Source organism: Lactuca virosa, chromosome 3, assembly GCF_052849685.1.
Source record: "Lactuca virosa cultivar CGN04683 chromosome 3, Lactuca_virosa_CGN04683_v6, whole genome shotgun sequence".
In the NCBI taxonomy this organism is placed as follows: Eukaryota; Viridiplantae; Streptophyta; class Magnoliopsida; order Asterales; family Asteraceae; genus Lactuca; species Lactuca virosa.
Window position 1 is genome coordinate 121,981,075 of NC_136428.1, and position 72,089 is coordinate 122,053,163.

Here is a 72,089-nt window from a genome sequence, read left to right on the forward strand (position 1 = left end):
GTGTTTATGTGCCACTATGTCAAGCCGGGGTGCGGGTTCTGTACAAGTCATCTACCGAAATAAAATGATGACCACTGACTATTCTAGAAAATCTGGTGGAACACTAGTAGGCTCATTATCTATAGGTGTTAATGAATCATACTAGCCGAGAGAAAGGATTGTATGTTCATTTAGGTACTCCATCATCCTCAGGGTTGCCTTTTATGACTTACACCGGCCAATGAATCCCTAGATGTGTATTCAAACAGTTTCTTTAAAAAAGTCGCCAGGTAAGGTGATTCTGCCATATGATCGTTGATTAGGATTCATGAGAATCGACTAGACGGGGTACGTATGGGTACATTGTCTTAGAGATATCTTCGTTGGAGTATATATCTATAGTGCCTGGTACCAATTAATTTTGTGGGTTTATTGACTATGGATTATTATCATAATAACATTGTGGGATTGAAAACTTTATGTATCTCACCAGGTTGTGAACATGACCCACTCAGTTTATATGCATCACAAGTAGCAGTGTTGAGGTTGTTGGAACTTGAATATGATGTTAAGTGATAAAAGAGAAGAACTGCAATAGTATTCAGGACCGTTAGGTCTTTATTTTTTAAATTATGTATTGTATTGATTATGACATCCTTTGGGTTTTTTGTTTTGAAATAATCATTTATACTCAAAATGCTTTAATAAACTAGGATTTTCCGCAAACAAATATAACATGGTTTTTGAAAGCGTAAAGATTTTTTTTTTAGTTCTGGAAAATAGGAGATGTCACACATACCCCATACCAACCTTATTGAGTTTCTTTTTAGCTTGATAGTGTGAATGAGAAACCTTGTTGTCATGTGGAAATGTTGATTGCAATAACTCAAGGATTTGTTCAAATGAACTATCAGTAAATTTTTTGTTGACATTGATAGGCATCAACTTTGCTAAGAATCAATGGAAGAAAACGAAGTACAACCGGTATATAATTCAGTTTCAACCTCCTCAAACAACTGCATTGTGTTTATCATCGACACCGCTACCCTATGTATTCGATTTTCCTTCGTCGAGGTTGGTATTATTTTCCTTTGACTCCCACATAACATCGTACATAGCATCATGCAACTCGCTACTTGGCGCTACGACATCTACAACCGGAGGAATTAAAGTTTTACTGTGATATGTCCATGTTCATACGAACGACTGAAACCATTTATGTGCACATGACGTCTCATAGTTTTTCAATCCATAAAGGAACTGTTATCATATTTCTCGCACGAACATTTTATTTCACCATTACTATTATGGTGTGGCTTGGATCTCTCGATAAAAGAGTCGAGTCCTAGCCGGAACACGAGAGATTGATGATGTGGGTTAGTAGTCTAGCTTTTATCAATACACATGATGCAAATGAAACATAGTTTAGTGTTTAGGATTTAATCTATGGAAAACAAAAATTAGATAGAGTATTCATAAAGTAGATGATTCAAAAAATATCCCCGAAACGGGAATGAATAATTGTAAATGGATAGAGTATTCACAAGGGTATGCTTGTAAACCCACTTTTTGAATACCTTATCACATATGTGAAAGTGTATTACATGATTATCTATTTAAGAAAAATTTGGCAGTATTTCCCCATAGCTCCCAAGTGTGTGTGTGTATGTGTGTGTATATATATATATATATATATATATATATATATATATATATATATATATATATATACCCGAGGAAGAAAAAGAAATTGACAACCGAATCTTTCTTAAACAAACAATCAGGTAATACATCTTCACATCCTAAATGAGATAAAATATTCAAAAAGCAGTCATAAAACGGGGAGTCAAGGACAAGCCGAAATTAATTACTAAATCAATTCCGGGCAGGTATTTCTCAGATCGTAATGATTAATACGAAGAAACGTAAATGAATAAAATTTTAGCATATTTTTGTTATTTATAGCATCTTACTTTTCCATATTTTTTTTATTTACGACATTTGATTTTGTTTTATTTTTTTATTATAACATTTTACTTTAAATATTATATTGTTTTTTGCATTATAGGATTGTATTTTTTCATATTTTACTTTAAATATCATATTGTACTTTACATATTATATAGTTTTTTGTGAATCGTAGCATCCTACTTTTTATTTTTATTTTTTTCCATTATAGCATTGCACTTAAAAATTAAGGTCATAATGATCAAGCTCTTAATCTTAGTTCATGTTCCAATCAAATTAACAAGTTTGCATATACACATATACTTGCCATCATTTTTACATACATTATATACACATATACATTATACATTATAATTAGTAAGTTCTAGGATATACCTACATTATACGCACATATACATACATTATACACACATATATTCCAAATTGCATACAAATACACATATACATACATAATTTACTATTCTCATATATATATATATATATATATATATATATATATATATATAATATGTAAACAAAACACATACACATACATGATAAAAATACATATATATATATATATATATATATATATATATATATATATATATATATATATATATATGATACACACAAATACACATATACATACACAAAATATACTTTCTACATAAAAATAAAAATAAACATATAATATGGAACCTGGTGGTGTAATATGGCGGAGAAGAGTGGTGGTGGCTTCTTTTCAGCAGCAGACTACAAATTTCGGGCAAATTCCGGCACCAGCTACAAATTCTGGAAGAGGACTGAGAAAATCTGACAATGAGGTTTCATGAGTATGTATTCCGACGAGAATGTCATTAGGGAGAAGAGAAAGACAAAGAAAAACATAAAACATAAAACACTGAAGTTTCATGATAAAAGCTCATTCGTGTCACTGTCGTTGTTGATAACGCCGTAGATGTCACCGGTGATGAGGCGCATCGTCGCCGAAGTAGATAGTTTGAGAAATTATGGCATAATGTCTCGGTGAAAATCTGACAGGAAGGAAGTTGTCGTCGGAATCGATAGAGAGAAAAAGGGTAACCGAAGAGGGAAGAATGAGCGTTCTCTCGGTATTATATTTGTCGACCTTTAGCGACGACACAACACGTATTAGTGGCGATGACCTTTGGAGGGAAGTTTTGGCGGTATTTTGCGAGTATTATCGGCAACACCGTCGCCGGTATTGCTAGTGTACGAATTGTTTTTTCAGCCATTGGATTAGGCACAAAATCGACGGATATGGATCAACCTCAAAGTTTCACACGGATTCGGGTCAACAGGAATAAGTGGCGACACTTTTAGCGGCGATAACCACCATTAACGACGACACCTTAAATGAATGTTAGGTGTCGCCGATAATGGTGACTGTCGCCAGTAAAGGCGTCGCCAATGATTCACGGTATTCTTGTATCCCCGCTGGAAGCCATATTTAATGACATTTGAAGTTTTGGACGAAAACCTGGTTTACGCGATTAAAATATAGACATTAATGTTATAACGAAAAATCATTAAAAATATTGACATATTGAGTTTAATCTCAAGATCTGTCACATAAAAAGCTACTAGGCTATTTGGTGACAGCTTTGTTCTAATATAAATCCAGTTTGTCATGAGACATTCTCCACGTAAATGTATAATTTTGTACATTTTAAATGAGGTAATTAAGGTAAACTGAAACTATTAACCTGTAAGCCATTCCAGCATCCATGACTACCTTAACATTTTAATATAAACAAGAACTTGCCTTCTTAAAATAAGTTTTTATATTTATTTGCTATTGTTAATGCACTGAATATCATAAAGAACATCCGTAGATTATTAAATGAGAGAGACAATGAAAAAATAAAAATAAAAAAAGAGAAAATTGGAATTATTGTGTAAAAAACAAGTGTTGTACAATTGAAAGTGATGAACTTATGATGGATACATTTGATCGAGCTTTCCAACTTTTTCCTGTTCTCATGCCAAAGTTAACGCGGTCCAGGGTTTGACCACTGGTATGAGGTGAATTCTAGGTCCCACTAGATGCAGACACAGCTCATTGGCACACTAGATTCTGAAAGACGGTCACCTTTCAGATAATCCTTCTCTCTCTCTCTCTCTCTCTCTCTCTCTCTCTCTCTCTCTCTCTCTCTCTCTCTCTCTCTCTCTCTCTCTCTCTCTCTCTATATATATATATATATATATATATATATATATATATATATATATATATATATATATATATATAAAAGATCCATGAGAACCAAATTGAAGGAGTAATTGAATGAACTTTTTATCTGTATGTAATTTTGGCATTAAATTTCAAAATATATATATATATATATATATATATATATATATATATATATATATATATATATATATATAGGTAAAGGTTTATTTGAGACCACCTATATTTTGTGAGACATGGGGATCAAATCTTAGCCTTTCATCAAATTTGATCTTGTGCCTTATAAAAAAACATATTAACAATAATTAATCTAACTGATTAGTTAATTAGGGACGGATTAGTCATTAAGTTAAATATAATATCACTACCAGATCTGATACACAATTAGCGTCATATTCACGTCGTCCTCAAGAACATCTTCATCTACTTCGTTTATTCTACCAAAACTATCACTCCTATGTTATCAACATTCCTTAATCTTCTCTTGTAATCGATCTTGAATCTCCTTAAATATTCACTTATTTCAACCATATCATTATCTGATATTGAGATTGATTGATCGAAGAATGATCGTATCCTATCTAAATCATAGCTTCTAAATTCATGATTTTTGTGTTTTTCGAGTTCATCTTCTTCATTCTTCTACATCTGCAATTGATAATTGGATTGATTGGGGTTGAAATTCATCTATTGACATATGGGGGTTGATTTTCATCTATCGACATCTGGGGGTGATCACCAGATAGAGGTTATTTTCAACAACATACTTCATCAAATCACATATATCACCGTCAAAATCTAATCGATTTTTAGCACCATAATCATCCACTTTCAACAAAGAGGGTTAGTTTTTCTTCGTTGATCTTTAATTTCAACAATTCTTCATCAAATCACAATCGTTTAGCTGTTTTACATCTATTTTGAGCACGTTCTAGATTCAATTTCTATTTATCAGATTTATGATTCTTACAATTTGTCAAGGTTTGACTTTGAGCACTTTTAAGGTTTGATTTTCAATACTTTTCAAGCAATGTGTTTTGTAAAATAGACAAGGTATGTGCAAAGTAATTATTGTTATTCAACAAATTCACTTAAACTATACATGCATTCTACCTGTTTAATGAAAGTCCTGAATGAAAAAAGAGTCAAATGTATCATCCCTTCTCATGACTAAATTCTTCTTTAAGAATATGAGTATATTTCCAAAATATGAGTCATAATTAGTGAAAAATAATGCATTGTTAACTTTGTTCTTATAATAATTGACATCATTATTATATTTAATGTTTTTCATTTTTCTTTTATCTGATCTTTTATAGAAACCAATCTTTAATACAATGACATGGTTTTGTTTAAATCTTATTTTGTAATGAAATTCTTCTGATTATATTAATCGTATATCATTACCCATATGTCATTACATTGTGTGAGTATCTATCAGAGATTCATCATAATTAAGGAAATCACTAGTTCAATATGGTCATGAAACATTGTGTATTAATGTTATAGAATATTGTACATACATACAGTAACATCACTTATGATTGTATATATGTATAATTCAAGGATTAATCACAATAAATATAAACATTCAGGAATTAAAGGTAATGTTATCTATACATGCATATTATCCTGATTATAATTATTATATACTATCACTCATATTTCATTACATGGTGTTATTATCTAGTAGTTATTCATCACAATGAAGAAAATCTGCATGCAATGAGGAATAAAGGTTGTGGAACCGAAAGATGGTTAAAGATTATCCTGGAGAAGACTACCGTTCAAGGTCAACAGAAATCAAGATCATGCAAAATATGTGGCGTGTAAGGTCATGATACAAGGAAATCTTTAACAATGAACAAAATTTTCAAGGAATAGTTTGCACAATGTTGTCTATATATATTTTTATTTTTTCATACTAGAATAATTGAACAATGTTGTGTACATCTAATTACATTATGTTTTTATCCTTTCGACATCTAATTAGAATTTGACAAAAAAAATTATGCTCCAAAGTGAGTTTCCCATTTAATTTCACAAATGTATCCATAAATGTTGATTTTAAGAACTTTGATCATTCTCCTCCATTTCACCATCTTCGATTTCAACCCTTTCTGCTGTCCATTGTTTTTAAGTTTCTTCAACTCCAACTTGCGCTTTTTCTATTTTCTGGCTCATTGGTACTTCAAAAAATAGTACCCGAAAACAAGTTATTGAACTTCTTTGCCAATTCCATGTTTTATTTTCATTTGGAAACATTGATATACAATTAGAAACAATTTCTTCCATATTCTCTTTTTTCTACAAAAACTTTCTTGAAGACCTTTTCAAACATTTATTAATGTTCCTGAAAAACAATAAGGCACTATAATTATAAGTATAACTTATTAAATGAAATCATAATATTCAGTTGAATAATAAGTTATGAAGTAACATACGATATATCATATCAGAATAGTAGAATATCAATTATGAACCATAAGCATGTCATATAAGAATATCTAGAATTATAGAAAATGGCAACATACTTTAATCGTTCTACTACTATAAACAATGAACTTTACTTCTTACTCATTATAACAACATACTTTCATTTCCAAACCAATATAAGCAATATGTAACTTGAACCTTGTAAAGTGATAATAAGTGTTAGATTAAATCTTGATATTATCAGTTAAAAATGAGTTCTCCATATGAGGTTTAGCAAGTTTAATTAGATACTCACATTCAGCCTACGACTGCTAAATGACAACAGAACAAAGGATTTGACAGTTTCTTAGAATATTTGGAATAAATAATTTAAAACAAATTTATATCCTTAGAATATTGAGAATAATTAACCTAATTATAGAGATAACTGGTTTCAAGGTATGATATTTACATCTTCGGTCGATTAGCCATGTAGACATCAATTTTCAGAAAATTCATCATCAATTTCTCCATTACAGACATCTATTTTCTATATTTCATATCACAACATCGGTTTCCAACAATTCATCATCGCATAATTTTGCTATTACTAAAGGATTATCAAGAATGGTTGATTTTCAGCAACACATTATTAAAATGGGAATGAACAGGATACTAACTCTAATATACTAAATCAGAAAGGCTATAATATTCTACTAAAAGCTAATATATAAAAAATAATTCCTAGAATATTTTACTACATAAATCAAAATGACTAGAATAATATGATATATAAAATCAGAATGACTAAAATATTGTACTAAACATCAATGTTCTAAAATTCATCATCAGTTTCTCTATTACAGACATCGATAAGGAATTTCGATATTTCAACATTTATTTTCAACAATTCATCTTCAATTTCTCTACCACTGAAGGATTATCATTAAGGATTGATTACCTATAGATTCTATATAATTTCATATCAGAACATCGATTTTTAGCAATTCATAATCAAATAATTTTGCTATTACTGAAGGATTATAAGCAAGGTTCAATTTTCAACAATTTAATAATTTATCATAAACTTTGTTGTTACATAAGATTATCAACTCATCGGCAATCGGTTTTCAGCAATTCATGATAAAAATGGGAATAAGCATGATACTAAACGGAATGGCTAGAATATTACATAAGGAATTTCTAGATTTCAACATTTATTTTCTGCAATTCATCATCAATTCCGAATTAGAATATTACACCATATACTAGAATATCACACCTTATAATATAATTTCATAATATTACGCATTAATATCATAATATTATACATAATTTCGTAATATTATACATTAAAATTAGAAAACAAATATGTTAATTATTTGGATTTCCTATAAATCATTCTAGATATTCGCGTTACATTATAAGTTTTAAATTTAGAATATTACATATATTATTAATATCTTATATAATATAAGTTTATTTTACACAGTAGAACCTAATTTTAGAATATTACACTTTAATATCAGATCACACACAATTTCATAATATTAAATATTAACAATACAATATTAAATGTTGAACATCTAGAATAACTAGAATTATAACACATCAATGAGTGTTAAAAAAAAGCCTAAATTTAGTAAGGCAGTATTCTATTAGAATATTTTACATACAACTTAGATTATCGTAGAACATTATGAATATTATTCTAAATGAACATACAAAGTACAAAATTATTCAATTAGAATATTATACATATACACATTAATTATGTCTTATTAACAGTACATATAAATTTGAATGAAATCATAATATTCAGAATAATCAACTTAAAACAATTCACCTTTCGCAAATAAGAGTAATCTAATTATAATATTATACTTCTATTCATGTTAGTACTCAACATATAACATTATTCTACAAGAATATTTTATATGTACATTCAACATGCATATCGCTCTTTTAGAATATTCTACTTCTATACATGTTAGTATCCAAGCTATAACATTATTCTTTATGAATATAACTTATTAAAAGATATCATAATAATTAGAATAATTAAATTAAAAAATAAATCATAATAAGTATAATATCAAGTAATTAAATGAAACCAGAATATTTATAATAATCAACTTAAAAAAATCATCTTTCACAAATTTGAATATTCTAATTGTAATATTATAGTTCTATACATGTTACCAGTCAAACTATAATATTATTTTGTAAAAATATTCTATATCTACATATTTTATTCTTTTAGAATATTCTAATTTTATACATGTTAACAATTAGCCTATAATATTATTATGTAAGAACAATCTATATGTATCGAAAAACATGTATATTATTTGTTTTAGAATAATATACATGTAGATTAGAACTAATCATATTTCCAACCATTCTATTAAGTAGTCATCATATTACCAAACATATAATTAAGCAGTCATCATATAATCAACCATACGAACTGATTTACAAAACATTAAGCAATCATTAATATCTAATTTATTCCAAAAAACATTAAAAAATGTTTTCATGTTAGATAACCATATTTCCAAACATTCAAACTTGCAACAATTCTATTTTTCACTCCTTTCCAGTGTATCCCTTACTTCAATTCTTTATTTCATCAACCTACATCAACAAAATCAAAATTACTCATTTGGTCGCCATCTTCAGCTTTCAACCCTTTCCGATGTTCCTTGTTTCTGAGTTTCTTTAAATCCAACCCACTCTTTTTCATTTTCTAGATTACTGGTACTTGAAAACATAGTACCTAAAAATAATTTCAATAATTTTAAACATCATACACTCTACTTATAAAATTTATCTTGAACTATGAATTAAATTCTAAACAACACATAAACATCATTTTTTATAACAAACAACACATAACATTACCAAGTACACTTCATTACAAAAATGCCCAGATTCAAGCCAATGATAACATAAGCCAAAAACATGGATAAATGGTGAGTAGACATACCATTCCTTTCAATATAAAAGCAAATTCATTTGCATCATACTTGTTGCTTTTCATTTCTGTGACAAGATGTGTGAAGTTATCAGGGAGCTTTACATCATCTTGGACTTCTACAGAGTTCACTTGATTAAGAAGATTGTAAAGTTCACTAACAAGCCTCTGTTTTGATTAAGAAGATTATGTTACAAACTATCTTAAACAAGTTTAGAAAAACAAACATCAATCACTCGTAACATTATCAACTAATTTATTCTATTATAGAGTAATATATATATATATATATATATATATATATATATATATATATATATATATATATATAACTACTGTACTTATTGTAAAGTATCCTACGTTAACAGTAAATTTCAAACAATTACAGCAAGATAAAACATTAATAAGTAAATATTCTTTTATAAAATATCTTAAGTTAACAACAAACATTATCACTTAGAACAACATCATAACAATCAAAATAAATCTAGTTGCAGTAAATAAATTTTATAAAAAAACTATAAACCCACCTACAATAAACAAGTTTATTGCTCACTTTGACCACAATAAAGTTATATAAGACATTTGGTGTCAAAGATTCTGAAATTCTGAAACTGATTGCTAACCCTAACTACAGTAAGTTGGATCAAATACTAACCATAGGTGTAGTAAACAAGTAAATTACTATAGTACATAATTTAACAATAGTGTTTTATAAATCATTATCATATAATATCTAGAATCAGAATCGAAATCAGAATCATAAAAAGAAACTAAACGAGATATTAGTGTCATCTAACCTGATTGTTGAGCTATATGATCAAAATCGGAATCAAGATATTCAAAATCTGATGCATCTGAGCTTTGATTTGTGGTAGAATGAAATTGTGGTTTTCAGAATGAGAATCAGAATCAGTTTCTTCGGGTTATTCTTGAGAGATTTGAAACAAAATTTTTCTGCGAACGAACTTTGAATTGATGAAAGAAAAATGTAATCATGATTTAGAATCTGAATCAGAACATTGAAAATCAAAATGAGAATGAATCATAATCGATTCTTTGGGTTTTTGAAGAAAAATTTCATAATCAAAATCGAATCGATTCAGTGATTTTAGGAAGAGCAATGTGAAGCAGAATCAAAATGAAAGGAGATCGAATCCAGGTAAGTTCTTCGATCAAGATTGCAGATCAGGAAAAAAGATGGTTTTTAGGGTTTGTCGGAGGGTGAGAGTTTTCTGGTGCGTGAAGAATGAATGAATCTGTTTGACTCACGATTGCAGATCAATTAAAAACAAAGTTACGATACTACCCCTCCATGTCTTTCATTAATCCCAATGTTTAATAGAATTTCAAAAATGCCATTGCCTCTACATTGTTCTAATTTGATTTAATCCCATCCATAGATCATGGTAGATGAATGGTTCAGATTTTGTCCCCATGTCTCACAAAATATCATTGTCTCACATGAACTCAACCCTATATATATATATATATATATATATATATATATATATATATATATATATATATATGAAAAAACTGTTGATATAGTCACTGTGGTTTGTAAATTTCTTTGGATAAGGTCCAAAAAAATAGTTTACTTGCAAAAATTATCCTTTTTTGGTGGTTTAATTTTGGTTTTGTCCCTATGTTGTTAACATTAAAACTATCTAATTCTAGGGTAATGCAACTTAACGGATTCACTCAATAGTTAGCCAATATCAAAAAAAAATTGTGTAGTAGTCAAGCAATCAAACTAACAGGCCATTCTAGCATACATTATATCGTATATCCTAGAAAAACAATAAATAAAACTTAAGCACTTCCTTTTTCCTCTGACATCGGTTGAGTGTACACATTGTGACTTCGATCATCTTTTCCAAACCCTTTCTTTTGTTTTTTAACAAAAATTTCTTTTACAAATAATTCTCGATCCACAAACTTAAGTTCAGATTTCACTAAAGTGAGACTAGTTCTCTCAAGCTGTGCTCTGATACCAATTTATAACCTCCCAAAATTTGCAATAAATTTAAAATTTTTAAAATAATATTTATTAAAACCAAGACACTAACTTTTTTATTAAAAAGTTCCAAAACAAAACCCAAAACTAATTCAAATCATTAATACTCAATTGCAAGTTATAAATCCCTTAATCTAAAGCAAAAATATATAAAATTATTATTAAAACGCCAACAAAACTAAGTAAACCTAGTTTGTACGGCCACGTCTTGCCGTCCTTTGTACTTGATGATCTTGAAATAGTATATCATTACACATTCTCTACCCAATCATAAGGTGTAACACCCGTAGATACGGGCAAGTCAAATAAGCGATAAAACGATATTTTGACAGAATATGATTTAGGATAAATAATCTTATCCAAAGTTACATTATATGTGACAAGGATTCAGTACATATAAAGAACACCCAAATCTGACTTCGTGAGAGAAAGTTATGATTTTTCTATAGCAGTATACGACTAAGAAACCGAATTTGAAATCAGTCAATTGTTAGGAAATGCAATCTATATGAAGATCTCGACAATACCTATCATTCGATATAAAGACAGTCGACAATGGGTATCATATGAGAGAGTTATGAATTTTTAACGGACTTTAACAGTCTAAGCTTGTTAAAAATATAACTTTAAAAATAAATTCAAAATTAGCCGACGGAGTCCAAATGAAAGTTGTAGATCTCGTTGATAGCTACGTGTGGAGATAAAACCCATAAAAACGGAGCTTGTATGAATTAGTTTTGATTTTTCTAAGAATTCAGATATTTTCATGTACACGGACAGCATGTGCGGTGCAAACTGACAATCCACCAAATGCTTGACACGTGGCACCACGTAGAGAACAACATGTCACCCTGGCCGACCAGATACGCGGCACGCAGGGGACATGGTGTGCGGCACGCACACTTTTCAAGCCTATATAAGCTCTCGGAAATCAGCTCATTTCTCATCCCAACTCTAACCGAATCCTCTAGAGCTCTTTCCACCCCTTAGTCCCGATATTCCCTAGTTCCCGACCCTTTTAGGAGCTCTCGAGTTAGAGTTCTGCCCGCTTAATTCCCATTTTTCATTTAGTGTACTCTGTAAGTTAAGCTACACTTATTTTATTCAAGTGTAACTTTTAATTATAGTCATAGTCGTTATTATGAACCTATAATTAAGATTTATCAGTGATTCCAACTCATTATACTGATTGATCTACTTACATGAGCGATGTCTACGATGGATTTAGAGAGGTGTTTAAAGTAGGATTTCCAAACAGTATACTACGTATACCAAACGGACCCTACCTCCGATATGATCTTGCCTGGTTGTTCCTTACTTGAAAGATCTTGATGTAGACATTGAAATTATTGATGCATCTAGACTATCATTAGTCACAAAAAATACTAGACTAAGACTTAGTGAGATTCGTATCTAGGTCACATCAGAAGAAAAGTCAAGGAGTTTGGCGGAGCGCTGCCGAATTCTCCAGTCACCCACCTAAGTCAAGTATACTAAATGCTTAATTACCATGTGTGTTGTCCTTGTTGTGTTTAACATTGTTGTACAATATGATTGTTACTTGATTTAATCGTATATTTATTATACTTAATAATATTATTAGGTAGTGAAGGGTTGTGCGAAATAACAAATGAGAGATTATTATAGGGTTGTGTGAGATAGTGGTTGTGATAAGTTAGTGAAAGTCGTGTGAAATAATAAGTCGTGTTTGTCGTGTCTATCCAAAGTACTTTTGTACTGTCTTGCTAAACCAAAGTATCATTGTACTATCCTGACTATCCAAAGTACTTTTGTATTGTCGTGCTTATCCCAAGTACTTTTGTACTATCATGCTTATCTCAGGTACTTTTGTACTGCCATGCTTAACCAAAATACTATTGTACTACCGTGCATGCCATACCTAGCCAGGTACTATTATATTGTCGTACGTATCCAAGTACATTTGTACTGTCGTGCTTACCTAAAATGTTATCATACTGCCGACAAAGATCCTTTAGGAAAAGTCACTCAAGATCGCCATACTAGGATTAGAAAGTTAGGATAACGAGAATGGGGTAATTAGGTTATTTGAATATTGCAGAATATATAATTAAAGAATAGTATATTGTATGTTGAAAACCCTATGTGCTCACCAGCTTTCCCAACCTGACCCACTTAGCTTCTTTGTATCACAGGTAGCGATACGAAGATACTATTAGAGAATGTAATTGTCTGTTGAGAGATTCAAAGAAATATAGATAGTTAGTGTAATGAAATGTAGTAGGTCTTCGTTTATGCTTATGTTTCTTGTATCATTTATGACATCCTGAGTTTTGAAAATATAAATGAAAAAAACATTTCTTCTGAAATGCCTTGATTTGATATTTTATTTGATCAAGTATATTTTGGGACTAATTCCGCAATAACAAATGTTTTGAATAAGAATAAACAAAAAGTTTTAAAAAGGCTGTGAAAATGGGGATGTCAATGTTGGTATCTGATATTGCTATATTTATACATATTTTTATGCAATATTTGAATACATTTTATGTATTATTATGGTTATTCGCATAGATAAATGGTACTTATGAGATTAAATTACATTTTGCAGCCAAAAGAAGTCATCTTGAAGAATAAGCACTAAACGCGACAATATCAGAACTTTGGAGGGTTAAAGCTTAAAAGATAAATAATTCCGCAAAAAGATGTTCTCACGACGTGAGGAGTGAAGGCTCACGACGTGAGCATGGTGATTCTAGAAAATAAACATCTGGAAGCAAGAATTCATGTTGGATACGGATTCCTATCGAGCTCACGATCTGAGATACCTTTCTCACGACGTGAGCAGGGTTAAATTTGAAAATTATAAATATCCTTGATCCTCACAATTTTGGGAGGTTGGCTGGAGATTAGAAGTTTAGGAAGACGAATTTCAGAGGAAACTTAAGAGAGAAATCAAGTATTGGTATTGGAAGAAGGATAGGAAGATCATTACTTTACTTTTGATTTGGTACAATTCATTATGTCTTTATTAGTTGAAATTGTATGTTTTATTATAGCTATGAGTAGCTGAATCTAGCTGCTTCTGTTAGTTAGATGAACCTGGAACTCATGGTTTGGTTATGATAATATTGATTTTCATAGTTGGTTAATGGCTTGCGTTTGATTGTTTATACCTAGCATGCTTAATTTGATACTAGATTGCTTTAATTCATATTCTGTGTAGCTTAGTGACCATTAATATGCATGAATTTGATTACCTAGTAATTTAGTGAACATTAGATTATTAGAGCTAAGATCGAACCAATCTTAGATAAGTAATTAAAGTATTGAATTTGGCTGTGCTGGAGAACACATATTGTGAACATAATTGTGTTTGTTAACTCAATCTTACATAGCTCCAATCCTATCTAATAATTGATTATGTGTGAAATTATGTGTGATCATGCATAACTCTACATCAATTAATTCAAAATTTGTATATTTGGACTTGAATTACTAATAACATAATATTTGGTAACCAACGAGAATTATCCATAATTAATAACTAGTCATTGAGGGAAAGTGGATTCAAACTAACAAAAGTGTTTTAATATTAGATTGAATTAGTTGATTGAGAATTTAAGTTTGTCTAAACTTGAAAAATTAGCTAAAAAAACCATTTTACTTTTGCTAGAATTTTAGGTTAATTTAATAGTAAGTATGTTAATTAATTAAATCTGTTCCCTGAGTTTGATACCCAACTTTTGTGCTATACTATTTGTGAAAGGGTACACTGCCCTGGGTCGAATAGCTAGTAGAATGGGAGGTAAAATTAGGTGTAGTTATTTGCACGCATCAAGTTTTTGGCACCGCTGCCGGGGAACAGCTTATTTGATTGTTGATTTATTTGCTTTAGGTTAATCGATCCTTTTTGTGGGCTAAAACCTGCAAAAAGTTAATTTTCAGCTTAGTTTTTTTTTGGTTTAGTACTGAACTCACGACGTGAGCCCAGTTGGTTTTCGTTTTTCTTTTCTGTTTAGATTTTCTACGACAAAACGAGGTGGCACTCTTTACCGTGCTATACTATTTGCGAAGGGGTACACTGCCCTGGGTCGAATAGCTAGTAGAATTGGAGGTAAAATTAGGTGTAGCTATTTGCACGCATCAAGTTTTTGGCGCCGTTGCTTGGGAACAGCTTATTTGATTGTTGATTTATTTGCTTTAGGTTAATCGATCCTTTTTGTGGGCTAAAACCTGCAAAAAGTTAATTTTCAGCTTAGTTTTTTTTGTTTTAGTACTGAACTCACGACGTGAGCCCAGTCGGTTTTCGTTTTTCTTCGTTTTTCTTTTCTGTTTAGATTTTCTACGACAAAACGAGGTGGAACTCTTTACCACGTCGTGGTGGCCAGTCAGTAGGTGATTTTTATTTAGTTTTTGTTCAGTTTTACGTTTTTATTTTTTGTTTTGTTGCAGTAGTTCATGACCAGAGGTTCCAACACACCTTTGGTACCACCACTTGAAGATCCAGAGTCGGTCCTTCACAAGAAGACGGATAAGAAAGTAGGAGAAAACCAACCACCAAAAAAGTCACCTTTCAAGGGAATCTAGCAATTCTTCGAAAGACGGAAATAAGATTGAAAGCTTAGAGAAAAATCCTAAAGATACAGAATACGAGACTGAGCCTGAGTTTGAAGAAAGCGATTTTGAGGACGAGCTTAACAACGAGATAGAAAACATTGCGGATATTTCCATGGGAGCATACAAGAAGCGAATTAGAGACGATGTTGGTCCTGGTTTAGTACAACCCGCAATTCCCGCCGCTGCAACATTCAAGTTGAAAGGACACATTCTTACTGCACTTAAGGACGTACCATTTTCTGGGAAGGATCATGAGGATGCTTATAAGCACCTAGATGAGTTCAATGACATTGCAGACTATTTCAATGTCCCGAATGTTCCTAGAGAGACAGTTTTGTTAAGGATTCTTCCCGTTACTTTTAAGGGAGCTGCAAAAGACTGGTTGAAGGCACTTCAACCTGGTGCAATTACTACTTGGGCACAGATGTGTGAACAATTCCTAGAACAATTTTGCCCAACATCAAAGATAGTTAAACTCAAGAAGGCGATAGCCAATTTTGAGCAACAATTAGGGGAGTCACTTTATGAGGCATGGGAACGCTATAAAGGATTACTAAGAAATTGCCCTGGGTCGAATATCTAGTAGAATAGGAGGTAAAATTAGGTGTAGCTATTTCAGACGCATCAAGTTTTTGGCGCCATTACCGGGGAAAAAGTAAATTTCTAGTGTTTAAAAATTTTTAAAAAAATTTCTAATAAATTTGAAATAATAATCATAAAATTGAATCTAGTAATAATAGTTTGAACTTAAGTTGCTAGTGTTGCGTGTGATGATCCAATGCGAGCTTAAATGTTTAATTGGGCCAACACATGTTATAGTATATTCGTGGCTTCCCATTCCTAGTGAAAAGTCATGAGGTATGAAAAGTAATTTGATAGTTTATATGGTATAATAAGTTTTGCAGCTTGCACTTGAAATCTATCCAGGAGAGCTTATGTAGTCATTGCACTTAGACTAATTTTTATAATCAATAAAGGTTGAAGTTAATCTCCATTGATTAATCATGTAGGATTTTAGTGAAAAAAAAGTGAGTTATATTAAGAAAAAAAAAGAGAAATTACCAAAAAGTTGTAAGAATTTTGGAGCTATCAAAGTATGAAGATCAAAAGATCAAAAATTCTAAAGAATCAAAAAAACTGAAGATACCAAAAATCAAACAAAAAGGTGGTGAATTCAAAGAATCAAAGATCAAATATCAAAGAAGTGAAGAATTCCAAAGAGCTCCATATTTTTATCAAAAGCTGTAATTTCTAGATTATGTATGCTTGGGTAGCTTAACCAAAAATACCTTGAGGTTAAGAAAGATTTCTGAGGATTGATTCGGAGGGTTACAGAAATGAGTGTCATATAAGCTAAGGGGTGAAGGTTCATAAGGATTGTGAGTATTTAGGATTGGGAAGTTATTAGGAGATTTAGACACAAATATACACATTGCGGTCTTGGTATAATGGTTAAGTTCAAAATGGATTGTTCTATGTGATGCTAGTGATGGAAGTTTGACTTTAAATAAATTAGTTTGGCTTGAGGGCAAGCAAAAGATAAGTGTGGAGTATTTGATATTGCCATATGTATACATATTATTAGGCAATATTTGAATACATTTTGTGTATTATTTTGGTTATTCGCATAGATAAATGGTACTTATGAGATTAAATTACCTTTTTCACCCAAAAGAAGTCATCTTGAAGAATAAGGACTAAAAGCGACAAGATCGGAACTTTGGAGGGTTAAAGCTTGAAAGATAAAGAATTCAACTAAAAGGCGTTCTCACGACATGAGGAGTGAAGGCTCACGACGTGGGCATGGTGATTCTAGAAGATAAACATCCGGAAGCAAGAATTTGTGTTGGATACGGATTGCTATCGAGCTCACGACGTGAGATACCTTTCTCACGATGTGAGCAGGGTTAAATTCGAAAATTATAAATATCCTTGATCCTCACGATTTTGGGAGGTTGGCTGGAGATTAGAAGTTCCAGAAGACGAATTTTAGAGGAAAATTAAGAGAGAAATCAAGTATTGGTATTGGAAGAAGGATAGGAAGATCATTACTTTACTTTTGATTTGGTACAATTAATTATGTCTTTATTAGTTGAAATTGTATATTTTATTTTAGCTATGAGTAGCTGAATCTAACTGCTTCTGTTAGTTAGATGAACCTGGAACTCATGGTTTGGTTATGATAATATAGATTTTCATAGTTGGTTAATAGCTTGTGTTTGATTGTTTATATCTAGCATGCTTAATTTGATACTAGATTGCTTTAATTCATATTCTGTGTAGCTTAGTGACCATTAATATGCATGAACTTGAGACCTAGTAATTTAGTGAACATTAGATTATTAGATAAGTAATTAAAGTATTGAATTTGGCTGTGCTGGAGAACACATATTCTGAACATAATTGTTTTTGTTAAGTAAATCTTACATAGCTCCAATTCTATCTAATAATTGATTATGTGTTAAATTATGTGTGATCATGCATAGCTCTACATGAATTAATTCATCATTAGTATATTTGGACTTGAATTGCTAATTACATAATATTTGGTAACCAACGACAATTATCCATAATTAATAACTAGTCACTGAGGGAAAGTGGATTCAAACTAACAGAAGTGTTTTAATATTTGATTGAATTAGTTTGTTGAGAATTTAAGTTTGTCTAAACTTGCAAAATTAGATAAAAAATCACTTTACTTTTGCTAGAATTTTAGGTTAATTTAATAGTAAGTAGGTTAATTAATTAAAACCGTTCCCTGAGTTCGATACCCGACTTTTGTGCTATACTATTTGCGAAAGGGTACACTGCCCTGGGTCGAATAGCTAGTAGAATAGGAGGTAAAATTAGGTGTAGCTATTTGCACGCATCAAGTTTTTGGCGCCGTTGCCGGAGAACGGCTTATTTGATTGTTGATTTATTTGCCTTAGGTCAATCGATCATTTTTATGGGCTAAAACCTGCAAAAAGTTAATTTTCAGCTTAATTTTTTTTTGTTTTAGTACTAAACTCACGACGTGAGCCCAGTCGGTTTTCATTTTTCTTTTCTGTTTAGATTTTCTGCGACAACACGAGGTGGTACTCTTTACCACGTCGTGGTGGCCAGTCAGTAGGTGATTTTTATTTAGTTTTTGTTCAGTTTTACGTTTTTATTTTTTGTTTTGTTGTAGTAGTTCATGAACAGAGGTTCCAATACACCTTTGGTACCACCACTTGAAGATCTAGAGTCGGCCCTTCACAAGAAGACGGATAAGAACGTAGGAGAAAACCAACCACCAAAAAAGTCACATTTCAAGGACCTTAAATCAGTTTTTTGAAAGAAGAAAGGGAAGAACATGGGAGAATCTAGCAATTCTTCGAATGACGGAAATAAAATTGAAATCTTAGAGAAAAATCCTAAAGATACAGAATACGAGACTGATCCCGAGTTTGAAGAAAGTGATTTTCAGGACGAGCTTAACAACGAGATGGCAAACATTGTGGATATTTCCATGGGAGCATACAAGAAGAGAATTAGAGACGATGTTGGTCCTGGTTTAGAACAACCCGCAATTCCCGTCGTTGCAACATTAGAGTTAAAAGGACACATTCTTACTGCACATAAGGACGTACCATTTTCTGGGAAGGATCATGAGGATGCTTATAAGCACCTAGATGAGGTCAATGACACTGTAGACTATTTCAATGTCCCGAATGTTCCTAGAGAGACAGTTTTGTTAAGGATGCTTCCCGTTACTTTTAAGGGAGCTGCAAAAGACTAGTTGAAGGCACTTCCACCTGGTGCAATTACTACTTGGGCACATATGCGTGAGCAATTCCTAGAACAATTTTTCCCACCATCAAAGATAGTTGAACACAAGAAGGCGATAGCCAATTTTGAGCAACAATTAGGGGAGTCACTTTATGAGGCATGGGAACGCTATAAAGGATTACTAAGAAACTTCCCTGGGTCGAATAACTAGTAGAATAGGAGGTAAAATTAGGTGTAGCTATTTCAGACGCATCAGTATCAGAGCATTTGTTTAAGAGACATAGGAATAAGGATTTATTTCTAGACTTTAACTTTGAATGCTAAGCAATGATTGTTAGGTGAGTGTCTATTTTAGGTAGTATACCTAAATTGACACAAGCACTAGAATACATTAGGGAATGTGCCTTAATTTCGATTTATGTGCTTAATGATTTATATTTTAGCATGCATTAGTTTGCCTATCTAAATTGCTATTAGGTTTAAGGTCTGGTGTCGACCTAAAATTTGGAATTTTTATGTGTTCATGCTTCTAAACGTTTAATTACGGTATTAGAACCGAAATATAACTTTTCGAAGTGATAAGGAGGATCATGCGTCAAAATCTTGCATATCTATATTCTCGTCTCGGTACACCGAACGTCTGCTTTGGTGTATTTAACATTATGGTAAAGACTCGTAGCGGACTGAGAAAATGGAGGAAATGAGTGGGCTTACGATATTGAATGATACCTATCAGAAGATATCATAGGTAATACCTATAGAGTGGTATATTGCTTTACATTACATAACATTACGGTACTCCTGAAGTACGCCTTCGATTGGTGGGATGGTAGAACTTTTGGTGTGATTCCCGAAGTCGTCCCATCTTTTGGCATTTCCACCACCAACCGAGTCGAAGGAGAATGGATATTAAAGATACGCCTGGAAGAAGTCCTTGTGGATTCTAGGAAAAAATTTATGATTGCTTGGACACATTCGTGTGTGTTAAATTCTTTTGTGATTTTAGGAATAAGAACTTGGGGACTGCGAGATAAATTTTGAGACATGTATGAGTAGGTGTGGAATGTAGTAAGGGTCCGTACTACCAGAATCATAGGATTCATACTTAAACCAGGATGAGTCACTATGTTACTAAAGCACTAGTAATTGAATTTGTTTTTTTCATGTTTGTTGTTACCATCGTTTCGGTAATGACCAAGAGGATGAATGTATTCCAACCCTTGTGATCATATTGAATCAAGTCCGCCTTGAGAAAAAGTTTGTGAAGTAAGTTAATTGGTTCAGAGAACCATGATCAGTGCAGCATGCTACTTAATTCAAGAGATTGAAGGAAAAGATAATCGAATCGATCGATAAAGGTAACGAAGTCGCCGTTAAGATCAAGCAGCCTGGAGCTAGAAGTGTTACACGCTAGAATGTGATTATATCACACTAGAACATGAAAGAATGTACATTCCATGCTAGAATCTAACTCAAAGAGACATGAGTATAGCTAATGCATTATAAAGGTATGACCATTCGGTCTATTACGGAACTGGGAGTGAAGACCTCATCTTGTACGGTAACTACTTAGGATGGAAAAGTTACTCACATGATCATCATCCAGTCCGGCTTTGCTGATGATTTCAGGACGTAATCATCGTAAGGGGGAGATAATTTTAACACCCGTAGATACGGTCTAGTCAAATAAGCAATAAAATGACATGTTGACAGAAGATTATTTAGGATAAATAATCTTAATTGAAGTTGTAGTATATGTGACAAGGATTTCGTACATATAAAGAACACCCAAATCTGACTTCGTGAGAGGATGTTATGATTTTTCTAATATTTCAGTGTAGCAGTATACGACTCAAAAACCGAAATTAAAATCGGTCGATTGTTAGGAAATGCAATCTAAACGAGAGTTGAAGATCTCGTCAATACCTATCTGTCGATAAAAAACAGTCGACAATGGGTATCATATGAGAGAGTTATGAATTTTTTACGGACTTTAAGAATCTAAGCTTGTTAAAAAATATAAATTTAAAAATAAAATCATAATTAGCCGACAAGTTCTAAATGAAATTTTTAGATCTTGTCGATAGCTATGCATGGATATAAAACCTATCAAAACTGGAGCTCGTATGAACTAGTTATGAATTTTCCAAGAATTCAAATATTTTCACGTGCACCCGCCCGCAAAGACAGCATGCGCGGCACGCACTGACACTCCACCAGATCCTCGGCACATGGAACTACACAGATAATGGTACCTGACCCTGGCCAACCAGATATACGGAACGCAGGGGACATGGTGCACGACGAGCACATTTTTCAGGCCTATATAAACTCTCAGAAATCAGTTCATTTCTCATCCCAACTCCACCCGAATCCTCTGGAGCTCTTTCCAACCCTTAGTCCCGATACTCTCGAGTTCCCAGCCCCTTTAGAGAAGCCCCGTGGTGTCAGATAGCTGATAATTAGGAGCTCTAAAGTCAGAGTTCCACCTGCTTAGTTCCCAATTTTCATCAATGTACTCTGTAAGTTAAGCTACACTTATTTTATTCATGTGTAACTTTACATTATAGTCATAGTCGTTATTATGAACCTATAATTAACATTTATCAGTGATTCCAACTCATTATACTGGTTGATCTACTTACGATAGTGATGTCTACAATGGATTTAGTGAGGTGTTTAAAGTGATATTTCCAAACAGTATACTACATAAACCAAACGGACCCTACCTCTGGTATGATCCTGCATGGTTGTTCCTTACTTGACAGATCTTGATGTAGACATTAGGATTGTTGAGGAATCTATACTACCATTAATCACCAGGAATACTAGACTAAGACTTAGTGATATTTGTATCTAGGTCACATCAGAAGAAAAGTCATGGAGTTTGGCGGAGCGCTGCCGAATTCTCCAGCTAAGTCAAGTGAGTGTGATGCGTGCAAATAGCTACACCTAATTTTAATGTATTAACCTAACTAACTTAACTAACTAAATTGCACCTAGGCAGTGTACCTAGTCAAATTATAGGATAGTGTGGGTAAGTCGGGTGTCGATCACAGGGAACGATTTTAACTAATTAATTTACCTACTACTAAGTTAACCTAAATTTCTAGCAAAGTATTGGTTTTTATCTAATTTTGCAAGTTTAGATGAACTTAATTCTTAACACAAATTCAATCAATAAACAAACACTTCTGTTAGTTCGAATCCACTTTCCCTCGATGGTTTATAAATTAATTATGACTACTCTTGTTGGTTACCAATTAAAACATTATTAGCAATTCAGTTCTAAATTTACTAATATCAATTAGTTCATGTAGATCTATGTATGTTCACACATAATTTAACACAGAATCAATTGTTCAATAATATTGGAGCTATGTAAGATTGGGTTGACAAACACAAATTATGGTCATAACATGAGTTCTCTAGCACAACCTAATTTAATAATTTAATTACTTTTCTAAGATTGGTTCGATCTTAGCTCTGATAACATAATGTTCACTAGATTACTAGGTATTCAAATTCATGCAGATTAATGATCATTAACTACACAGAATAAGACATTAAAGCAATCTAACATCAAATCAAACATGCTAGGTATACCAATCAAACACAAGACATAACCAACAAGCAAAGTCTAAACTAATATATTAAAACCATGAGTTCCAGCTTCATCTAGCTAACAGAAAAAACTAGATTTAGATGGACATTCTAACAAATAAGCTAACACAAGTCATATTTAAAAGCATATTTAAAAGTCCCAAACTAAATATCGAATTATGACTTCTTCTTTCTTGGTGTTAAGAACAATTCCCAGGCCTTTGAACTCTGTAATTTTCGACTTCTGAAACCTTTCCAAGTCAGCTAATCCTCCTCAAGTCGTAAGGATCAAGATATTATATAGTTATCATCAAATTTACATTTCACGTCGTGAATTGGCAGGAGTCCTTATCGGGCAAGGATTTCGACTTTGCGCGTAATCATCTTCCAGAATCCCCCATGCCACGTCGTGAACGTGTGGTCCACATCGTGAATTGAGATGATTTTGTGGGTTTCTTTTTCCTTTATTCTCCAAGCCTCCAAAGTTCCAAGCTTTGTCGTTTTTAGTCCCTATTCTTCAAGAATGCTCCTTTTTGGCTGTAAAGTGTAATTTAAACTTATAAGTATCATTATTCCATGTAAATAACCAAAATATGTATAAACATGTACTTAAATATTGCCTAAAAATATGTATAAATATGGCAATACCAGAGTGCATAGGTACTTTCAAACTTACACATAGATACACGTATCCTAAATGCTTAATTGCTATGTGTGTTGTCCTTGTTGTGTTTAATGTGGTTGTACAATATGATTGTTACTTCATTTAATCGTATTTTTATTATACTTAATAATATGATTTATTAGTGAAGGTTTGTGTGAAATAACAAATGAGAGGTTGTGACAGGGTTGTGTGATATAGTGGTTGTGATAGGTTAGTGCAAGCCGTGCGAAATAATAAGTCGTCTCTGTCATGTCTACCCAAAGTAATTTTGTACCGCCGTTCTAAACCAAAGTACTATTGTACTGACGTGCCTACCATGACTATTCAAAGTACTTTTGTACTGCCGTGCTTATCCAAAGTACTTTTGTATTTTCGTGCTTATCCCAAGTACTTTTGTACCGCCATGCTTAACCAAAATACTATTGTACTGTTGTGCCTGTTGTACCTAGCCAAGTACTATTGTACTAGCGTGCCTATCCAAGTACCTTTGTACTGCCGTGCTTACCCAAAATATTATCATACTGCCGACAAAGGTCCTTTAGGAAAAGTCTCTCGAGATCGCAATACTTGGTTAAGAAAGTGAGGATAACGGGAATGGGGTATTTGGTTATTTGAATGTTGAAGAATATATAATTAAAAATTTTAATATTGTGGGTTGAAAACCATATGTGCTCACCAGGTTTCCCAACATGACCCACTCAGCTTATTTGTATCCCAGGTAGCGATACAAAGATACCGATATAGAATGTAATTATCTACTGAGAGTTTCAAGGAAATGTTGATCGTTAGTGTAATGAAATGTTGTAAGTCTTCATTTATGCTTATGTTTCTTGTATCGGTTATGATATCCCGAGTTTTGAAAATATAAATAAAAAAGAAAGCATTTCTTCTGAAATGCCTTGATTTGATATTATATTGTATCAAATATATTTTGGGACCAATTCCACAATAATAAATGTTTTTAATAAGCATAAACAAAAAGTTTTAAAAAGTACGTGAAAATGGGGATGTCACATAAGGATACAGTTAGCATATAACTACATAACCACACATGCAAGTCTAAGTACAAATCAGAAACAAGCATACACTATATCGGGACACGTCGGTTAATGTCCACCCCCGTTCTCAATATGTCGAGCCCTCCTATACTGCCCAGTTCATCGAGCCAATATGATGTTATAATACCATTATATTCTCTTTGGATTATTTTCCTAAAAATAACCCAATATAGCAGTTTGTTCAAGACTACTTTAGCCCCACTAAAACAAGTCAAAAGTAAAGTCTAAATTCATAATCCAATAGTTATGTCTTTTAGTTTTCGAATGAATACTTACACAAGTCAATAAGTATTTTCTATAATTTATTATGAATTTTACAAAACAATATATTCTAGTAGCTAAAATCGGAGCAGTCGGTGAAAATGACACTTTTCACCCTAGTTAGATTTATTTCCAGCTTTTGGCCAAAACTAATTAAATGAAGTAGACTCACATAATGAACTTTACGTACTAGTTTCAACACAAAAATATCATCCATGAATGAGTTGTGATTTTTCAAAAACCTGGACATTTTAGGGCAGTTCAAAATAATTCACTACTTTGTGTTTTGGGTTAAACTAGCTTCTTAACCCATTAATCCCTAAATGGAATCAACCCCAATATTAGAAAATGATTATTTTATAGCCATTAAGATGGTGTGATGACATGATGTTTTTTTGGTGGTTCAAACCACCAACACAAGTATGTGGTGACGCGGTGGTAATGAACCACCAATGCATGGCGGCGACAATGGTAGTGGTAGAATTCTCGGCAAGAGAAAGGAAAGAAAAAAACAAAGGGAATGAAGCTTACCCACTTGATAATTGCCACCAGTCACACTCTAGCATCACTTCTCTTTGGATAGGCCCTCACACCGACATCTCCTCCTTTCCCTTTCCCGGTCGCAAAATCATTCACTCCCACTCTTGGTTCTTCTGTGTGTCGTACAACACCAACACGCACAAACACATGTACACTAGGTTTAGATTTAGTTTGATTTAAGGGTATAAAATACATACATGAGTTTAAAAGGGCTTGGGCAGCAAGAAAATTCAACCCCTCCATAATCTCGTTGATTTGATGGTTCTAAATTAGAAATTTGTAGTTTCAACCCCTCTTTTCCATTGTCACACCCCCACACCAGACGGCGGAAACGTCCGGGGGTGGAGGACTTCATTTGTAGTATCACAAATCATGCATTATAGTAATCAGGGTACAAACAACCACTGTATTTAAAAAGTATAAGTATTTACATGTATTTCATCATAGTATACTGAAACCAAATAGTTATACAAAAGAAGAAGACAATACATAAATAGCTCCATCTTCTCAAAAGCTCGGGGAGTACCTGTCTACTAATTCCCTGAGAATACAAGTAATTTTAAAAGAGAGTATCAACATAAAGTTGAGTGAGTGCATAAGTATTTATGTTTGAAAGAATTTTTTCTATTTCTTGAATATGTAAACTGTTCCAGAAAATCATATATTTTCTGCTGTATATGAAAAGTAGTTTTAGTTACATAAAACTGTTCTATTTTGTCACACCCCCAGCCATCGGCGGAAACACCGGGTTGTGTAACGTCATTCTTCGTATCACAGTTATATAACATACATTGAATAGTACTAAGAAAATACATACCTTTATTGATAATTGAAAGTTACATAACTGTTTTTCAAAAACCTATTACATAATATCCGACTATGGCATACTTCTTAATGAACAGAAAAGTAATAGTAAAACTTCTTCAGTTCGAATACATACCAGCTTTTCAAGTTCCTGAAAACACATGCATTTTAAAATACGTCAACATAAAGTTGGTGAGTCCACAGGTTTTGACTCCATAAAATAATACATTTTTCCACGTTCAAAAGTATAGTTTTGAAAGTATCATTTTGACTCTCCAACATTTAGTAGGTATATAAGGTATAATAGTTTACTTATCAATTAAGTGTTATACCTAAACATTCCTTAAACCTAAGGTATAAGTAGGGGAAACTTATACTTAACATTAATACTTGTATACGACAAACTATAATGCTTCTAACAATTTGCTACCATGAGCCTGTAACCGCGGTTGTGACATAATACCTCTGATAAAACAAACTCATGATTTACCATGAGAAACAAACACACTCATGATTTACCATGAGAACAACACCGTACGCTTCATCGACACCGGAACAATAACAAGTAAAAGGATTGTTCATCACTTGCTTTTGGTTGATTGTAGCTAACAGTCACAAGTGGGGTGGTCAACCCGTATACTAATTATACACGACTTCCTCGCTCACACGGGATTAACGGTTATAGTTCAGAGGATTTCCGCTAAGATCCTCAATCTTAGTTGATGAATACAATTACTCATGTAGACTTCGACTGCTTCCTATAGCTCTAACAACAAAAGCATTTTCATGTCTAAAACCCTAAGTTACTAGACTATGCTTTTAAACATTACTCCTAACTTCATAACATTTAGGCAGTATAACAGCTATATCTTGAAGTAATACCAGGTTTTATCTTGACAATAAACCATTAATAACAACATATAACGTTCCTAGTTTTATCTTGACATAAAACTAACAATAACAACATATAACATACCAAGTTTTATCTTGACATAAAACCAATAATAGCAACATACTTTATAACTTAACATATAGAACTTCTGAATATAACTTCGGAACTATATCGCACACAACATATATATAGAATCCTAAGTATAACTCAAGATCTACATTAGTAAATTAACATGCTGACAAGTTCATAATAGTTGTTTATATTCAAAATATTATATTTAGAACAACTATACTCCGGCTATTATAACTATATACTATCATATAGACATAATAATAACGTATATATAATATTTAGCATGCGTTTTCCCCCTAAATATTAGAAAGTGGGGCCGTGAAACTCACCCTAGTAGCGTGATTTTATGTAATCTAAGCAGAAACGGTCAGCGTACAAGGTCGTCGGGGCTCGGGATGCAAGATGGTCTCAGCAAAGGAGAGAGGAGAAGGAAGTTTAGGTGTAAGAATGGCTGAAGTCGGACCTGCTATTTATAGTAAGGATTTTGGACCCTCACGTCGTGAGTTTTATAAGGCTCACGTCGTGAGTTTGGATCTTATCCCCGTAGACTTGCCATTTGCGTCCCTAGCTTCGGAAGGTGGCCATGTGACTCATCACGTCGTGAGATATCCTTGCTCACGTCGTGAGTTTGGACCTTATCCCCTCGCAGCCTCGTCACACACCTTCTAGATTCCGAGATATGGAGAAATGACTCCTCACGTCGTGAGTTCTGTGCTCACGTCGTGAGCTCAGTCAGATTAGGGTTTCTGACAGCTGAATCTTCGGAAGGTCGTAACGTTCACATACGAACTCTGTTTTTGACGTTCTTTAAATGCACGCGTAGGTATTTACAAGTACTACAACTCTCTTTTAGACTCCAATAGCTAATTCTAAGTCTATTTTAAATTCCTGTTATTATAGATATTTATAGTGTTCGGTTTATCATAACTTCTTCACGCGAAGTCAGATTCAGACATTCTCTATATTTTTGGAATCAGATGGACGTATACTTTGAGTTGTATTATAAAGAAAGTTCATATTTGTATTAGAATTTATCATGAAATACATAACACTATTATCATATTACTAGTTTAACAAAATCACATTACATGATTGGCATAATCACATGTGATTGTCTATTGACCTATTTTGACTAGTGTTACATATTTGTAAACCAATATTCTGTAATTGTAATCCATTTGTAAACTTGTATCTGAGAGTGTGCCTGATTTCATCAACTGTTATTGTAAACTGTAATGTAATACTGTAAAATGTATATTGTAAACTAGTACTTTGAAAATGTACTTAAGTTTAGTTAATTATACACTAACGTATTGTTAATATCTTTTATATGAGTTATTATAACCATACTGACTAGATGGCCTGACCCAACGCTATGAGTGCGTTAAAAGCTGTTGATAACAATTTTCACTCATAGGCGTGTATGCCTGACTGTAGCTAGCAGTCTGAGTACGGGGTTGTCAATCCCAATATAGATCTATACACACATTGTTTCGATCCCCGACTGGAGATTCTGGTTATAATGTCAGGATTTTACTATATTGTTTAAATGAATTAAACAACCTGTATTACTTGACTCATAAAAAGCATATAAACGTTACATGTATAATAGTTATGAAAACCCAATCATTCTGAAATAAACAATTGATAATATGGTCTTGAATTAGTATTCTTAACATGTATCTGAAAGATGTATACTCTTGAATAAATTTGAATCAAACCTTTGTTCATGTAAAATAATGTACTTTAGTATACTTGAATCGTGAATTAATGTTCTGTGAATCATAAATTATACCTATTATAATTTATATGTACTTTCTAAATTGATACTGAGTATTCATGAATGCAACCCCTTGCTCAACATGTTACAAAGGGTAATTGAACTTAATGAACTAACTTTATTACTTGTATACATATACAAATATATATATATATATATATATATATATATATATATATAAGTAAAATTTAAATGACACTCGGACAAACAACTGATACTTGTAATCGCAAATCCAAACAAGGAAAAGGAACCAAAGTGGGTTATCAGTCTGAAGCCTTTTAAATCTTATATATATATATATATATATATATATATATATATATATATATATATATATATATATATATATATATATATATATATACTAGTATGATTTTTGGGAGAAATATAAGTTTATAAAACATTTAAAAGAAGTTTGATATTTTGAAACTCATTTTGGTGACTTGATGTCATTTTCATACAATCATTGAAAACCATTTGATTTGATGATAATTGAAATCCATTTTGATAAGATATTTGAAACCATTTGTTTATAACACAAAATATTTGTGTTAGACATGTATTCCCCCCCCCCCCTTAAAACAGTAAAAACTATGAAAATACGTGGGTATGAACTCACCTGTAGTGAGTGATTCGAGTGAAAGGTCGAGGTAGGATGCTAAGTGTGAAGTGAAGTCTGGAACACAAACGGATCCTATTAAGCATATAATGATACATATATGGATATAATTAGTGTATATAACAACTAATTATGATAGGAAACCACTTTAAGGACTAGGAAACACTTGAATTTAAGTGTTACAATCACATGTGATTGCTCAAAAGGGGTTTACGGCCACACAAAGGTGTGTACGGCCAATGTGTGTACGGCCCATGTAGTGTATGGCCATGGAGTTTACGGCCAATGGTGTTCTTCATAGGAGTTTACGGCCAAGGAGATGCTCATGGCCGTAAACTCTTATTGTTCTTGGAAATGGTTGTTTTCAAGGGTGTAAGTTAAGAGCTTTTATAGGATAACTAGCATATGGAAGAATACTTACGTTTTGAAGCTTGAATTGGGTATTCATGGTCTAAAGAACTAGTGTGTGTTCTTGATGTTCTTGGTGTTCTTGAAGATATAACCAAAAGAGATGATTTCATGGATGAAATCATGGGGTTTCACTAGGTTAAGCAAGGTATCAACTAATAAATGGAAGAAACACTTACTTATTTGTAGATCAAGGTGTAAATCTGGATGATAGTTGAGAGAGAATTGGATTTCTTGAGGTGAAAGTGTGAGAAATGGTGAATAATGAAGGAAATCTTATATATATGTGTGAGGGTTCACGGTCCGAGGGTTTACGGCCGTGAACCTCGTTTACGGTCCGAAGTCGGTTAGAGTCTACGGTCGAAGTAGTTTACGGCTGCGAGGAGTATACGGCTGCGAGGAGTGTACGGTCCGAGGAGTGTACGGCCGTAAACTCTTTGCGGTCCGAAGTGTTTGCGGTCCGAAGCAAAGGAATAAGATGCGAAGTTTCTCGGTTTTCAAGCCTTTTCCTTCCAAATTCAATTGTAGATATTTTAAGGATTTTAACAAATAAAGGTTATTATTATAACCCAAATAAACCCAAACAATAAAAAGGACTTTAGTTGACCTTTGTTTGACTAGAGTTGACTTTACAAAAAGAAAATAACGGGATGTTACATCCATAATGTCGAAACATCCCCTTTAGAACAACAGTTAATTATTTTAAGTTTCAAAATTTTCCCTTTTAGTTCCTCTAATTAATATGAATCAATTTAATGTTTAATAAATACTTATTATTATTTTGATTTATTAGTTTCTCTCTTTAAATTTTAAAATGTTTCTTTTCTACATTTATAAAATATGACTATAATAAATTAACAAGAAACGCGAGTTATATATATATATATATGTGTGTGTGTGTGTGTGCGTGTAACGTCTTGTTTCTCAAAATACTACATATATTTTGAAAAAGTATGTATTATCTTGTCTTGTTGACTGTGAAAATCAGAGACCGCACTATGAAAATCAGAATATTTACTATAAAAATCCATACAATGTAGAGCTTGTTATCTTATAATAAATTGTTTTGAAAAAAAAAACATATCCATACCCATTTGTCTGATTGTTGGAGCTAGATTTTCACTAGGTATCTGGTGGATAGAGATGCAGGTGAAAAGGCACAATTTATTTAATTCAATGTCTTAAATCGATCTGTTGTTAATGGGAACCGATCTAGGAGTGTAATAGATTCATGTAATAGAATAAGGAAAATCTTTGTTGAGAACAGATCCACTTGAAGAGTTAGCAACAATCAAGAAGGTATGTATTTATCTCCAAATTATCCTTATAATGTTGGTCGGTATATTGCATATGGAACACCAATACAACAACAATTCAATCCACACGTCGTTTATGAAAACCATTGTACGTATCGACAAATTCAATATGCCAATATTGGATATTATATAACATATTAAACGCATGTAGCACCATATCAAAAGAAGGTAGCGCCATTTCAAACACCGATTGTACCATTTCAAACATCGGTACCTCCACATTAAATATCGGTAGTTCCATGTTAAATATCAAGAGACCAAAAAAATTCAATATGTTGAACCAGTAAACTATCAGAACTATGGTGATACTGATAATGTTACATGTAAAGATGATGCTAACTATGGTATATATCATAATGAAGGTGGCGATGATAATTTTATACAAGTGTATAAGCTATAAAATGAAGTGGTTTTTAGAAATTTAGACACAAAAGTAGACGATGTTGAAATTGAATGGCCTATTGTAGTCAACAATCAAACATAAATGCCATTTTTTCGTATATCAGATATATCAGACTTTCCTGACCAAGAATATGTAACTTCTCCATCCCACAACAAAAACCTGAATGATATAGTATAGGAGCTACAAATTTACAACCACAGAGAAGCTCTTCAACTAGAAATAGGAATAAAAAGTATAGAGAAGGCATTTCAGTACAAAACTTTAAGATCTAGCGAAAATAGATTGTAGGAAAATTGTATAGATAAAAATTGCAAATGTTATATTTTGGATGTAAAACTAAATGATTGTAGCACGTTAAAGACCCGTAAACTCGTGGAACAACACACATGTTCTTCAACATCGTTGAATTTAAGCCATCTCCAGTTAAGAAAAATAGTGGTAGGACATTTTTTATAGATGTTTCAGGTAATGATCATGGAAGATTCTACTATGGAAACTACATCGAACAAGCTTTAAATTGAAGGCTCAACATCCATGATACCTATAAACAAGCATGGCGTGCCAAATAGTCTACGAGTAATATTCTGATGGGCACTTAAGCAAAATCGCTTTCCAAGCTGCCAATATCCAATTACAAACTGGAAAAGTGTAATTCCAATTAAGTCACATACATCCAAACAGATGATGAAGATCGCTTTGGGTTCTTGTTTCTCTGTATTGGTTGCATGGTAGTAGGTATCATTTGTATGTTAACTTATTTTGATTAACTTCAACGTTTATATACTTATTATTCATTTTTAACTTTTCTATATTATGTTGTAGATATGGAAATTTCATAACATTTGCCAGCATGCCCTTGTAATAGACACGACCTACCTTAAGGGTGCGTTCAAGGGCACCGTGTTAGTGGTGGTTGAAAGGGATGGAAACAACAAATATTGCATGTTGCATATGAAATATACAAGAGTGAGGGTACTAATGTGTGACAACCCGAAAATCCTTGTCTTGTAAAGTTCGGCTATTCAACTCAGCCGAGTGTCGGCCTTCGTTTTGCTATCTTTTAACGAAATTGTGGGTCTATATGAGTGTTCTAGGCTTAGTATAACCTAGATATGAGTCTTGGGAAGGGTTAGAAAGTGTGTAGCATCACAAAATCGGGCCAAACACACCAAATAAGGAGTGTGCGGCCGCACACCCGCGTGTGCGGCCAACCAGCCGCACACCCACCCTCCAACCGTACACCCACCTCCATATATAGGAGGAGACCCCTTCATTCACTCTTTTCCCATTTTGGCTGCACTCTACTTTCTCTCTCTAGAAACTTCATCCAAGAACACTCTAAGGGCCTCAAAAATGTGAAGTACTCCATCTTTCAGCTTGTTATACTGGTAAAACACCTTGATCTAAGCTTAAAACTCTTCATGTTCTTCATGTTCTTCATCACTTGAAGGTGTACGGCCGCACACCTTCATAAGGTGGCCGTACACACCTTAAAGACTCTCCAAAGTGAGAGTTTGGCCTCCATTTTGCTAGTTGGACTTGGTATTGGCTTTGAAACACCTTAAAATCGACATTTTGAGCATGAAGGAAGAGTGTACGGCCGCACACCCCTATGTACGGCCGCACACTCCCATGTACGACCGCACACAGGCCTGGCCGCACACTCCTATGTACGACCGCACACAGGCCTGGCCGCACACCCTGGCCGTACACCTGGCCGCACACACATAAAAGTCGAGTTTGGTGGCCTTACACTCAAATCTAAGGCCCTACACTCATTTAGGGACTTCAATAGGTATTTGTAACACTTAATTCTAAGTGTTTTCATGTCCCTAAGGTGTGTCCATGTGTCTATTAGTGGTTATATACCCTAAGTGTATTCATATATGTGTTATTACATGTTAAACTAGGATCCGGTTGTGCTCAAGACTTCATTCGACACCCGGCGATCCTATATCAATCTTTCTTTCGAGTTACTCACTTCAGGTGACTTCATACCCCTTAATCAACCTTTGAAATGATTTTAAATGCTTTTATGGGGGGGGGGGAGGGGAATACAATTTGAACTATTAAGTTATTATATCAATCGCATGTGATTAATAACTGTCAATCAAATAGTTTTTTTTACATGTTAAACTGTTTTATCAAGCTAAAGGTTTTCAAATCTATTTTTAAATTACTAAACTTTTATCAAAGTCTTTTAAATTTATATTCTTGTTAGATTCATGTCAATATAGATATAGTTATATAAGTAGGGTTTGAAGGACTTAGGACTGATAGACCGCTTTATTTCCTGTTCCTTGTTTGGTTGTGGACTTAGAGTATCCGGTTATTTGTCCGAGTGTCGTTGAAGTCCTAGTTATATATATTATGTATATCTGTTTAGATATTAAAACTCTTACTCTAGTTCAGCGCCTTTGAGTAGCAAAGGTACCTAGATAACCTCTCAAGTAAACTATAGTAGGTATAGTTTAGAAACCAACAATAACTTTTATGAAGAGAAACTAGCTATATCAATATTCTAAAACATGTACTTTTAGTAAAAAGAAATGTATATAGAAAATCGAGCACGAGATACATCCTCATGACGCGGATTTCACCGTTGTCGAGTTGGTAACCAGAGTCTCCTGGAGGGAGAGCGGGCATTGTGTGTATAGATCTATACGGGACAGACCATCCCACATCCTGACTGCTAGCTACAGTCCCGGCCGACCAAGCCAAGGGGTGACAAATGTCACATTTATTTCGACGCCAGCAGAACGTCGTGTTTACATCCGTCAATCAGTATGGTTACGAGTATCTTCACATTTACCTTATAATTCATGGCCTTAAGGTAATTACTACCACGGTAGTTTCTACATATAAAACTACGGTACTATAATATTTTTCCTTAATACATTAAACTTGGAACGTTTTTGACATAAAACGATAATGTAAAACTACATTTTGATAATGATAGTAACATTTGGGAAAAATGCTCTTTAAACATGAAACAGTCGGGTCTTGGTAGAAGACTGCTTTTAGTAGAGAAACTCATTCTTTTAAACATGAAACAGTCGAGTCTTGGTAGAAGACTACTTTTAGTAGAGAAACTCATTCTTTTAAACATGAAACAGTCGAGTCTTGGTAGAAGACTACTTTTAGTAGAGAAACTCATTCTTTTAAACATGAAACAGTCGAGTCTTGGTAGAAGACTGCTTTTAGTAGAGAAACTCATTCTTTTAAACATGAAACAGTCGAGTCTTGGTAGAAGACTACTTTTAATAGAAAATATAGGATTTTCTGGAAGGAATTCAAATACTCTATAAACTTTTGTGAGATTATTTTGAGGAAAAACATGTATTTATATCAATGTCATTAAAATAATTATGAACTCACCAGCATTAAAATGATGATCAACTCTTTCAGAATAACTTGTATTCTCAGGTCGTCAGTAGACAGCTACACTCCGGGAGCTTTTGCGAAGTCAGCCTAGTACCGAGCTGCATCCTATGTTATTCTCTATATCTACTCTTGATGTTATTGCTAAATGTAACCTATGTAAAAACTTATACTATTAATGCAATGGTTGTTGTACTTTGATTACCATACTGCATGTGTTGTGATACTTGACATGACGTCCTCCACCCCAGAATGTTTCCGCCGTTCCGGTTTTGGGGTGTGACATAATGTGTGGCCATGATGCCTACAAAAACCACATGATTGTATCAGGGACTTGGAACCATTAACATTCATTTTCGATAGTGTGTGTGGTAATCATCGTTTGTCGAACATAATAGCCAAGTTCACAAAAAAAATGTTTACCATGAAAACACTATTTGGAAAGTTGTAAAAGCTTATAGAGTGATCCTTGAGTTCTTTCTAATGACCATGAAACATTGGTGTTATAAGCGTTGAAATAAAACTAAAATAATTAACAAGAACATACAATATATTAGTATTTCTTCCCTTTAGCATAAAATGAAACTAATAATAAAATTTTGTTACTTTATGCGGTGGAGGTAACAACCAAACTAAGAACATGAGTAGATAAAAAGCTTGGGAAGTAAGCAAGAAAGAATACGAAGTGGAGGTTATGTTTGGTTGCAAATGAAAATTTCAACATAATACATGGTTAAAATGTTTTTTTTTTGTTGATATAGGGGCTATAACTTGCACATGTCTATCATGGAAGATGTATGGCATCCTGTACAGTCATCTCATTACGATGTTAAAATATTTAAAATATGATGATTGTTTCAAAATGTCTATCAGAGCCTACAACATTGACTCATATCAAAAAGCATACGATGATGAAGTGAACCATCTACATATCCTTTATTATTGGGAGAATCCACAGGGTTTGGTGAATGTCAGACCGCCAATAATTGGCAAACAGCAGCCTGGCAGACCCAAACGGACTGACCATATTCCTCCACAAGGGAGGGGCCAATAATTAAATGTTGTTCTTGATGTAACGAAATAGGCCATTCTAGCAGAGACTGCACCAAATTTTCCTCATCCAAAAAATAAACAATACGCAGTGGAAAATCAAGTAAGAAATATGCATCAAGTCTGAATCGTCATTCTGGTAGCAAGTCACAAAGCCATATTGTTTTACCAACATGTGATTTGTATACCTTATTATAGGAACATGTCTTGTGTTTATTTATTGGCGTGACTAATATTTTTGGCTTTTCGTTATGTTCTTCTTTATGTTATTAAATACTAGTGAAACAAAATTTTTCATTACAATATATAGAACTAATTAAGACAATTTATATAACATAAATAAATTAAAAACAAACATATATAGAACTAATTAAACGACCCCAATACTGATTAGTCCTCATCGTCTGCAATATGTCATTCAGGGAACATATAGGTGAAGTTTTTTTCTTTGAAAGCTAGTGCTTCTGCAACCCGTACATAATATTTAGTTTCTGCTATGGACTCATTTGCATCTTTTATCCATGTTAGTTTTTCCTTAATTTGATCTTCTATATAACCTAGTCCTTCCCTTGTAACAAACATATTTAAATAGTGGTTTTCAATTTCTTTTTCTTTGGCTAATATAGCATCCTTGACGTCATTATAACCCTTCGTGGTATAAGTTATTAATTGTTAGGATATCTGAAATATAGGTGATTTAAGAGAGCTTTTTTGCTGGAGAAAAAGACGAATACATGTTTTGGTATGAAATCGTTATCACTTACAGTCTTTATATAGAAATTTGATATAGTGGTAGGTGGTAGGTGTTATGCACTACTACAAAAAATACTCTTTAGTGACACGCATTGTGTGTCGTAAAGGCTAAAGATGACAAACAAATGTGTTTCAAGGAAGGTCATGTCATAAAGGAAGACAACACGCTTTTGTGTGTCGTAAACTTACGATGCGCATTTACGACGTGCATTTACGAAACACATTGGATGTCATTAAAGCCCCTTTCATAAAGGAAGACGACACAAATTTGCGTTTCGTAACCTTACGACGCAAATTTACGACTCACATTGTGTATTATTAAAGCCACTGTCATAAAGAAGACAACACACATTTTTGTGTGTCATAATTTTAAATGTTTTAAAAATTATACATTTTAATATATTTACTAATTTTCAAATTAAATAACACATTAAAAGTCTCATAATACAAAATAAAATACCATAAACAAGAAAAATAACTCATTGGACTAATATGTCAAATACGAATAATCATTCCAATTATAAGTAAATATAATACATTGCTAATATTACATAATATTTATTATTGAAAAACAAAACATGTACAACATTAAAAGGAACCCGTGAGTAATTTCTACTTTGAGAATCTCCATGACAGCTTTAAACCTTGCAACTTCATGAAATACAAAACAAACACGTGTTCTTACTATTTCTGTTGTTGGGATAGAAGAAGAAGTACTAGTATGATTAGAAGCTGATGCAGTTGTTAGAAGGGATTGCCACACGACTATTATGAAACTTTGATGTATTCTTGTCAGGTGGGAGTTTGTGGGTCACTTGAAATGAAGTTTGAATCGAATCAAGAGTTGTCCTAGCCCTAATTCCTACCATTGTCCCTAAATCCAATTAGTAAAGAAGATTATAAACAATATTGTAACTTTATAAGATCTCTTTGTTTTTATATAAAGTACAAATCAAATACTAATTCCCTTCCAATGTTGGGAGCCCACTCCACAATATATACTTGATCACCTTTATCATCAGTGTCTACTAGTTCACCAACTAGAATACACTATCTGACCTCAATTGTTATACTCCCTAAAAGTACATCAAAGTGAATAAAATCATCAGCATCAATTAATGTATGATCTCCCTCAGTTTCTAAAACAACATAGCTTCCATGATCAATAACCGCAACTTATTGATCATGTGAAAAAATATCACATAGGTCAAAATAGATGCAGACAAAAAAGATGCTTTTCCAAATTTTGTTAATGAGTAAATCCATAAAACCATAAATGACATTTTTACCCATGTTATTGCAATCCATCAAGTAAATTCATAAGAGGAAGCTTCCCTTTGTACAAGAATTTCAGCCATGCGGCCATAATCTAAAGACTTCAAGAGTAGGACTGCTAGATTCATAACATTACAAATAAACCATGAAAAAAATAAACTATATTTTGGTCCTTGATTTTAGCTGCTAATGTCGGTTTTTGTCCTAAAGAAATTTGTTTGCAACTTTGGTCCTTATATTAATGTTTTATAAGAACTGGGTCACCTCAATGTATCTACTGGTTAAAGAAATATGCCAAGTAAGTAGCTCATAAGTGGATAGATATATGGAAGCATATTGTCATCTAAAAAATCCTTTTCGTGGCCATTTCCTTGATGATCATCCAGATCAATTATCATAACCCTGCATGTAGCTTCAAGCGAGTCAATGCTTTTGATACCATTTGAATGTGATTGAATAGAAAATAGAAGAAAATAGACTGAATGATTGACTAAAAATGTATTGGATGGCTACAAACCCAATCCTTTAGCATTCAAGAGGCGAAGGTCTCTCCACAGTGATTTCTCACCAATTACAAAACAAGATAATCGTCCTAATAACCTTCACCTACTATTTATACTAGCATCTAGATGACTCTGCTGTCAAAAGACCAAACTACCCTTGACAGATCTATTGACTTTTTACTAAAGAGAATACTACAACAGTCGATAATTTTGCTAAGTCCTTTTGTTCTTTCTAGTATGAGTAAACCTTAAACGACGTTTACTAGTTTTATGATATCATTGGTAAAAAAAAAGTTACTCAATGGAGTCTATTTGTGGGCTTCTGGCTTGGGGACATTATCCCATATATGGGCTAAAGAACAGAGCATTATAAGTGTCGCAATTGTGTTAGCTTTGGGGTGATACAATAAATAATGAATAAATATTAACTGTAACTATCGTCTGGATATCTTCCCTCAAGACAGGTTCTAGGTTTACAAGGGGGCTCTATACAGAAACAAAAGGATAATTACATTAAATTCCTTTCAACTTTTTATTCTTTTAAAACATGTGTTGGATAACATAACTTACACTTGTTTTATCACGAATAACAAACATCAAAGTTGTTTTAAGTGGACTAAATAGTCGCAACATAACCTGAACTACAAAAGTTTAAAATTCAATATTTTGACATTAGTGAAAACAAATAAAAAGGCTAAAACAAATGTAAAGACAATGCACTTGGAATATAGTTTTTAGAAGAGGCTTGTTAGCAGCTTGTTCACGCCCAATATCATTACAGCACCAGTATAACAAAATGTACCCCATGGAAAGCAATTAAAATTTACAGAAAAAAACACAGTTTCATACTTTTATCAGGAAATGACAAGGCTTACATGTTGATAAGCTCTATATCCGAAACAAAAAGGGAAAAAAGTGAACTTTGCTTTTCAAATGCAGTATCATCCAGGAGAAGCAGAAAAATCTCAAAAATTATTTAAAAAGAGAAACAAAAGAATAAAATAAAATAATAAATACTAACCTCTCATCGCTCTCTTCTATCAGTACCTTCAAGATCCATTACTATGGTACAAGGTTCATTAGGAGAAAACGAGAATGGTGACACCTTATTGGTATTTTTAGTTGTAACACCAAACATTATTTGAACATTTTGAGTATATATATATATGATCTGAATGTAGGAATATGGGATCTTCCTCCTTTATGTTCTTTGTTTTGTTAAAGTTTGTAGTGTTTTTATTTTAGGGTTTAATTGTGATTTTTGAAATAACAAGGGAGATTTGAAAATTGAGGGGGTGAATATGTGAAATGATGTAGATGTTCGTGCTTGTTGCTAATATATAAGAAGAAAAAATATCAAGTTGGCCATTTTGACTTTTGTGGATGATTCTCATTGTCACTTTCAACATAGTTTCAATCATTTAAAATATCAAAATATTGATTTCTTGATTTAAATTATATTTTTAAGCAAGAGACATAAGAATTAAGACATAACTCATATTCTTCTTCTTCTCCATCTCCCTGGTCCTCCTTAGCATCTTGACCAACTTCCACTTAATCTTTCACAGGAGCAGCAAGATCCTCACGTGCTTCTGAAAACTTGCCTTCTTCCATTCCTTCACCAACATACCAATGCATAAATGCACGCTTTGAAAACATCAGGTCAAACTTATGGTCAATCCTATTGAACACCTCAGAAACAACTGTGTTGTTACTTATCATGCACACTGTACGACCTAGTTTTAGCAAGATTCCCTCCAGGCACCACCGTAGGTGGCTGGTAGCTTATCCAGTGGCGGATCCAGCCCGGAAGTTGAGTGGGTGCATAGTTGACCATTGACCAATTGAAATTAATAATAATGTTTTTTTACAAAAAAGTAGAATAACATTAAAACCTTCAACTAAATGTCATTTTACAGTTGAAATCTACGAGGACACATAGCTAAGAAACGTTTGATAATATTTTCATTTGTAATCTTTGAAAATCCCTCTCTTTCAACCGCACAAATGACACAATCATTTAGAAAATCATCCGAAATCCGATTCCGCAAATCCGACTTTACAAGCTTCATCACATAAAAACATCTCTCCACCGTTGCGGTTGCAACCGGAAAAACCAATGACAATTTCACTAAACGATAAATCAAAGGAAAGAATTGATGCATCTTGGTTTCCACCATCACTTTAGCAAGGTCGGGTATGTTCTTCAAAGTTGCAAATCTTCCATCTTGTTGTATATGATTGGGGTAAACCGAAAGTTCATTTAGAATATCCAACCTATCTTTATAGCTAAAATCATGTGGATAGAAATCGATCAACTTCCGTAACTTTGATGGGTAAAAGTCACAAAATGAATCATGTGGATTCAAACCCGTCATACAAATAAGCAATTCGGAGCTTACTTCATTAAAACGATCACCGAACTCTGGAATTTGCATATCCAAAACCATGTTAAAACAAAAAAACTCGTAATAACGATGATTGGAGATATCGGTATATAGTCTTCGGGCTCTTGGGTTAACATAAAATTCTTCCATGTTCAACATTTGAATGCCATTTTTCTCACAAAAAGAGGTGATATCCAATATTAGTGCATCAAACCCATCATTTCTCATCTTTTTTAACGTTGCAGTGGTTGATTTCACCAAACTTATAGCATTCATGATATCTTGATCCTTTCTTTGTAGAGCTTGCGACAATATGTTTGTGATCCCCAAAATTTTCAACATCAACTGCAAGTGGAATACGAAATCAAATGATCAAAGATATATTCGAAGACCACTTGCTTGACGTTGACTAAAACTATTAAGGCCTTCATCTTCAACATATTCAAGAACATCAGTAACAGTAACAGATGAAAATAAACCAACCAAACGTGATAGAGTTTTGTAATGAGAATTCCAACGTGTATCTCCGGCTCTAGTAAGAGAAAGTTATTGGTTTAATCCACTTCCAGTTTCAATTTCACCACGACCGATGGATTCTTCTAGTTTATCTTTTTGACTTTCGCGCATCATATTTGTACGTTTACAAGAAGCACACACAACATTCATTAGAACAGATACCATATCAAAAAAGACTCCAACATCGTGATGCTTTTTTGCAACTGCCACAATACCCTTCCATTCATTCCACCAAACAATTTCCTTTAAGGTATAAAGAGACATACCAATCAACAAACTGAATCGTTCCTTTATTCTTCATGGATCCAACAGAAGTATTGATATCTTTTGGAAGAACATATACACGATACATAAAACAACAAGCCATATACGTGTCATGCCTTGGATCATTTAGCCATCATACTTGCAGGCTCAAAGACAGCATTAGTGATCTTAGAAACGGAGCTTTGTTCATGGAAGTCTCTTGAAGTTGAGATGACAGGGGTTATTCATAGCATTGAAATCATAAAATTTGACGGTTTCTTCTTGTGGCTTACCCAAGCATCTCTCAAATACGTAGGAATTCTCGTTTTTTCCTCTTTGAATGTGCTCAGATGCAAAAAACACAAAAGATATGCAACGACTATCACTTATCAGAAGAGCATAAGTCTAACCCTTGAGCCCTTAAGTATTATGCAAGTTTTCATTTAAAATCAACGTACCTTGTGAACCAAAATTCATAATTGACCAACAACACCATCTTTTTAGCGATAAGTGTGTGTTTATAAGAGAGAGAGAGAGAGAGAGAGAGACAGAGAGAGAGGGAGACGAAGAAATAATGAAAGAGCATTGTCACAAACCTTTAAATGTGTCTCTTAAACTTTGATCCTTGTCTGAGTACATCCATGAGATGATTGCCATGACTTGCTGCTCAATCGTTAAATGAGGACAAGGGAGCATCAATCCTAAGACACAACATAACACAATAACCCTATTGATGTTCCCGATACCATAACTCTTGAGTTTCAAAACCTTCTATATGCTTTATATTGGCTCGTATGATTAGAACAATGGTGGTGGATGAAGCGTTCGTCGATAGGGCAGGTGCACCGCCACCGTGTGAGGCCAAAAGAGGTAGTGAGTGTTGGAGATGATGGTGGTGTGTTAGGGGTGGAGACGAAGAAGGTGAGATATGAGAGAATGATGGAAACAAATGTAGGAGAAGAAACATTGCAGATCAGTCCTCGTGACGATGTTGAAAAAAAAAGCCCTAGTTTTGTTCCCCATTTTGTAATAGGAACGCACGTTTAAAAATTATAAAACAACATGGTGTACACGACACGCGTTTATGATGGGTGCCTTTCGTGTTTTTGTTTTTATTTTTATTTTTTGTGAAACTAATTTTAGGGTATGCAAAAATGCGCGTCCTAAATCCTTCAAATTTTAGGAGAGATGACATTATTAAACCAGTACGTGTCATAGTCCGCGTGTCACTAAAGGCTTGTTTTCTAGTAGTGATGGTAGGTGGAAATTGAATAGATAAATGATAGTACAAAATATAATTTACTAAGTGTTTTGGTCAACAATTACTTACGTAACTTTGCAACCAAATTAGTAAGTGTTGTGTGATATTTTTAGATAAAGATTTTGAGAAAGTAAATTTTAAATTGTTGAAACTTGAAATGTATTGAAGATCTTGAATGTACCCAAGAGCTTAGGAATAAGACAATAATGTTAAGATTTGTTACAAAGAAAAAAAAAGCTAAAGATTGTTTAAAATATTCATTTGACCCAAGATATGGGTACGTATATACTTGGAAATTAGAGCAAAATAGTGTTTACGTTGTGAATTCGTAGAATATAGCAATAAGTCTTAAGATATTAAAAAAAAAGTCATGCTACCAAAGAATACCTTGATACTATAATTAAAAAAACAAACGATTATGGTCGAATAAAATTTTAGAAAAAGTTTGGTAAGTATAGAAATGGATCAGACTACAAACAATAAATAAAAATGGGTGCGAGAACACAATTATATACAAGAAAAAACCTAAATCTTTTAGCATCTCCAACATAAAACCTTGCTGGTGACAACACCACACTGTCTTAGAGCTTAAATTAATAAAAAAAAAATATAAGATTGCAGGTGCTAGTTGACTAAGTGTGAAGTGATTTTGTGCTTATGACCTTCCAGAGAGTAAGAAAGAGTGAGAGAGAGAGCGAACATGTGTGTATAATGATCAGCTAGTCGATTTATACACTGATAAGATAAAAAAAATTATCCTGTAATATAGGGATCTTCCTTTATTCTAGCTTAACCAGGTTTTTCTCACAGACTCAATGTCTTTTCTTATTGACTTCGTGCATACTGACTTGGTTCATGGCTTTCTTGAATAAGTCCTCGATACTGCATAGAATAATACAAGAAACATGATGGCAGTCCCAAGACATTGCCTCGTTAAATATCTTATGTCTGCACTTCGTCATAATCCAATGGGGATTTCTTTTCATCTATGTTAACCCATGTTTGTTTCATACTCATATATACCACTGTTTACATTTGAGATACTTTAGACTCCTTTATTATTTGATCATTTTTCTTTATTTCTAATTTCATTTGTTTTATCTGTTTCATTTTCTTATTTCTTATTATTTTATCTCCATCGCATCCTTTCGTGAACCAATATTGCGAGTATGTTTCTTTAGTTCTTCTTCTTTGGTCTCTACTTCCTTCTTCATTTTTTCAGACATCTTCCAAGGTCTGAATGTATTTTTCGAGCCGAAAGGGTTATTGATGGGATGATCAATTTTAGACCAGTCTTTTGAAGGAGAAGAGAACTATATTTTTCCAAGCAAAAATCAACTTATATTAATGCTAAGTAGTGAGAAAATTTGGTACGGAATCATTATAGTTTTATCATCTTTATATAGAATTATCTACATGTTTTAGGTGGCAAGTTAATGGTCATGTCAATTTGACTATGAAAAATTACACTTTAACTATGAATTTCATACATTTAAAAATAATGGTTATTTCACCAGTGATGTGTCATTACATCTGTGAATTGTCATGTCAATTTGACTAAATAAATGTACAATTTGAATACAAATATCATATATTTAATAAGAATTTTCATTTCATCTGCGAATTATCATGTCAATTTGACTACGAAAATGTACATTTTTATTACAAATTTAAGACATTTAATAAGAAATTCCATTTCACTAGTGAATTTTCATTTCATCTGTGAATTGTCATGGAAATTTGACTACACAAATATACACTTTGACCTTTTTAAACATCTAATAAGAATTGTCATTTCACCGGTGAATTTTCATATGCGAATTTCATATTTCATATGCGAATTATTATGTCAATTTTGACTAAGAAAATGTACATTTTGACTACGAATTTCATTCATCTAATAAGAATTGTCATTTCACCAGTGAATTGACATTTCACTAGTAAATTGGCATTTCACTAGTTAAGTGTTATGTCACATTGACTACGAAAATATACACATTGACTATGAATTTCAGTCAATACTAATTGTCATTTCACTAGTGAATTGTCATATCACCAGGAATTCAACAATTTGACAATAATGCAATACTATTTTCCTATAAATATTGTATATTAACTCATTCTGAAATCATCCTTCTTCCAAATAATTTGCATTTAAGGATGATTCATATGATTTAAAATAGCATGAAGCCACAAGGATGTACTGATGAACAAATCAAGTTAAGGGCATTTCACTTTTCTTTGGCAAATAGAGCAAAATATTGGTTGCTTTATCTTCAATTGAGATTGTGAACACATGGGACGATATGGAAAGTGTTTTCTTAGTTAAACTATATCGTGCCACAAGAGTGTCAAGTCATCTAAATGAAAATTATGTGATTTGCCAAGGTCAAAACAAAACTCTTCATGATTATTAGGAATGGTTTAATAGGCTATGTTTGAGTTGTACACAAATCCAAATTCCCAAACAAATCTTTATCAAAAACTTCTATGAAGGCTTGTTACCCTTGGAAAGGAGGCTAGTGGATGCTTCAATTTGTGGCGACATATTTTTCAAAACACCACAACAAACTAGATAACTTCTTAATACCATGGAAACCAATTCCCATCACTTTAGACCTTGTCATGGCATGAAAACAGATACACACTATAATGTTAATGGAGTGAACACATCCAATATTGAGTCCAAGCTTGTGCATTTGACCATTTTTGTTCAAAAGTTAGCAATATGGAGTGGTCAACAAGTAATGATATATGATCTTTATGCTACAATGGGTCACCAACCATACTGGTATTTGTCCCATATTACATGATGATGCGGAAAATGTGAATAACACGGGAGGATATCAATGTCAACACAACAATCAATCGGAATATCAAGTGGCTTATAATTCGAGTTGGATACCAAATCCCAACTGATGGGTTTTTCTGCAATCTGTACACACTAGTTAAGCAGCAAAAGCATAAAAATAACCCTTTACGTACATGCAACCTAATAGATCTAGGTTTATTTTATTATATCAATCTAATTTGTAAAATAATAAATTTACTAACCTCTTTAGGAACTTAATCTTCGAGTTGATTCCTTGATAAGGATCTTGTAACAACCACTTTTTCTTGGAGGAGAGGACCCATAGTAAGAATCCCTCTAATGATATCACACTCAAGACACCAAAGAGAGAATAAAAAGAAAACTAGGAGAAGGACAAATTTCTACAAACCCTAATAAGGGTTAAGAAATTTCGTCCCATAGAAAGGAGCAGAGGAGTGGTGAAAATTCCATGTCAATAAGCAAGGAGGGTTTAATTCCTAGCACCCTATTTATAGGCCATAGATCTTTACCCCAATTTGATCTCCAATACCATGTGGGATGGATGCAATTTTTGAAAATTCTTATCCATTAAGGGATTCTGGAATATTCCAATTAGTTAACATTTAACTTATTAATATTCAAACCTTAGAATTACTTAGTTCCTAGCTAATTTCCAAAATAATTTCTAATTAACTTATCAAACCATGACAAATTAATAAACTAATTATTTTCCTTAATTCCCTTAATTTCTCAATTGGGTCAAGAGGGCAACCCAAAAGGACCATGTTATTATTAAAAATATTATCAATAGTCAGTGACATTGTAAACTTTTTCCAACAATTACCAACCCCAACAACCTCATTAATCTCAACCTAGTAGTTTCAAAATATCTATTGGGGAAACTTTGATGTATTTTGCTACAAGCACCCCAAAAAATTCGAAAAATAAACAAGAACTAGTATCTCCTATCTTGAATCTCAAATGGGAGATATAGTCTACTCATTAAGAAAGTTGGAATCTTGCGGTAAACTTTCATCGCAATGCAAAAGTAGTCCTAAAAATTTAATGTTGTCACATTGAGGAGTGGGAAAGAATCAGGATAAAGTTACACCAAGAAGACTACTAGAAAAGAAGATGAAAAGATGAAGTCATTCTAAGTCAATAATCGATTGTTAAGAGTAGTTTTGAAGCCGAAATCTCAAAGAAAACCACACCTTTGGTTATTCCACCACCTTTTCCATTACCCATTGTGTTCTCTAAGAAGAAGGATAAAGAAAATGAAATCATGAACACCTTTTGGAATGTTGAGGTAAACATCTCATTGTTAGATACAATCTAGAAAATCTTGCTAAGTTTTTAAAGGAAGTTTGGAGTAACAAAAGAAAACTACAAGAAAATGAGAAATTTTCAATGAGTGAAAATATATTTGCGGTTTTACAAAGACAATTACCACCAAAATGCAAAGATTTGGGAATGTTAACGATTCCATGCAAAGTAGGGGATTTTACTATAAACAGTGTCATGCTTGATTTTGGTGCTTCATTTAATGTCATTCCCTACTTGCTATATGAATCATTAAATGTTGGCCCTTTAAATGAAATGGGTGTTATTATTCATTTTAAAGCTACTTTTAAATTTATTTCAATAGTTTGTTAAGGGAAAAATCAACTTTCCTTTGCTTTCTCTTAGTTCTTGGAAAAAAAATTATTGGTAGAATTAATTATTTTCAATATCCTTACAAGAAACAAGCCATGGTCAATGACAACACACTATTAAAGCAAGTTGATCTTTTATATAACTTTATTCATTTAGAACATATGAAATTATCTAGACAAATAAATGTGGTTTTGTTGAAGAAAAAAGTTATATGGGACAAGACAACCAAGGAAGCCTATATAACTTATGCTATTTTACACAAAGGATCTGATGTTCCACGAAGGATTTAATCTTCCATGAGAAAATGTAGGACATTGGCATACAACATTGTTACATAAGAGATGTCATTGCCTAAGGCAATATTCAAGTGAGCAAAATTGATGCTAATTATAACCCTATCGAGATAATGAAAAACTCGGTATAAACCACCATTTGAACTTTATTCTAGTTTTTTTGGTATTCAAGTTTAAGTCCTTAGGGACTTTTGGCACTCTAAGTTTTTTTAATTCTTATGAAGGATGAAGGTTCATTTTATGAATATCGGTTTCGTTAATATGGAGTTGTTGAAGGATGCTTTGAAACCCTAATGTGGGAACTTTTTCGGTTTAAAGCAATTGTCTTAAAGTGTTGCATTAGTAGGTATTGCATCTACTGTCAAGTTTTCTATTTACTGCAATTGCTTTCAGTTATGTTGGATCATGGTATGGAGTATTTTTATGATTCTAGTGTATATGCCTATATACGACATTTTATCAACGTATCTTTATTTATTATTAATTTTTTTTTAAAAGCAAGAATTTTATTAAACACTAGCAAGGCGCTAGAAAGATACAACTTAAGTAGTATTACATACAAGAGTGGGATGACCGATCCAAGTCTCTCATTTAAAATTCTTAGCTTGCTTAATTCTACTCTTAATATAAAGGAACGAGAGAAGTTGTACCTCATATAAGATAGACTTGAAATATTTAAACTTTCCATTGAGCACCTTGTCATTTCTATAGGACTAAATCACAGAAAAATATGCCAAAAAGATTGTTCCAATGTTGGTCTTCCTTTTCTTCCTATCATCACTAGTTGTAATCTTATTCAGCAAGTCTTCCATAGAGCTTGAAGTGGATGGAATCTCATTCCACCAATTATGAAGATAAGCTAAAACTTCCTTTCCTGTAGAGCACTAAAAAAAGAGATGGTTTCAATATTCCTCCTTCGAGAGACATATAGGACTGTTAGGAATAAATCCGAGATGACGAATGCAGAATATCAAGAACACTCAAGAATCAATCACCATAATATGCAAGTAATCTGATAAAGGTTTTTCATGTATTGATTATGCGATGAACGTATAGAGAAAACCCTAATCTGGTCAAAAGCTTACACCAAAAGTAAACCTAATGATTATTTATAGGGAACAATAAATATATGCAATAAATATAAAATCTATGCCTAATAAAAACCAATGCCTTAGAAGAGCTCGATTAAGAACTTCTACTGTAAAGGCATCGTAGGGAATCATAAAATGATTAACCCTAAAAAGGCTTCCCTAAATAACCAAATATGCCAAATTAGTTTCAATATCTCAAATACTCAACAAGGACACATAAAAGACGTGACTTGGATTCCTCTGTTGCTTAAATTATTCAAAGTTGGCAATCTTTCCAAACAAGACCTCCAGAAAAGGATATTAACCTTACTAGGAATAGTTTTATTCCAGTACATGACATTTTGACTAGAACTCAATGTTTTGTTGTTAACTAATTTTCTAAGAGAGGCTACTGTAAAAAAACACCATGTTCCTCTAGACTCCATTCTTAGCCAACATCCGTTCTCAGAAACATGTCATTTAGGTCCACAATTATCTTGTTGAGGTCACTATTGATATTGCTAATAACGCCCCATGTTCAACTTCTGTTATCAGTTGAACGGACCGCCATAAGCTACCATCAGAACCATACAATGCTTTAATCACCTCTATCCAAAAGGAACCCTAATCTTGTTTGAAATCCCACCACCATTTACAGAGAAACAAAAAATTAAAAGCTTGCAAACTGCCAATTTCTAAATCAACACCTTATTCCAAGCAACCCACACAAATTTTCTCTAGTCCGGATTTCCACCCCAAAAGAAGTTACATCTGATACTTTCAAGCTTTTTTATAATTCGAACCGATACTTTATAAAACGAGAACATATAGGAACCTTGGTGTCCAAGAACCGATTTGCAAAGAACTAGTCTTCCGCCAAAAGAAAGACATTAAGCTTTCCAAGAAGACGACTTATTTTGGAATTTATCAACTAAACATTACCAATTGTTTTTTCTCGTGATGCATCCACCTACTAGTAACCTAAGATAGTTGAAAGGAAGCTTTGCATATATACAAGACAACTCTCTCGCTAAATCTCCAACATCCTGACTACTAACCCCCACTCCCATAATTATGCTCTTAGAAAAGGAGGTTTCATGGAAACATATAACAAACCTCATTAGGTATGTAAGGATTTTACCGAAAGAATTCAAGTTAGTTGATTTTAATCCTTAACTATTAACCCAAAATTCAAATTAAGGCTAGTATCCATATTTTTGATTCGATGTTTGAAGAGGAATGCTGTAATCAAATTGCGAATCTATTTTAGGTAGGTAAGGCTTTTACCAATTTCAATCTTATGAAACTCCTAGATCTTTTGAGATCCATTGAATCTTATCAATGAAATTTTTAATCTCAGATTATGCTCTTACCAATTGTGATTGGGATGCTGAGGATCACAATTAAGATGTAAATAACCATGCAAACCCGCTCAAACACCCTTGATCGATTTATAATCTCTCATTGATGTGCCGGTTAACCACACACGCTCCTTCAACAATTATAAACACAAGTTGTTTCATCATTTCATCTTTATAGTCCCAAATTTGTGTGTTAGTTACCCCCCACACGCTCCACTAACGACTCATAAAGAAATGATGTGTGTTTTCATGGATTAGCATAAAACTTTACATTTTTCCTAAAGCAACTAAAGTGAGATTTTAAAAGAAGGTTCTAGTACTTTATAGATTATACTTTTAATCTAATTATGTCCTATCGAACCCGTTCAACTAATGACCCTCCACCACACAGGAAAGCGGTGGGTGAAAAGAACACTCATTCAACGGTCATTTTATATGTCGTTTCCTTGTACCCTCTTTATAACATGGGTTCGTAAGTAAGGCTTACTATTGATTCGACTGACTTTTATTATACATATAGTATTAGTGTTATATCTATGTATATATATATATATATATATATATATATATATATATATATATATATATATAATGTGTATTTTAAAACTTTTTAAAATACAAGGTTTAAATATTAATTATCTGAATTAAACATTAAATTCTATTTTAAACCAATTATGATTTATATTTATCTTTTAATTAATTAAATTAATTAAATCATTTATAAATTAAACAATTGTCTTTAATTATCCTATAAATTAATTAATTCAAATTTAATCTCTGTCCTTCTAATTTTCGAAATTTAGGGTTAGGTTACCAAGTTTTAATTATTAAATATTTAAGGCATTTAAAATAATAATTAAGGAAACCAGAAACCTTAAGGGAACCCTAAGGCATTTTTTGAAAATAAGGCAATGGGGCTAGGGTTTCAAGAAACCCTAGCAAAAGTCGAAATTAGCAAAAGCAAGGGTTTATTTTTGATAAACCCTATTCAAGACCAATTCATCTCGTGCACTAGTCAATAGAAATCAATGGATCTGATATCACTGATGGTTTTTATAGGTTGACAAAAACATGTAAAGTGGAAAAACTGAATACTTTAGTTCACATGCAACCTATAAAGGATCTATGTTTTCTCTAATTGATATCAACATACTATGAATTTCAAGAACCCTAAATGAACTCTATATAAATCGAAATTCATGAATCAGTGTTTACATACCTTTGTATTGTTATAACAAACAATAATTAAATCCCTTTTTCGTGTTTAGAAAGCAAGCACCAAAAATATGTATGTATCTAATGACTCACACCCAAAACCCTAAATACTAGAAGACAAGAGGAGAGAGGAGAGGGGATATAAATTTCGTTCCTATGCTTCTTAAAAATGTATGAACAAAATTTTCTAGCTAAGGGGCCCTATTTATAGCTAAGGGGTCTCAAGGATAAACCCTGATTTGAATTTAAAATAATATTATTTTAATCAAATTCAAACATTATCCCTATCAACTATCAAGAACATTCCAGAAATCCTATCTAGGGTTCTCCAAATCGTCCATCATATGGAAGGTTCTAGGATCCTTCTCTTATTCAACTTTTAAACAATTACAACTCAGCCCTTGCACTTTCAATTAAGTCTAATTAATCCCAAAATTAATTCCAATTAAGTTTCGATTAATTCTATATTAATTATTATTGATTTCATATTAATTTATTAATCACATAATAAATTAACAAATAAATTTGTTTTAATTTCCAATTAATATATTAATGATATAATTTCTAATTAATTTATTAATCATATAATAAACTAACAAATTATCTTTTCTCTCTCCAAGTGTCATTTTAATCAGTTTCTAGTTAATGACGGCAACCCAAAAAAGACTTTGATTTTAATTACAAATATATACCAATTTAGTTATGAGCTTAGACACCCAACAATTTAACCTAAAGAAATATGAATTTATCATGCTCTCATCCTCGCTCCTCTCTTGTCTTCTAGTTCTAGGGTTTGAGTGTGAGCGATTAGAGGCATCATCATTTTGGTGCTAAACTTTCCAAGTCCAACAACTACAACGGATTGAAGTGATTTGTTTATAACAAATCAAAGGTATTTAACCCTAATTCTTGTATTTCGATTATACTAGGGTTTCAATTAGGGTTCGTGTTAGTTTTTTTTGTTAAATGTATTTTACATTCAAGTGTTATGACATAGATCATTTAGGTTGCATGTACCCTTAAATGTTAAGTGAAATTCCACAAACACATAGGTGCTGTTTGTTTTTTTGAAGCGAAAATGCATGAAGTCTGTGAAACACCTTTGCAACCCTCTGTAGCAGAAGAGGTGGACCAAACGGCTGCAGCATTTAATAAAAAGTATGTTTGTTTTTAACGTCTGCAGACTGCTGCAGTAAGTTAAAGTAAGGTATGAAGAGGTTTGAAGCAGTTGGTCTACTGTATTACGTCACGCGGCACACGCGCAACAGTTTTTAAGTCAGAAGTCTTGTGAAAACCAAACAGATGCGAAGGGCCAAGTGTTGCGCGTGTGCTGCGTGGTGCAGCAATAAGTGGTCTGAAGTGGTTTTTTAGAAAAAACAAACAGCACCATAGTTTTTGTAACCTATAACACCCATCAACAGATTGCGCAGAGTCGTTAGGACATTTATGTTGATCGGCGTTGTTCCTATCTTGTTTGTAACATCCCAAAATCACGATAAAATTTTTTATTTTTCATTTAAATAAAATCATTATTTTCATAAATCCCAAATCACAAACATAAGTTTTAAATACAGATGTCCCAAAAATCAGAGTATCCAAAACAGGCAAAAATCAAAAACTGTAGAGGATGTGTACGATCAAGCCTTTGTCTTTTCCCGATCATCTCAAGTACGTGAAACAAGAAATCCATAACTTTAAGCCCAAGCTTTGTGAGTTTCCCAAAATACCTAACACATCGGAAATACAATTACAGTGCATGCATATAGGGTTTGTTGTCCATATCCTTGACTATACCATCTGGGTTTGTTGACATTGAGTCTCAACCCAACCATCCGGGTTTGTTGACATAGAGTCTCAACCCAACCATTCAGGTTTGGTGGTCCACTACACGAAGCAATACCTCAACCCAACCACCTGAGTTTGTTGGCTTCTCGCCTCAACCCAACCATCCGAATATGTCGACATATGCAACTAATAGTTAATCATATAATGGTCCTACCTCAAGTACATAGCACAATGATTGGGACGACTTTGGTGCCTTCGACCCATAGGCATAGTGAGAAAACTCACCTCAAAAACAAGATGATAGCTGAAAAGAATGTAACTTCGGGTATCGCCTCTACACATTACATATATAGCAAAAGAAGGACCAATCCTCAATCCACAACTTATATACTACCCAAATTACCCTATATGACCTAAAGTTAAACTTGGTTAAAGTCAATGTTCAATGGTCAAAAGTCAACCTACAGCACTTTGCCACGTCGTGGCCACTAAACGACGAAATAGACAAGCCTTAGCACAGTCGCCACGTCATGGCGACCTAAGGCCACGTTGTGGGCACTGGATTCCTAACAACTTAACGGGTTAAGCCATTTTCTTTGATTCTAAGGGATCCAAAGCTCAAATCTGATCCATTATATGGTCTAAGTGGATAAAGTTTCCAACTTTATCCCTTTAGGCTCTCCAATAGGTAAGGATCTCACTCCCATGGTCCAAAAAGGGGCAAAACACAACTTGGCATAAATTAATAAGCACTTAATATTGAAGACCTCTATTCAAACACTCCCAGAAAGGTTTCTAGCATCATAAATAACATAAAAATCTATGTTGTTACGACATGCATGTCCAATGTATGTCTTAAACTCCGATAAGGTGAAAAAGAGGGTTTAAGGCCAAAAATTCATGCATGACACCAAAACTCATTTCTAATCCAGATCCAAGGCACCAAATACTCCAAATGGCATGGAGATTCATAAAGTTGAAAATTTTATGAGATCTCACCACTCCAACCAACCAACCAGAACATGAAAATTTAGGGACAAAACTCAAGATCTAGCAACCTATCATGATAAAAATCGAGTCTTTGACACTTACAAAGGTCCAAACGAGTGTTGTAACAAAGGATGAGGACTTGATTGCTAAATCTTAGCTCACTTCTTTTTTTTTCTTTCTTCAATGGCTTCAAAGAAAACAAAATGTGTAACACCCCGATTCCCAGGTATGAATTTAAAGCTTAATATATATTCATTCTCAGGAAAAATCGACGAGTTGGGAGGCTCCAACTCGTCGTGTAGAGTTTTAAATGGCCGCGTATCTTTAAGGTCTACTCGACGAGTTGGAAGGCCCCACCTCAACGAGTTGAGGGCTGAACATGAAACCCTAATTTTCAAGGTTTTGCACCCTATTTAAAGACCTTATGACCCATTGTTATCCTCCCTCACCATCCCCTCAGTCCAGAGAAAACTCTAATTGTGCCTCTTTCCACATTTTGAGTGTGTGTGAGCTTAAAGAGTGTTCTTTGGTGCTTTTCTTGAAGGAGTGTGAAGTTGGTGGTGCAAGGTTGAAGGGAGAAGCTTTAGATCCAGGATTTTCAGTGTTGTTGAAACCATTTGGAGGTATAAAGTCGTTATCATGATCATCCTTTTGCTAGATCTCTTCTTTTGAAAGTTTATGGCAATTATTAGATTATTTTGGGACCATTCTTGGATTTGAGCATGTTATGAAGCCATGGTTTCATATCTGGACATCTCATGGCCTCCATGGACTTAAAGTTGCCAACTTTATCAAGTCTTGGCCCTCCTTCATGCTCTAAGTCCCTTGATAAGCCTTGTTTGAGTGATTTAGCCCTCTTGATGCTATGTATGGACGTAAAGCTAGCAACTTTACGTGGTATTTTAGTCCTAAGGGACTAGATCTATAGTTCGGGGTTTTGGTTTCGCTTGGAAGTGTATGAATGCATTAAGGCTAGGAAAACTCGACGAGTTGCCTTGCCAACTCGACGAGTTGGTTCGGTTTTTCCCGCTTTCTGGATGCTGAAGAACTCGACGAGTTGCTCTGGTAACTCGGCGAGTTGCCTCGAGCTTCTCATGATTTTCTGAGACATGAAGGAACTCGACGAGTTGGGTCAACATGGACTATAGACCTTGACTGTTGACTTTGACTTTGACCATAGTTGACCAAGTTTGACTTTTGAGGGTATTTTGGGATTTTAATAAAGTAGTCATTGGTGATTATAGGCAGTTGAGTTGGAGCTATGAGTTGGGATTAATATTACCGGTTCAGCACTACTTGTGAGGTGAGTTTTCCTCACCATACATAGGGGTCGAAGGCACCAAGGTCGGCCCATTGGATTGATATCCTAGTAATTATCGATATGTTGAGTATGAGTTAGATATGCATGCTACTTGATATGCTAGTCTGGTAGATCTGTAGGACTACCTGTGATACTGTTTGATTCTCTGTATGGGTATTTATTTGTTACATGTAGACATGTTGTGTGGGTTAGGTTGAGGTTGTACTGCTCTGTGTTGTAGCCAAAAAACCCTGGAGTATACCAGATAAGAGCTGAGGGCCAGGGAGGGCATCCCAAACTCATACTGAGGACTCCTAAGCATTCCAGATACGAGATGAGGGCCGGACCGAGCATTCCAGAATCATACTGAGGGCTAAGCACTGTATTCCAGTCCGAGGACTGAGGGAGAAAGTCAAACATAAGCTGTGGGCCGAGAGCAAACCAGACTTATGTTGTGGGCTCGAGAGCAAGCCATATATGGACTAAGGGCTAGGGAGGGCATGTCAGACTCATACTGTAGGCTCAGGGGTAATCTAGTCTGTAGAGTTGTGGACCCATTACATGTTGTTATTGTTATTATGTGTACTGTTTTTTATGTATCGGTATTTTGGGGGAACTCACTAAGCTTCTGGCTTACAGTTGTGGATTTTGTTTCAGGTATATCAGATGATCGCGGGAAGGCGAATGCTTGATCGTGCACCTCCTTACATTTTATGTTATGATTTCTGGGATTTCTATGATGTTAAACTATTTTGAAAACAATTTGTAAACAATGGATGGTTTTGGAATGTTTGAAAAGTTTAAATTTTTTCATTAATTTTATTGATGTTACAAAAAGGACTTAAATAAAGGAGGAAGGAGATTAGGGTTTCTCAGATATGGAGGTTGAGGGTGAGAAAACCCTAGCCTCCTCATTCCTTTAAATAGTGAGAAAAACACAGACAATAGGGTTTGCCATTTGCAAGCTACCATGTTATGCGGCTTAAAAGAACCACATGATCTTATCTTGATTTGCCACGCTGTGGTGCCTTCACCACACCGTGGCAAACCCTAAAATGCCAAAAATTGGAAATGTAAGGTACCTCGGGATCCGGGTGTTATAAAGTTCCGGGTTGAGGATTTTGTGCTTCTGAAGGTGTCACCTTGGAAGGGTGTCATCCGATTCCGGAAGTGGGGCAAGTTGGGCCCCAATACATCAATCCATTAGAGTTATTGTCTTGGTGAGAAAGCTTTGATATGAATTGGTTCTTCCTGCGAAGCTTAGTCAGATCCATAATACCTTTCATGTTTCCCAATTACAGAAGCGCTTAGCTGATGATTTCGCAATGGTACCATTCGATAACATTCAGATTAACGAGCATCTGAATTATGTGGAGCCACCGATTGCAAATCTTGATAGAAAGATGAATGTCTTGCGCAACATGTAACATCCTAATGATGAGGTAATGTTGATTTTAACCCTTTATATGAAGAATATTGCATTTTGGCCCCTGTACACGAGGAGGATTGAAAAATGGCCCATAGTGGCATTTTAGTAATTTTGGCCGAAGGCTTAGTACGTTGGGCGTACGCTTCGTACACAAGGAGTACATAGGCGGGGCCTTGTATGCTAGGCATACATCGCGTACGCATGGCGTATGTGCGAGGGTTTCAAACCCTAAAATTTAGGGTTTGGACCCTATTTAAACATCTTTATGGCCCCAAGACCTTCACCCTCATCAGCCTCTATCTGAAAATCATCCGTTTAGCTAACCCTAAGTGAGAAGAGTGCATTTTGATCTCATTTGTGTGTTTTGGTGGTGTTCTTGAAGAAGAAGAAGGTGGTAGAAGGACCTTGGAGCTTGGAAGAAGCTTAGATCTGGGATTTTCTACTTGCTAGCAACCTCCAGGAGGTAAAAAGCTCCTAACTTGATCATCCTTTCATGTAGATCTAGATATTCCACCATTTAGGTCATTTTTGCCCCAACCTTTGTGATTCTTGAGCATGGCATGCTCATGTTAAATAAGTTGTCCTTTCAGACCCAATGAGGGGACTTGATTCATAAAAATGTGATCTTGATGCTTAGTTCTTCCCCATGCATGCTCTAGAAGGTCTTAACGTGTTAAGAAGTTGGGATTCTTTGGATTAAGCACTTAATGGGAATGCAAAGTCATAAAGTTGGAAACTTTATGACTCTCAGTGGTATTTTGGGCCTTGGATATGCATTTGGACGTAAAAAGTCGAAGTATTAAGCTCTTAAGGGGTTAAGAAGAAAACATGTGTGTACGCTGGGTGTACCAAATGGTACGTTGCGCCTACACAGGATGAGCCCCGATTTGTCGGACGCAAGTATGCCCCGCGTGCACCTGAGGTACGCCCCGCATACGAGGCCTGAGTTGACTCGGCTGAGTTGACTCGGTTGGGTTGACTCAGTGGACTTGTTGATTTTGACCAATTTTGACCAAGGGTATTTTGGGAAAATTGTTATTAATTTAGAATGGGAAATGTTTTGATATTTAGGAGTTGGGTAGCGCCGGTTGTCGGAGCACGGATTTATTCATACTGCATTCAGACTGAGAGGTGAGTTTTTCCTCACTGTATCGTGGGTCGAAGGCACCAACGCCGACCCGCTAGATTATTTATCCTGGTTGGGATAGTATTATGTTGGAATGTGGTTGATTAGTAGATCTTTATGATTATCTTTATTTGCTGGTTTTGTGTTTATGTTTATCTGTTACATATGTCGACATATTATGTTGGGTTGAGGTTGTACTGCTTTGTGCGGTAGCCAACAATCCCGGAGCAATCCAGATATCAGTTGAGGGCCCGATTGGTATGTCAGACTCATACTGTGGGCTCAGGAGTAATCCAGATATGAACTGAGGGCCCGATTGGCATGTCAGACTCATACTGTGGGCTCAGGGGTAATCCAATCTTTCTAGTTGTGGACCCGATATATGATGTTATGTGTGTGTGTGTGTTGGTTCTTTGGGGGAACTCACTAAGGTTTGGCTTACAGTTTTTAGTTTATTGTTTCAGGTACTTCTGAGGATCGTGGGAAGGTAAACGCGTGATCGTACAAAGTTTCCTATTTTATGTCATTGGGTCTTGGGAAAACTCTGATTTGAAATAATGCTTTTGAAACAATGACTCTTTTTGTAAACAATATTGATTAATGGATGATTTTGAAAATTGTAAATTTATTGTGATTTTTGGAGTATTACACAACAAGGTGGTGGTTTGGTTAAAGTGCAATGGCATCACCATGAGTTTCGAATAGACTTAGGAACACGATAAGGATATGAGAGAGCATTATCCTAAGTTATTTGTGGAAATAGATTTTGAGGACAAAATCTAATTTAATTGGGTGAGAGTTGTAACACGTGATTCTTCAGGTATGAGTTTGGTACTTTGCAACGTTGTGACTTTGGGATTTTCTATACCCACGACGTGACAATTTTTGGACTGGATGGGGTGACAATCGGGGCTCAAAACCCTAGATCTTGGGCTGTGGGCCCTATTTAAAGGATGTGATGGCTAGGGTTTCATCCACCCTCAGCCTCCATCACCTCCAAGTGTAAAGGATCAAACCCTAGCCTCCTTTTAAATATTTTTAGCTCACATTGGTGCTCTTATGGCCTTTAAAGGAAGAAGTGAGGTTTTCTAGTGCAAGGGTTCAACAAGTAAGCTTATCTCCACCTCCTTATGCATATTTTGGACTTTTGTAAGTTCCCAAGTTCTTATCTTTTGGTTCATCCTTTTTAGATCTAGGTTTTATGCATGTTTTTTCATGATTTTGTTGGTTTGAATGGATGGTTTCAATAAAGTTGGCAACTTTATTGATCCTTGAAGTCTCAAGGATGATATATGCTTTAGATCTGAACTTCTATATAGTTTTGGGTTTCATGCATGGGGTTTGGCCCCCATTTCTCCCATTTTGACTTAGTTTGAAGTATGACAAGCATTGGACATGCATGTCCATAAATTTAGGGTTTTTATTGCCCCTAAGGATGCTAAGAAGTTTTCTAGAAAGTATGAATGCTTAACTTAACAGATTAAGAGCTTGGCAAAGAGATGGATCTACCAGCATCCCCACGGCGTGACAACGGTCTTGCCACGACATGGTGGGCAAACACGTCATAATTTTGATGAAGCTAGACCACGACGTGACAAGGTCATCGCCACAATGTGGTAGCAAGTTTCATATGTGACTGTTTTTCCGTGTGGCTACCACAACACGGTCATAGGTTAGCCTCGGTACAGTGACTAACCGTTGACTTTTAACCGGGTTTAATTTTAGTCAAATTGTTAGTTTTAGTTGGTAGACTAAGGCTTGTCCTTCTGTGATTCATTAGGTGATGTGTAGTACCAGCTTCCCGATTTTGTGAGTTGTGATTTAGTCTACTCTGATTAGCGAGGTAAGTCTTCTCAGTATACTATATAGAATACTAGATTGTCTTTGCGACTTGTGCATGAAAAGACCATGGAAGAACAATGGCAACTGTATGAAAGGCCATGGGACGACTATGGAAATTGTATGAAAGACAATAGGAGGACCGTGTCAGTTGTATGAAAGACTTTGGGAGGACCATAGTAGGAAAGACTACAGGAGGACTGCAGTAACGAAAGTGATTTTAAGACTGTGGAAAGACCATAAAATTCGTATGATATGTATTGATATGTATGATATGTGGTATTTTGGGGAACTCACTAATCGTTGTGCTCACGATTTTATGTTTAAATGTTTCAAGTACTTCTTGTAGTAAAGGCCCGACATGATTGTGTCGCATCCACCGAGGATTCCACACTTTTTTTTTATGATACTATGATGTTTGTTTCGGAAAAACTTTTATTACTATGATGATCTTTAATGAAATGGAAGATGATTTTTAGTTATTTAAAAAATGAAAATTTTCTATGAGTTTTGGGACGTTTCAGGTTATCAAAGGCTTTCTCAAAATCGAGCTTGAATATCATTATTTTCTTCTTCCTTCTTTTAGCCCAGCTCACCACTTCCATTTACCATCAGGGTCCTTCCGTAATGTTTATGCTCTTTACAAAGGCAGTTTGTTCTTTGCTTATAATCACGGGCAAAACCTTTTATGTCTCTCAGCTAAAGTTTTCGAAATCATCTTACTCACACATCCTATAAGGTTTGTGGGCATGTAGTCTCAAAGGCTCGCAGGATCCCCACACTTGGGTATAAGAGTGACAAAGGAGGCATTGTTTTTGGGGTTTATTACTGAATGTTCTTGAAAAAATTGAACGGTTGCAAAGAAGTCTTCACCCAGCTTGTCCCACCAGTTTTTAATGAACGCAAACGTGAACCTGTCAGGCCCCGGTGCCTTATCAATCCTGCAGCCCCAAACAACTTTATTCACTTCTTCACGGGTAAACGGTGCTTCCAAATCTACTCTATGTTGGTCTGTAATCATGTTGAGTTTATTACTTAAGAATTGCGGCCTCTCTTGCATTGGTTCTTCAAACTTTGCTTGAAAATATTTAAAAATTTCCTCTTTTAACTCTGATGGGTTTGGAGTGTTGAATCGAGTTTTGGAGTGTTTTTATGCAATCTTTTTCAGTTATATATACCTTTTTTTTTAATTATGCTGCATCGCTTTATATATATACATTTTTTTTTTCAGTTCAGTTGTATCTTAGTTTGGAGGTTTTCATAATTCTAATTTATAATTTTGTATGCCTATATATGCACACGCATGTCATATGTTGGTAGAACCTCTTTATCTGTTGGTAATTACCATTATCATAAGACATTTGAATCCAATTTCTTTTATTCACCCCCCCCCCCCTCCCCGGAAGTGTCTTTATGGTTTTCCCGATTTCCACTCAAAATCGTATGTCCTTTGTGTGTGAAATGGTTGATGTATCTATCATATACAAAAAAAAAAAAAAAAAAAAAACAACCCTTATGAGATCGTGTTAAAGTAGGATACTTATGTTATGTACTCCAGTACTTCAAAGATCGAAGATTAATCAGGATACCACAAAACCATGTCTCCTCTGGAATCTTCGATAAAAGCATCTTGTGTTCTACTTACTGTTGTGAGCACACGAATCAAAAAGAAAAAAGAGTCATCTCTTAGTTTTTCACTATTTTCTTAATTACAGTCTGTCGTTGTGAATAGAACTTCTGACCACTCTCTTGTATAGTGCAATGGTACTTCCTATTTAAAAGTTTTGCAAATCGTAGTACTACTTTTTTCAAATTTAATATTTTGGAAACTCATAACCCAACTAGTAGTCCTTTAATCATTTTATAAAATCAATGTTCAATTTACTCTATATTTTAAACATTTATTAAATATCTAAAACATGATCTAATAAGGGACGAAAGAAATATAGAGAGTCCAAATCTGTTATTTCTAATTCATTTTTAATGATAATAGACAATGGTTTAACTATAAACCGGAACTTTCTAAGTGAAAACTTATAATTTCTCAAGGCATGTTAAATTTAAGTTTTTTTTTTTTTTCAAACACCTCCACCTTCTTAGCCAAAGAATGACATTGCTTCTACAGCTAGTGATGATGAATATTGTACGTAACACTTGTTAATGACTTTTGATGAATACGATATTTAATCAATCTCTTGCTTGTACCACACTGACGGCTTACATTTCAGCGAAATATTCTTTCAAACAGTATACACAGAAAAACAATGTTGAAAATGATAATATGGACTGAAAATGCACAGTGATGAATTATGAAGATTTATTTGAAGATAAAAAGCAACCAGAAAAATGGAACTCAATCCCCATGAAAGAGAAATAAATTCAAATCCAAAAAGGTGTTGGGAACTTCCAGTTGAAATCTAACTTGTGTGTTCCACATGCAGGTACCCTAGTTACACTACCTTCTTCCAGTTTTCAGTCTGTATGAAGCCTGTCACACTCACACCCCACTACATTAAACCCTAACGACCTCTTCAACAAAAAGCCAACGAAACTACTTCTCTCCTTTCCGCACTCTCTTGTCCCATTATAACTTTTCACATTCACCCCAGAAAAAACAGACAGAAAAAGGACGAGTTTTGCTTATCATAATAATAACAAGAAATAAAAGGTTTCAATTCAGAATCCATCCTTATGATATCTATTGATCGGAGACGCTGACATGTCTCCACCACCACTTCCTCCGGTGATGGTGAATGCTTGTCCAACAGGTGCGCCAATGCATGTGTAATTATTAGTACCATCGGGGGGTGGTGTAGCAATGTAGCTCAAATTCTGGAAGATGAATTGTGGGTTGTTGGAGCAAACATGGCCCAGAAAATAGTCTTTATTTCCTGACTGCGACTTAGAATGTTGTGATGAGTAGTTACTGAGGCGTGACGGTGGTGATGTGTACAAATGTTGCTGCGGTGGCACTGGTGGTAGCACGGCTGTGGAAGCACCGGAAAAGAGTCTAGTAGGGTAAAGAGCACTCCCCATGTTGCAACTTGATCCTTGATGATGATAGCCTCCATTCACCGTTGATTGGCTACTACAGTTCGATATCAACATGACTTGTCAAATGTAGTTACACTCAAAGTACACAAAAAAACATGTACCATATTATTGTCCAAGAAAACGACATAATTATTGTACTTGTGTGATATCCTTTTTCTTAAGAGTTTACATAAAGAAAATGTTATAATATGTCCTACAAAATCTGTTAGGGTTCGAGGTCCAAAATTTTCTTGTATTTCATGTTATAAATCTATAACACTAGCGTGTACACTCTAGTGATCATCCTTTAAAGTTCATGTGTATTGGTACATGAAGTCTGTCCTTTTTAATTAATAAATTAACTATAGGCTCGCTATATGCCAATACCCGTTTGGTTAAAAAAACATATACAATTCAGGCCGAACATTTTCCCGGAACTGGGAATTAAATATATTTATTTACTTATTCAATAAAGAAAGAAAGAGGAGGAAACATACCCACGTTGGTAGAGATTATCGTTACCAAAAACCAATTGACGAGCCCTATTTAGCGTCTCAGTCTCCCTCTCTGAGATCACAAACATGGTTTTAAATTATTTTTCAAGAGACACTACTCTACATTTTAAAAGGTAAATATTATATAACAAAAAATCTTATGGGTGAACATATTATACATACCATTAAATATAATATATAAACACCTTAAATTAAGGACGAATTAGCAATGTAACGTTACACAACTATAAGGGTATGTTCTGTTCCACAATACATTATTGGTGGTTAAGATATTTGAGGTTGAGAGATCTGTTGATCATGAATACTTTTTTGTTTGTATGTAGTTGGTTTTAAAGAATATATATACATATATGTGTCATTACTTTATTGCAATTGATGCCCCTTTACTCTAACAAAATTGTTTTATGATCAGCTGTAAGCGTAAAAAATGCAAATTAAAGCATTATTAGATTGATAAGATATTCGTACAACAATTTCAGCACTAGGGAAGTGTAAAGAATTTAACTTGGCTCCTGATGTGGATATTTTTTTGAAGTCTAAACACCTGCATTTTACCTCAAATCATTATCAGGTTAACTCAGTCACTCTAGCCTACTGTTCTAGCACATATATATATATATATATATATATATATATATATATATATATATACAGAGAGAGAGAGAGAGAGAGAGAGAGAGGTTGATATACCTTGGCGATGGCGGTTCATGTGTCCCCCAAGGGCTTGAGATTTGCAGAACTTAAGGGAGCAAAACCTACACTCGTAGACCTTCCTACTTTCATCCATTGCGCCGTTTTTCTTTTTTTTGTAGCTTCCTATATATTTCAATTCATTCAAAAGCAATACTGATGAGTGATGGGACTTCTCATATATTCTTTGGTTTTCTTTTATTTTGGTAACATCTGTTTGTATTGTTGTTACAAGCATTCAACCACACACATACAAAAAAAAAAAAAAAAAAAAAAAAAAAAAAAAAAAAAAAAAACTTATAAAAATATAAATTATGATAATACAAAGTCTCGAACGTAGGTGTGCCATTGATAAAGATTTTCTTTATTTTATGGATGGAGTAACTATACTGTTACTTTTCAAAAAAAATTGAAGGCCGTCCCTAATTTTCACAGAAGAAAATTAATGACAAACACTGGCTCTCTAAATTATCTGTTTGACTAGCCAGACTACCGCTTCTTAACCCACAACATTTTCTAGGGTTTGCTTCTCAAAGCTATCAAAATGTTGTTAATTTTTTTTAAAAAGTAAAGTATAGAAAACCAAATAGTACCGATTATTTTTAGTGCCTTAGAATTCATTAAAGTTATATCCACTCCCTTTATACGAATAAGATGATATAGTTTTACTCTTAATGAACTATATAAATACCTTTAAAGAGATTTTCTAAAAGAAGGTTAAAGTTTTATATCTAATACTTCATACGAAAAAATAGATTATAGATTTTGTGACTTCATTATGTGCAAGGAAGATATATTGTTACCAATTTATCAAACTGAGTGGATTGCGTTTAAATTTATGCAATTATGTTTTTGTAACAAATCCATACAACTGAATATGTTATAAATTTAGTAACAAGTTTGAAAGATGTTGCTTAGGTTAAAAAATCCACCTCATTGCATGAATAAGTCTTTACGGTTTAACCCAAATAAATTATAGATCACAGAAGAACATATATATATATATATATATATATATATATATATATATATATATATATATATATATATATATATATATATAGAGAGAGAGAGAGAGAGAGAGAGAGAGAGAGAAGTTAACTAACTACCAGCAGAAGGAGAGGAGTCATCAAGGGGTTGTTTGTCATGATCTCTGGCGATATTATCCTCTGGTAAGTTGTTTAGGTCTAGCGGGTTGCTCCTGAAAACCATGTAAAAATGAGAATTGAGAGAGAAAGACAAACACACAGAGAGAGAGAGAGAGAGAGAGAGAGAGAGAGATGAATATATTGGACTTGTGAAGAAGAAGAAGAAAGATTAAAAGAAAAACAAGAGAAATGAGGGGGTTGAGATTGTGGTGTGAGTGTATGATACATACATCTGGTAGCACCGACAAAGAAGACAGAAATATATATATATATATATATATATATATATATATATATATATATATATATAACTAATTAAGAGAGAACCAGCAAACTACAGCTCAAGCACCAACACAAAAGATTATCTACAGATGGGGGTGGGGTGAAGTACTGTGAGTATGGGGAGAAATAACTAAAGCTAGCGGATTATATTTATAAGATCACTTCAGTTTGTGACTGAATGTTGAGAGGAACTCCTCCCCCTAGATTTCTCTCTGTCTTTCTGCCACCCCCTCTTGAGACATCTGTCTAAGAAAGGGACAGTACTCCTGGAACTCGTAAATCTACAAGGGGTTAAGAGAGTGATATGGTGGTGTATGACGATGGTCTTTTAGATTTGTGGTTTAAAAAAAGGTATGGGTAATGATTAAATGGAATATTTTTGTGCGAGAATAACATTAACTTGTAAAAATATTGAAATATGTACGATAGGAAAGTTTGAATAATTAATTGGTTTCAATTTTTTTTTATATTATATCAATTTTTAAACCGGATCGAACTAGACGGTTTTTGAAAATCGGGTGAATTGGTGTGATAGAACTGGTAAAATAACATTTAAACCGGTATATTAGACTTGAAAAATTAGATTTCACTTAACATATTAATAAAATAATTCATTTTTAAAGCAAATCGGACAACCATATCGATCTAATTAACCGGAGTGTATATAGCTTGAAAGCCGATACACACTACTACCAAATGTTTGAAATTTTTTTGTTATATATATATATATAGGGATGAGCTTTAGAACCGGAGCGGTTCGGAACCGGAACCGGTTTCCCTATATTAGAAGAACCGGGAACCGGACCGCCGGTTCTAGCACCGGTTCCGGTTCCGGTTCCGGTTCCGGTCCCGGTTTTTCGGTTATTTCTCAAACTAGAACCGGTTAAAATGTTATAGATGATATGTTATCTTTCGGAACCTATAAATGATTCAATATTTAACCAAATTATGACTTTTTACATTCTAAATTGAAGTACAAACAGTAAATTACATGATGAAAAAAGAATCAAGTAATTCCGACTTCATATGAATGAGTTATGCGCATTTTAAAAGCAGGACAGATTCCAAAAAATAAAAACAAAATGCTGAAACAGAAAATACGCAGCATTGATATGCTGTCTTCCGAGGTCTATAACTGATTCAATATCTAACCAAAATATGTGTTTGTATAGTCTAAAATGAAGTACAAACATCAAATTACATGCTGGAAAAAAAATAAAGTAATTTCGACGTCATATGAATGAGTTATGCACATTTAAAAAAGCGGGCCAGATTTAGAAAAACAAAAAAAGTACTGAAATATAAAAAACGCAGCATAAATATTCTTTCTTTCGGGGCATGTTTCTGATTCAACATCTAACCAAAATATATGTTTGTATAGTCAAAATAGAACTACAAGCTCCAAATAACATGTTGGAAAAAAAATCAAGTAATTCCGATTTCATATGAGTGAGTTATGCACATTTTAAAAAACGCGAAAAATGTCAAACCGGGACCGGTTTTCATGAAAATGGAGAACCGGTAACCGGACCTTATTACCAATTCCGGTTCCGACGGTTCTAATGCTCATCCCTATATATATATATATATATATATATATATATATATATATATATATATATATATATATATATATATATATATAAGATACTCTATTTGATGACATGTCACTCTTATATTTCGTTTTCCGTTCAATGTTAATTTACTTCGTTACCCTTGGTTTTCTTAAATTGTCATATATTCATTACCCTCAAATCGATTGAATCAGTTTTTAAAAATCCAATTGATTTTTCATATTTCCGTTTAAAAATGTTGTAATATAGTAAGATTTAAATGCATTTATAGACTAACCATAGTATCAATACATTTAAAATGCATTATATTTGGAATTGATTATTAACTTCACGATATTTCGATATTTGTTTAATAGAATTCCATTATATTTGTTTAATATAATGACCTGCAACTGTTTATCTCAAAGATCATCTCCAGATTTCAATCCATTTTACGGGTATATATGTATATTACATGCGTGGTATTCCATTTACACTTTTGTTTATCTCACGAATCCTCTGCAGAGAAAAAAAGAAAAATACTTTAACCTTTCAATCACTTTCATTCGGAAAATACATGTATTTGGTTCGTCTTTATTTTTTATTCTTGTCTCATTCTATATGCGTATGTGTACATGTCACTGTATCTGCTTAGTTGGTTTGCACTCTTCATTTTTTATTATTGGTTTTCCATCGACATTATGTTCCTACAACTTTTTGTTTTGTACTTCCTATTGGGGTTGGTTTGACCCCATCGTAGGTTTCTTTCTGATTTTTTATTGGCAAATGTTTTCTTTTGTACTGTTCCTTCTATACCTCTTTCAAATTCGATGACAAAGATACTTGAAACATATAATTTTGTTAGCAAAATGTATTTGGAAGGGAATTTTGGTAATTTCATCAATAAAAAGAAAAATTAAATTGAATTTTATCCTTTTGGCAACCATGGAATGGAATCTCTAATTTCAATTCAAAGTTATATGACATATACCTTCCTTGCAGCAGACTTTCATAAGCTGAGTCTTTCAAGTCGTATATGGGTGGACAGGGGCAATTTTGTCACATAGTAGGCTGCAATGGTATTTGTATATAGATAACAACATAGTTTCATTTTTTTTACTGATGTAAAAGAAGCAAATTATTCCATGGAGACTCTAAGGGTATTTTTGGCAAGACATAGTAGATTGTGTTTATAAATGCATGTATGTTATTCTCTAAGTATTAAATTCAATATTGTTTCTTTAACTTTCAAGATTGAACATTATAAAAGCCCAAAATATAGGTAAATGTGTTGTATTCCATGTTTTAGCAAACTAAAAATAGTCATAATTTCATAATCGATCAAATTGTTATTTATAATGTTATTAAGAAGAAAATAGACAACATAAAAAAACAAACAAAACTGCTCCATTAGTTTATTTTAGTCAATTACATGGGCATTGAATACTTGTAAAAAACTAAAAACTCAAAGTCTTTAAAACGGCTCAAATAATTAACAGTAACACAAAATTATGTTTGAGAAGAGGGGTAATTTCCACAAAACCTGTACAGGAAAACCAAAAAATTAAATCATTAAGATAATGAATATTAACAATCTTAGAAATTTCAAAAATGATTATATAATTATCTGTCATTCCAACATAAGTTTGTAAACAAGATTGGTTGTGAGATTTATATATAACACTTTTATTTGAAGGGATTGTGGATCCGCTTCAAAATAAAAGAGATGCCTTTTTGCATTGGTGTGTCCAAATCCAGAGTAACAGACATACATCAATAAGGTTATAGTCTGCAACCGTAGTGTGGAACATGTGCAATGTTAAGAGTTTTGGATACGACATAGATAAAGAAAGTCATCTTGAAAATACATCATCCCATTTTTCTTGAAGTTAATTTATCCACAATATAACCTTATCAAAGTTCGAATCATTTTAGCAAGCCTGCAACCTCTATTCCCTAAACCATGTACCCTACAAACGAAATGACTAATGTGAGTTCATCAACTAATCTTCTCTATCCCTCATCAATTAGTCACATACATAATATGTATGTATATAGCATATTCAAGTAAATATATTATATTAATTTTAACTAATTAATACAAAAAGTTTTAGAAAAACACAAATCTTCTTAATAATATAAATGTTTTATAAGTATTTTACCGTGGTTCTCACGGGTTGTAACCTAGTATATATATATATATATATATATATATATATATATATATATATATATATATATATATATATATATATATATATATATATATATATATATATATATATATATATATAGGTTCAATAGAAAATGAATGATTAAAATAACAAATTTTAGTACCAATAAAAACATAACAAAACATTATACAGACACAAATGGTACTATGATTTAAGGTAATTGATGTGTTTGATCCTTAATATTTTTTTTAACTCGGACAGCCTTCGAATCTTAATGTTAAAACAAAATTAGGAAGGTTTTTAACATTTAATTACTCGGACAGCCTTCAAATCTTAATGTTAAAACAAAATTAGGAAGGTTTTTAACATTTAATTCGGAAGTTGCTATGCGGTTAATTATTAGAAACTAGTTTATAACCCGTGGGAACCACGGTTACAAAATTAATTAAAGTTTCATAGTGAGAACTCAAAATTATTAATCTATTATTTTAAATAAATTATTAATTAAGAGATATTTTTTTTAGTTATATAAAATTATAATCGTTAATTTAAATAAATACGTGAAATTATATAACCTTATAATTTGTATTAATTTTATTTTAATTTTTATTCTAATGTTATTAATTTAATGTAATTAGAATGGAAAATTTAAATTTTAAAAATTGAAATGAAGAATTAATAGTTTGACAAGTGGCATGCATTAATTAGGAGACCTAATAGGGTGACACATGTCAAAAGAAGAATAAAATATGTATTAATTAGGAGACCTAATAGGATGACACATGTCAAAAAGAAATTAAAATTATTTTTTTATTAGAATAAGGATATTGTAATCTTCAAATAATTTAAGATTCCATTTTTGTGTTTAGCGTCGAGATTTAATATCCACAATAAGAAGAATTGATGTTCACCGTATGCATATTTAAGGAGAAACCGATGGATGATTAGCATGAATAACATTTGATATTTCTTTATTCATTTATCTTGAATTTAATATTCATTCAAAGGATTTCTTAGAAAAATAGCAAACGGTTGAACACTTGAATTGGATATGCATTTGGCTATTCTTATGTAAAGTAGAAATGGTGGATATTTTTGACGGTTAATTAAATATCACTACAAGAATAAGACACACAACATTCGCGTTTGGTGTCCGCCGCTAATGGCGTCGTAACTATTGCGTTTAAACCCCGATCTGCATCAAATTGTGAGATTGCTCCTTGGTCGTCGATTAAATGATCAATCCAGCGAATGCAAATTGGTCTCGTATTTTCACTGTCGCCGTTAACTGCCATCGAGGATTAATCCCCTTCCTAGCGAGTCTTTCCCTACTTTGTGTTCCATATTCTCTCTCAATTGAACTTCGGCGACACTGCATTCCACCAACGATTCAGTGTTATTTTCATCGCCCGGGGCCACATACGACCACCCACTTCCGACGACCATCACTAGCTACCACCGGCGACCTCCGCAGCTAGAAGCGGCGACGATTGAGGTAAACTCCTCCATCTTTTCTCTCTTCCTTTACGTTCCATATTCTCGAAAGTTTTTCTTTTTTGCTGTCACCGGTGACGAGATTAATTGTAAAAAAAAAGAAAAAAATGATTTTTGTTTTCCTCAAGTTCTCATCCATTGTTGTTGTCACCAACAACAACTACCCATCACCACTAGACCACGTGGATGATTTCCGGCCACCACAAGTTTCATTTAATGTTAATTTCGAGATTAATTGCAAAATATATGTATTTGTATTTATTATGTGAAATTTGGCATATATGTGTATATTTGCTATATGTATGTGTATTTGGTATATGTATGTGGGTATAATGTATGTATATGTATGTATAATGTGTATTAGTTTATTATGTATGTATATGTGTATTTATTAGTGATGTAGCGGAGGAGAAATACTTAAGTATTTAATTATAATTTTAACATATAGTATAGTGTTTATTTATACTTAATTGCTAATCATTTTTGGAAAACACAGAATCAGTTAGTGCAAGAGCTCTTAGAACAAACTCAATGATTAAATGGAGAAAGAGGTCTAACACCCCTTGAATAAAAAACTTGTTTTGAGAAAGTATTAGGTTCTCCGCATGACCATATTAGAGGCATTGGACA

At 33.5% G+C, this 72,089-nt stretch overlaps 1 protein-coding gene and 2 pseudogenes across 3 annotated transcripts; all 3 read right to left on the minus strand.

The window, feature by feature from the left end:
• Positions 1–16,627: 16,627 nt before the first annotated feature.
• On the minus strand, positions 16,628–16,728 carry LOC145168095 (small nucleolar RNA R71; annotated as a pseudogene).
• A 24,014-nt stretch (positions 16,729–40,742) lies between these two features.
• On the minus strand, positions 40,743–42,929 carry LOC145163993 (tubulin alpha-1 chain pseudogene; annotated as a pseudogene).
• Positions 42,930–62,948: 20,019 nt separating this feature from the next.
• LOC145162586 (zinc finger protein JAGGED-like) lies at positions 62,949–66,536 on the minus strand. 3 transcript variants are annotated; one of them, XM_079081691.1, is made up of 5 exons: positions 66,187–66,536; positions 65,918–66,009; positions 64,809–64,934; positions 64,101–64,170; positions 62,949–63,658 (listed from the first exon to the last, which is right to left on the minus strand). In XM_079081691.1, coding segments are annotated over exons 1-5 (702 nt in total). In that variant the 5' UTR covers positions 66,189–66,536; the 3' UTR covers positions 62,949–63,246. The 3 variants fall into 3 exon arrangements, with proteins under 3 accessions (XP_078937817.1, XP_078937815.1, XP_078937814.1); XM_079081689.1 differs by lacking the exon at positions 66,187–66,536 and having other exon boundaries at positions 62,949–63,655; positions 65,918–66,152; XM_079081688.1 differs by lacking the exon at positions 66,187–66,536 and having other exon boundaries at positions 65,918–66,152.
• Positions 66,537–72,089: the final 5,553 nt, after the last annotated feature.

Coding starts and splice junctions, on each gene's coding strand:
- LOC145162586 (XM_079081688.1), bottom strand. CDS start 66,020: ATGGTTTTCAGGAGCAACCCGCTAGACCTAAACAACTTACCAGAGGAT. Junction 64,935..65,917: donor TGACTCCTCTCCTTCTGCTG/GTAGTTAGTTAA, acceptor TGAAATATATAG/GAAGCTACAAAAAAAAGAAA. Junction 63,659..64,100: donor GATAATCTCTACCAACGTGG/GTATGTTTCCTC, acceptor ATCGAACTGTAG/TAGCCAATCAACGGTGAATG.